The 72089-nt window shown below is 43.8% G+C and overlaps 3 protein-coding genes across 6 annotated transcripts; 2 read left to right on the forward strand and 1 right to left on the reverse strand.

Moving 5' to 3' along the window:
• Nucleotides 1-8075: 8075 nt before the first annotated feature.
• LOC308495013 (histone H2B-like) lies at nucleotides 8076-8576 on the forward strand (the record flags this gene model as incomplete). Its single annotated transcript, XM_081043012.1, has 1 exon — nucleotides 8076-8576. One exon carries the CDS (start codon nucleotides 8076-8078, stop codon nucleotides 8574-8576), a length of 501 nt encoding a protein of 166 aa, XP_080899138.1.
• Nucleotides 8577-23468: 14892 nt separating this feature from the next.
• On the reverse strand, nucleotides 23469-39596 carry LOC308495014 (glycine receptor subunit alpha-4-like; the record flags this gene model as incomplete). Its single annotated transcript, XM_081043013.1, has 8 exons — nucleotides 39487-39596; nucleotides 35805-35935; nucleotides 35468-35535; nucleotides 34595-34818; nucleotides 34374-34456; nucleotides 32706-32846; nucleotides 29731-29945; nucleotides 23469-23729 (listed from the first exon to the last, which is right to left on the reverse strand). The coding sequence occupies exons 1-8, from the start codon at nucleotides 39555-39557 to the stop codon at nucleotides 23469-23471; spliced, it is 1194 nt and encodes a 397-aa protein (XP_080899139.1). The 5' UTR covers nucleotides 39558-39596.
• A 6497-nt stretch (nucleotides 39597-46093) lies between these two features.
• Nucleotides 46094-48007, forward strand: LOC308494857 (TAR DNA-binding protein 43-like; the record flags this gene model as incomplete). Of its 4 annotated transcripts, none has more annotated exons than XM_081042821.1 (2): nucleotides 46094-46934; nucleotides 47940-48007. In XM_081042821.1, the coding sequence occupies 2 exons, from the start codon at nucleotides 46094-46096 to the stop codon at nucleotides 48005-48007; spliced, it is 909 nt and encodes a 302-aa protein (XP_080898947.1). The 4 variants fall into 4 exon arrangements, with proteins under 4 accessions (XP_080898947.1, XP_080898946.1, XP_080898948.1 ...); XM_081042820.1 differs by lacking the exon at nucleotides 47940-48007 and adding an exon at nucleotides 47870-47925 and having other exon boundaries at nucleotides 46094-46952; XM_081042822.1 differs by lacking the exon at nucleotides 47940-48007 and adding an exon at nucleotides 47870-47925.
• Between the last annotated feature and the right edge of the window lie 24082 nt (nucleotides 48008-72089).

A 72089-nucleotide genomic window follows, 5' to 3' on the forward strand; every position in this document is an offset into this window, starting at 1 on the left:
TGAAGATACCAACCAGCTGACACCTGAGCCTCCAAAATCTGAGCCAATAAATGTATTTTGTTTAAATAACCCAATCTCTGGAATTTTTTAGCAACTTTAGAAAACTAATATTCTAAATAATTACAATTAAAAGCAATCCAAGAAACAAACAACAGGCAGAAAAAGCACACCTGTTACTCTCTGTCGCTAAGGTTGAAAATTTCAGGAAGGCTCTTATCAGTTCAGTCATACATTTAAGTCTTTCATCTGTTTTGAGTTCATTTTTTATGAGTGGTGTAAGATGGGTGTCCAATTTCATTCTTCTGTGTGTGGACATCCAGTTTTCCCACCACCATTTGGACTGTGCTCTTCATTTGCATATTCTTGGCTCCCTTTTCTAATATTAGTTGATCATATATAAGTGGGTTATGTTATTAATATCTCCGGGCACACTATCATTTTCATTATTCCAGTGTCTATGTGAATGTTTATACCAGTACCATCCTGTTTTGATATTGTTGCTTTTGGATATAGTTTGAAATCGGAAAGTGCTGTGCTTCCTGCTTTGCTCTACTTTCTCAGGATTGTTTTGGCTGTTTGGTGCTTTTTGTGTCTCTGTACAAATGTTAGGATTTTTTAAAAATTTTTCTGTGAAAAGTTGCATTGGGTTTTGACAGGAATTGCATTGAAGCTCTTTATGACTTTGTGTAATGTGCACATTTTAACAATAATGATTCTTTGACTCTGGGAACAATATTGTTCCATTTGATTGTGTCCCCTTTAGTTTCTTTCTTCAAAGTCTTACAGTTTTCATTGTACAGGTCTTTCACCTCCTTGGTTAGATTTATTCCTCAGTATTTTATTGCTTTCAATGCTACTGTAAATGGGATCGTTTTCTCTATTTCTTTTTCAGATGTTTTCTTGTTAGCATATAGAAATGCAACTGTTTTCTGTATGTTGCTTTTGTACCTTGCAGTTTTACTGAATTCGTTGATTACTTCTAGCAGTTTTGGGGTGAGGTCTTTAGGATGTTCTGAATATAAGACCATATCATCTGCAAGCAGGAACAAGTATACTTCTTCCTTTCCTGTTTGGATGCCTTTTATTTCTTTGTCTTGCCTGATTGCTCTGGCTAGGATTTCCAGTACTATGTTGAATATGAGTGGTGAAAGTGGGAATTCTTTTCTTGTTTCTGATCTTAGAGGAAAAGATTTCAACCTTTCACCAATGAGCTTCTTGATAAGGCATATGCTACAAATTTTAAAGTATTTCCCATTGACTACTCTCAGCGTGCATTTGTGCAGGAAAGGACAGAAACTGCATGGTCTCTCTGAAAACTGTCATCCAGACCCCTCAGCCCCTCGCATTTAAATCTACATGCCCAAATTCACTCTGAGCACCAGGTGACCAGCGCTACCTGCGCAATAGGCAGGGAACTCTTTGGCACAGCGGAGGACAACCTGGAGATTACTTGGTGGGCTTAAGCCAAGACTGGTGCTGCTTTCTGTTTTGCTTTGCTTGGTGTTTTTTTTTTTTCTGCTTGTTGTGATTTGCTTTGTTCTGCCTTTATTTCTTTGATATCTTTGCCTATGTTGAGTGGGGATTGTCGGTTGTATTTTACATGTGAATGTACTTGATTTGTTTTCTTTGTTGTTGTTGTTGTACTTGGTAACTTGATTTGTGCTGAAACTGCCCTAACAGGGCCCAGCTTAAGAGGCACAAGATTCAACATATCCAGAAGCCAACTCTGGACCAAACCAGAGTACTACCGGGTTTGACCTACAACTCACACACCCAGAGGGAATTCTCTGAAGGCACAAGAGCCCATAGAGGCCAAACCTCATTTAAGTGGCCAACCCTCACCCAGCAGAACACCCTGCGGTGGGCAGAGCCAAGTTTCACAACTAGACGGCCTAGGAGTTAAACCCACCTACTCACAAGCAAAAAGCAATTAAAGTTCTTCTTGAACAGGACAATATACTAAACACACGAACCACCTGTGGAGCACATGCAGAGGAGAAGAACGAAGTAGTCCACGTCAAATATAAAGGCCACATACTACATAAGATAACCCAGCAAGAACTAAGAGCTCTAGGGGATCTTCCTAATACATCAAAGCAAACACAGAGAGTCATTCAGAATGGGGAGACAAAGAAACATGTCCCAAATAACAGAACAGAAGAAACCTCCACAACTGGAACCAAATGAAGCAGAGGTCACCAACCTGTCAGAGACAGAGTTCAGAACACTGGTGATAAGAATGTTTAAGGAGCTTAGAGAAGACATACAGAAGGATATAGAAATAAAGAACAACCAGTTAGAACTAAAAATGGATGTGGAAATCTTAAGGGACAACCAGCTAGAACTAAAGAACACAATTATCGAAATTAAGAACTCACTTGAAGGAATGACCAGCAGGTTAGATGAAGCAGAGGATCGAATCAGCGACTTAGAAGACAAGTTAGCAGAGATCACTCAAACTGAACAACAGAAAGAAAAAAGAATAAAAAACAATGAAGATGGGTTAAGAGACCTCTGGGATAACATCAAGCGCAACAACAGGCACATCATAGGAATACCAGAAGGCGAAGAGAGGAAGCAAGGGATTGAGAACATATTTGAGGTAATAATGTCCGAAAACTTCCCTAACCTGATCAAGGAAACCAACATACAAGCCCAGGAAGTGCAGAGAGTTCCAACCAGGATAAACCCAAACAGGCCCACACCAAGACAAATTATAGTTAAAATGGCAGAGCTTAAAGACAAAGAGAGAATCTTAAAAGCAGCAAGAGAAAGGCAGAAGGTTACGTACAAGGGAACTCCCATAAGGCTATCAAATGACTTTTCTACAGAAACATTGAAGGCCAGGAGGGAGTGGCAGGAGATACTCAAAGTGATGGAACACAAAGGCCTACAACCTAGATTGCTTTATCCAGCAAGGCTATCATTTAAAGTTGATGGAGAGATAAAGAGCTTCCCAGAAAAGAACAAACTGAAAGAATTTATTACAACCAAGCCAGCATTGCAAGAAATACTAAAAGGACTTCTGTAAATAAAAGAAAGATGAAAACAATTTACTACAAATCTAAAAATGGCAATAACTATGTACCTATCAATAATCACTTTAAATGTAAGCGGGTTAAATGCTCCAATCAAGAGACATAGGGTGGCTGAGTGGATAAGGAAGCAAGACCCTTGTATATGCTGTATACAAGAGACTCATCTCAGATCAAAAGACACACACGGGCTGAAAGTGAAAGGTTGGAGTAAGATATTTCATGCAAATGGAAGCGAGAAAAAAGCTGGAGTTGCAATACTTATATCTGACAAAATAGACTTTAAAATGAAGAACATATTAAAAGACAAAGATGGGCACTATATAATAATAAAGGGATCAATCGGACAAGAGGACATAACCCTAGTAAACATCTATGCACCTAACACAGGCACACCTAAATATATAAAACAGGTACCGATGGACATAAAGACAGAGATCAACAGCAACACTATCATAGTAGGGGACTTCAACACACCTCTGACAACAAGGGACAGGTCTTCCAGACAGAAAATCAATATGGAAACAACAGCCTTAAATGATACTTTGGAGCAGTTGGATTTAATTGATATTTTCAGAGCATTTCACCCCAATGCTGCAGAATACACGTTCTTCTCAAGTGCACATGGAACATTTTCCAAAATAGATCATATGTTAGGACACAAAACAAGCCTTGATAAATTTAAGAAAATTGAAATCAAACCAATTGTCTTCTCTGACCACAGTGCTATGAAATTAGAAATGAACTACAGGGGAAAAAAACCAGGAAGACACACCAATTCATGGAAGCTGAATAACATGTCACTAAATAATGAATAGGTCAAGCAGCCGATCAAAGAAGAAATCAAAAGATATCTCGAGACAAATGAGAATGAGAACACGACGACCCCAAATCTATGCGATGCTGCAAAAGCAGTCCTAAGAGGGAAGTTCATAGCACTGCAGGCCTACCTAAAGAAACAAGAAACATCACTAATTGACAGTTTATCTTCATACTTAAGGGATCTGGAAAAAGAACAGAAAAATAAGCCCAAAGGGAGCACAAGGAAGGAGATAATAAGGATCAGAGCAGAAATAAATGAAATAGAAACCAGAAAAACAATACAAAAGATCAATGAATCCAAGAGTTGGTTCTTAGAGAAGATAAACAAAATTGACAAACCTTTAGCCAGACTCATTAAAAAAAGGAGAGAGAGGACCCAAATTAATAAAATCAGGAATGAAAGAGGAGAAGTGACAACAGACACCACAGAAATACAAAAAATTTTCAGAAATTACTATGAGCAACTATATGCCAACAAATTTGACAATCTGGAAGAAATGGACAATTTTCTAGAGGCACACAACCTTCCAAGGCTCACTCAAGAAGAAACAGAAAGCCTGAACAGTCTGATTACCACCAGGGAAATTGAATCAGTAATCAATAATCTCCCAACAAACAAAAGCCCTGGACCAGATGGCTTTACAGGTGAATTTTTCAAAACGTTCAAAAAAGAATTATCACCTATTCTCCTCAAGCTCTTCCAAAAAATCCAGAAGGAAGGAAGACTCCCAAACACTTTTTACGAAGCAACTATCACCCGGATCCCAAAAGCAGACAAAGACACCACAAAAAAAGAAAACTACAGGCCGATATCTCTAATGAACATTGATGCAAAAATTCTCAACAAAATATTAGCGAACAGAATTCAGCAATATATTAAAAAGATCATACACCATGATCAAATGGGATTCATCCCTGGTATGCAGGGGTGGTTTAACATCCGCAAATCAATTAACGTGATACACCACATTAACAAAATGAAAAATAAAAATCACATGATCATATCAATAGATGCAGAAAAAGCATTTGATAAAATACAGCAACCTTTTATGATAAAAACCCTTAAGAAAGTGGGAATAGAGGGATCATATCTTAACATAATAAAGGCCATGTATGACAAACCCACATCTAACATCATACTCAATGGGGAAAAGCTAAAACCATTCCCCCTAAGATCAGGAACAAGACAAGGTTGCCCACTTTCTCCACTTCTATTCAACATAGTGCTGGAAGTTCTAGCCACAGCAATCAGACAAGAGAAAGAAATAAAAGGCATCCAAATTGGTAAGGAGGAAGTAAAATTATCACTATATGCAGATGATATGATACTATATATCGAGAACCCTAAAGACTCCACCAAGAAACTATTAGAACTGATAGATGAATTTAGTAAAGTAGCAGGATATAAAATTAATATTCGGAAATCAGTTGCATTTCTATATACGAATGATAAAATATCAGAAGGAGAAATTAAAAAACAATTCCATTTACAATTGCTCCAAACACTATAAAATATCTGGGAATAAATCTAACCAAAGATGTAAAAGATCTGTACTCAGAAAATTATACGACACTGAAGAAAGAAATGAAAGAAGACATAAATAGATGGAAACACATTCCATGTTCATGGATAGGAAGAATTAATATAGTTAAAATGTCCATACTGCCTAAGGCAATATACGTATTCAAAGCAATTCTTATCAAACTACCAACGACGTTTTTCACAGAAATAGAACATATAATCCTGAAACTTACATGGGACCATACAAGACCCCGGATAGCCTCAGCAATCTTGAGAAATAAGAACAAAGTGGGAGGTATAACGATACCTGATTTCAAACTATACTACAAGGCTACAGTAATCAAAACAGCATGGTCCTGGCATAAAAATAGACACATAGATCAATGGAACAGAATAGAGAGTCCAGAAGTAAATCCATGCCTATATGCCCATCTAATCTACGACAATGGAAGCAAGAATGTACGATGGGGTAAAGACAGTCTGTTCAATAAGTGCTGTTGGGAATCCTGGACAGACACATGCAAGAAAACGAAGCTGGACCACCTCCTTACACCATATACAAAAATAAATTCAAAATGGCTTAAAGACTTAAATGTAAGATCTGAAACCATAAAATATGTAGAAGAAAATATAGGAGGAAACTTCACAGACATTACCCAGAGTAAGATTTTTACCGATCTATCCCCTCACACGAGGGAAGTAAGAGAAAAAATAAACACATGGGATTATATCAAACTAAAAGGTTTTTTCACAGCAAAGGAAACTATCAATAAAACACAAAGGAATCCTACTGAATGGGAAAGGATATTAGCCAATGATATATCTGATAAAGGATTAATAATCACAAATCTATAAAAAAAACTTACTATGCATGGTTCTGGTTTAAGACTTAACATAAAGAAAATAAACTTGAAGTAATGTAATTATTTTCATATAGAAGTTCAGGATCTTTCCACCTATTCCAATAGTTAAGGACAAAATATAAATTTTTAATATTTAAAATTATATTAAAGAAAAAAAAAAAAGAAGTAATAGCTGGTCAATTGTGTCTATGACTGGCAGGAGCACTCTACCAGCCACGTCAGAGAGTTACTTCTAAAGCCACAGTGGCTCAGCCCTGGAAAGAACAGATTCTGCGTTGGAGCTGTGCACACTGAGAAAGAAGATACCTACTGAGACGGGCTGCTCGTGGCTAACTGGGCTCAAATTTAAAAGAAGAACCTAGCAGCAGTTTCTCAACAGGGGCCTTTCATGCAAACCACACTTCAGGGAGAAGCCTGCACTAAGCTGTCTGCCTCTTGCACTGAACTGCCTGCCTGCACTGTGTTCCTGACATAAGGGAGTTCCCGGAATAGTATTGCAACCAATAGGATTTAGGATTTCCTCATCCAATCAGAGCTGCACAGCTCTGTCCCCCCAACAGCATCTTCACCAACCAATCAGAGAGGCTCCATTCTGCCCAATCAGGACAGTGCATTTTGGACCAATCAAAGTGTGAGGATTTGGAGTCCTCATTTGCATGAGGATAGACCAATCAGGGACCAGGGCTGGGGACTTCTGTCTATATAAGTCAGCTCCCCGCTGCTTTGGAGAACACGTTTTCCGTTTTCCCTGAAAACGGAGTGTCCCCAGTTGGAGCTGAAGCGTGGAAGAGGAAGACGGCGAACAAAGGAAGAGAGAGAAAAACCGAAGATGACTCGCCAGAGCAGGCAGAGCAGAGCTGTCCAGCTGGAGAGGGGCCTCCCTCCAGGGCCAGTCTCCCAGCCATGCTGCTGTATAATTGCACTGTGACACCGTGAAATAGTTGCCTTCTTCACTTTCACCACACCCAGAATTAGGGATTCCTATTGGTGTTGATTTGTCACCAAGGACCAAAGGTTGACAGAGGAAAATGGCCCCAAAGTGTCCAGAGTCATTCTTATGGCAGCAAGGAGTTGGGTTTTGAAGTTCAGGTTCTCTCAAGGAACTCAAACTGATTTTTAAGCAGTTTTAATATCTTTATAGGTTTTCCCATTTCTGTTTGTTGCCATTTCATGTATCTCTGGCTCACTGAGCATTTTGATCAAATCAGGAGGGAACAGTTAGCCAATTATGTCCCTTAATTTGCACAAATGCTACTGGCCATGTCAGAGTTCCTGCTTGAGCCAGGGCGGCTTAGCCCAGGACAACATTAGATTCTGGGTTAGAGGGAAAGGGCTCAAGTGGCCAGAGTCATTCTGATAGCAGTCAGGAATTGGGTTATGAAGGTCAGGCTCTCTCCAGGAGCCTAAACGGAAATGGAAACGTCTACAATTCAGGTGCCTTTGGTGAAGTCTTTTCAAAGTTCTCCTGCTGGAGTATCAGTCAGCTAACATTATCAGAGGACTTTTTGCCCTATGTAGCATCTTTCTAAGGTTTTTCTGATGGCGGTCACAGGAAGTTCAGAGGTGGACGGATGGATCACTCTGATTGGTGGACGTAGCGATCACTCTGATTGGTGGACGTAGCATCACTCTGATTGGTGGACGTGATGCCAAGCAGGAGCCTAACCGATCACGTGTCACATAGCGTGACTTTGTGACAGACAGCCTCCTGCATGGCATTTTACCCAATCAGAACTGCCCGTGACGTCATGGAATGCAGCCCATATAAACCGGTCGCTGCCCAGCAGCAGCCGCCAGTCCTTCCTCACAAGCCGTGGAGAAGCCGGCTGCGGCATGGCTGAGCCTGTCTCTGAAGCTACTTCCGAGGAACTCCTGGAGGCGGCTGAACCTACCTCTGAAGCTACTTCCGAGGAACTCCTGGAGGCGGCTGAACCTACCTCTGAAGCTACGTCTGAGGAACTCCTGGGCACCGAGGAGCCCGCGGAAGCGCCGGCGCCAGAGAACCCAAAGCAGAAGCAGCCCAGGCGCCGCCGCCGCCGCCGCCGCCGCGGCTGTGCCGACAGTTTCGCCGCCTACTTCTCCAGGGTTCTGAAGAGCGTTCACGAGGACCTGAGCCTGTCCCAGGAAGCCGTGAGCGTCATGGATTCGTTCGTGAAGGACATCTTCGAGCGAATCGCTGACGAGGCCTCGTGCCTGGTCCGCAACACCCGGCGCTCGACCCTCACCTCCAACGACATCCAGACGGCCGTGCGCCTGCTCCTGCCGGGGGAGCTTGGCAAGCACGCCGTGTCCGAGGCCACCAAGGCCACCCTCCGATACAACACTGGCCAATGAGCTGCCTGAGCAACACCTGAACATGGCAACCCAAAGGCTCTTTTCAGAGCCACCTCCCTTCTCACGGAAAGACCTGTAGCCCTAAAAGTGGGATCTACTCTCGTGTTCGATCCCGTGGCTTTCTGCCGACATTGAAAGCCCTTTTACCGTGGACAAAACATTATCAAGTCTACCTTAATAAATGTAGAGAGTGTAATTTATTCCAGGGGAAAGCGTAGATTTTTTTTTCCTTCACCACGTTGCCATTCGTGGCTTTCCAAATGGTCAGTCCTGACCTAGGTCCGTAGGTCTGCCTTTTCAAGGATATTTGGCTTACAATGACATTTAACTTTTTCACTCTCATTCCCTCAGGAGTGCATGGTGGAATTTTCCAGAAATTCATTATGTCTGATACCGCAACAGATAAAGTTCAGAAGCAGATATAAGAAGCCATCTGTCTTCTGGTAGGCCAGATATTAAGGAGATTTTCAATTATCTGGGAAAAATGTCATTCTCCTCTGTACTCTTTCAGATGAAATAATTTTCATACGAATTTGGAATTGACGTTAACATGATGTGATTGCTTTGTATTATGATTTTAGAGTAAATTTTAAATTTATTAAATCTTCTCTTCTAATATGTCATACAGTGATATTCGCTGATACTATTGACATAATAGCTCTTTGGGCCCTTATTTATTTTTAAAAGTGTAACGTTTCCCAAGACAAAACTGTTGTAGTTTTGTTGTAGTTTTGTAGTATTTGTAAAATACTCATTTACGTTATGGACAATAATGAATGCAGTTTGCTCCATGGAAAATCATGAATTTTTCTTAACCTTGTTGTATTTCATCCCTTTTCTAAATGACCATTTCTGTTTGTTACTTTTCTACACCTACCTTTCCAGCAATGTATAAGGTCAAAATTAGTTTTCTATTAATTTTATTTACCATCTTATTCACATCATTCCACGATAGTGCAATCCCCATGAAAATTCCAATGGCATTTTTTAAAGAAATAGAACAGAAAATCTCAGATTTGTTTGGAACCACAAAAGACCCCGAATAGCCAAAGCAATCTTAAGAAAAAAGAACAATACTGGAGGTATCGCACTCACCGACTTTTGCTTGTACTGCAGGGCTAGAATATTCAAAACAGCATGGTTTTGGCAGAAAAACAGACACATAGACCAACGGAATAGAATTGATAACCCAGAAATAAAACCACATAAATATGGACAGACAATTTTTGACAAAAAAGCTAAAAACATACAATAGAGGAAAGACAGCCTCTTCAGTAAATGATGCTGGGAGAATGGGATAGCCACGTGCAAAAGAATGAAACTGGACTGATATCTGTCACCATCTACCAAAATTAATTCAAAATTGATCAAAGACTTAAGTAAATGACCTGCCACAATAAACTGCATGGAAGAAAACATAGGTACTAACCTCATGGACCTTGGGTTCAAAGAGCATTTTATGAATTTGACTCCAAAGGCAATGGAAGTAAAAACTAAAAAAACGAATGGGATTATATGAAAATTAAAAGCTTCTGCCCAGCAAAAGAAACCATCAACAAAATAAAGGGGCAACCAACTGAATGGAAGATGATTTTTGCAAATAGTGCCTCTGATAAGGGGCTAATATCCAAAATATACAAGGAACTCATGAAGCTCAACAACAAAAAAACAAACAACCCAATTGAAAAATGGACAGAGGACCTGAAGAGACATTTCTCCAAAGAGGACATACAAATGGCAAATAGACATATGTAAAAATGCTCAACATCACTAATCATCAGAGAAATGCAAATAAAAACCACAATGAGATATCACCTCACCCAAGTCAGAATGGCTATCATCAACAAGACTAATAGTAACAAGTGTTGGAGAGGCTGTGAAGAAAAAGGAACAGTCATACACTGTTGGTGGGAATGCAGACTGGTGCAACTGTTATTGAAGGCAGTGTGGAGGTTCCTCAAAAAATTACGAATAGAATTACCATATGACTCAGCAATCCCTCTCCTGGGTATCTAACCAAAAAATTTGAAAACATTTATACATAAAGACACGTGTGCTCCAATGTTCATTGCAGCTTTGTTTACGGTGGCCAAGACATGGAAAGAACCAAAATGTCCTTCGATAGATGAATGGATAAAGAAGTTGTGGCATATATACACAATGGAATACTATTCGGCGGTAAGAAAAGATGATATAGGAACATTTGTGACAACATGGATGGATCTTGAGAGTATAATTCTAAGCGAAATAAGTCAGACAGAAAAAGCAGAGAAGCCTGTGATTTCACTGATATGTGGTATATAAACCAAAAACAACAAAAGAACACGACAAACAAATGATAAACAAAAACTCATAGACACAGACAATAGTTTAGTGGATACCGGAGGGTAAGGGAGGTGGGGGGAGGGAGATGAGGGTAAGGGGGATCAAATATATGGTGATGGAAGAGAACTGACTCTGGCTGGTGAACACACAATGGGATTTATAGATGATGTAATACAGAATTGTACACCTGAAATCTATGTAATTTCACTAACAATTGTCACTCCAAAAATTACAAAATATAAAAATTGAATCCTCCTACAATATCCCTACACACCCAACAAAATGCCTAAAACCAAAACAAGTGGCAATACAATGTCAAGGCAAGAATGTGGAAAAACTAGAACTCCATACACTGCAGGTGGGAGTAAAATTGGAACAATCACTTTAGAAAACAATTTGGCATTATCCACTAAAGATTAGAATACATATATCCAGTGATCAGTGACCCAGCAATTACACTCCTGAATATACACCTAAGAGAAAAGAGTACATATGTGCACAAAAAGACAAGCACAAGAAAGTTTATACCAACATTGTTGATGATTACCCCAAACTGGAAACACCTGAACAGTAGAATGGATAAATAAATTGTGCTGTGTTCACATAATAGAATGGAAATAAAAATGACCAGTGGTCATTCAGACAACAATGCAAATGAACCTCACAAAAATAATATTGAGTGAAAGTAGTCAAGTACAAAAGACCACACAGTGTTTCATTCCATTTACATAAAGTCCAGAAATAGACAAAACTAATTAATGCTGTTAGAAATAAAGCTTATTGTTACCCTTAGACAAAGTAGTTACTGGCAGGGGGCACCTTGGGGAGCTTCTAGGGTGCTGGTAGTGTTCTTGATTTTGATGCTAATTGCACAGGTGGGTTCACTTTGTGTAGATGCATGGATCATTTGCACACTTATAATGTGTCTCTATGCACGTCATACTACAATAAAAAAATAAAGCTTACCAAAATCAAACTGTGAAATATCTTTCATTCTTTTAGCAGTCTTCTAAATTTGCCTGATTATGAGGGTTGCTTGGGGCCCTTGTTTAAAGCATACAAACACAGATTAGACATATGGAAAGATGCTCAACATCACTAATCATCAGAGAAATGCAAATAAAAACCACAATGAGATATCACCTCACTCCAGTCAGAATGGCTATCATCAACAAGACAAATAGTAACAAGTGTTGGAGAGGCTGTGGAGAAAAAGGAACCCTCATACACTGTTGGTGGGAATGCAGACTGGTGCAGCCATTATGGAAGGCAGTGTGGAGGTTCCTCAAAAAATTAAGAATAGAATTACCGTATGACCCAGTAATCTCTCTCCTAGGTATCTACGAAAAATATCTTAGAACATTTATGCATAAAGATACATGTACTTCTATGTTCATTGCAGCATTATTCATGGTGACCAAGACAAGAAACAACAAAAGATAGATGATTGGATAAAGAAGAGGAGGTACATATACGCAATGGAGTACAACTCAACCATCAGACAAGATGAAATACTGCCATTTGTGACAACATGGATTGATCTTGAGATTTTCATGCTGTCATGGAGGTGGCATGCGGGGTCTCAGCTCTCACTCCCAACACAACAATGTAGGACATGATGAGGCCATAAAGGAACACCCATGGAGCCATAGACAGGGGAGTCATACCATTATATTCTCGCTGGCGGCTGGGCCACAGACACAGGAAGCAGGAGCCACACGATCCGCAATCTGCCGTCCGCCTCTCTGCCAAGCAACTTCACTTGCTAACTGCAATCTGCCACTCCTCAATCCACAATCCACAATCCGCCCTTGCTAGCTTACCCACCATCTTCTTGCTAGCCCCCATTTGCTGCTAGCATATCCACAGCAGTTATATTAGTGGCCAGTGGCTCACTGGTTACAGCTGACGGCCAACTAGCCACAGCTGATGGCCATCCAATCACAGTTGATGGCCATTTACAACCTGAGTCAGCACCTTTCCACGTGAGGGCGAGAGCCTGAAAACTACACTCCTGGCTCTGTCTCCACACATGCTAAACTAAATAAGTCAGACAGAAAAAGTCGAGAACCATATGACTTCACTCACATGTGTGTTATAAAACTGCAAGCAACAAATGAAGAAGACAAACAAACAAGCAAAATTTCATAGACACAGATAATAGTTTAGTGGTTACCAGAGGGTAAGGGAGAAAAGGGATGGCAGATGAGGGTAAAGGGGATCAAATACATGGTGATAGAAGGAGATCTGACTATAGGTGGTGAACATACAATGCAATATATAGATGATGTATTGTAGAAATGTGCCCTTGAAACCTGTATAATTTTACTAACCAATGTCACCCCAATAAATTTCATAAAAATTATTTTTAAAAATCATAAAGTTCCAGTACTAATCTCAGACCTACTGAATCAGAATTTCTGGAGGCAGGGGAGGGCTTAGAATCAGAGTTTAAAGACAGTCTTCTAAAGACATTCTTTTTAAAATACACTTTACTGAGATATAATTGACATGTAAAAACCATACATATTTAATGTATACAACTTGATGAATTTGGGGATAAGTAAACATCTGTGAAACCATCAACACCATTAAGGAAATAGACATATCCACCATGTCCCAAAGTTTCCTCTCACCCCTTTATTATTATCTGTGTGTGTGTTAAGACCACTTAACATAAGATCTACCCTCTTAGAAAAAAAATATTTTTTTAAAGTTTATTGTGGTGACAGTTGTTAGTAAAACTACATAGATTTCAGGAGTACAACTCTGTAATACATCATCTATAAATGCCATTGTATGTTCACCAGCCAGAGTCAGTTCTCCTTCCATCACCATGTATTTGATGCCCCTTACCCTCATCTCCCATCCCCCACCCCCTTACCCTCTGGTAACCACTAAACTATTGTCTGTGTCTATGAGTTTTTGTTTCTCATTTGTTTGTCTTATTCTTTGTTGTTTTTGGTTTATATACCACATATTAGTGAAATCATATGGTTCTCTGCTTTTTCTGTCTGACTTATTTCCCTTAGCCTTGTATTCTCAAAAGCCATCTATGTTGTCACAAATGGTCCTATTTCATCATTTCTTACCACTGAATAGTATTCCATTGTGTACATACGCCACAACTTCTTCATCCATTTATCTATCGAAGGACATTTTGTTTGTTTCCATGTCTTGGCCACCGTAAACAAAGCTGCAATGAACATTGGAGCACACGTGTCTTTATATATAAAAGTTTTCAAATTTTTTGGGTAGATAATCAGGAGAGGGATTGCTGAGTCATATGGTAATTCTATTCGTAATTTTTTGAGGAACCTCCACACTGCCTTTCATAACAGCTGCACCAGTCTGCATTCCCACCAACAGTGTATGAGAGTTCCTTTTGCTCCTCAGACTCTCCAATACTTGTTACTATTTGTCTTGTTGATGATAGCCATTCTGACTTGGATGAGGTGATATCTCATTGTGGTTTTTATTTGCATTTCTCTGATGATTAGTGATGTTCAGCATTTTTACATATGTCTATTTGCCATTTGTATGTCCTCTTTGGAGAAATGTCTCTTCAGGTCCTCTGTCCATTTTTCAATTAAATTGATTGTTTTTATGTTGTTGAGCTTCATGAGTTCCTTGTATATTTTGGATATTAGCCCCTTATCGGAGGCACTGTTTGCAAAAATTATCTCCCATTCAGTTGCTTGATTCTTTATTTTGTCGATGGTTTCTTTTGCTGTGCAGAAGCTTTTAAGTTTCATATAGTCCCATTAGTTTATTTTAGCTTTTACTTCCATTGCCTTTGGAGTCAAATTCAAAAAATGCTCTTTGAACCCAAGGTCCATAAGTTTAATACCTATGTTTTCTTCTATGCAGTTTATTGTGTCAGGTCTTATGCTTAAGTCTTTGATCTATTTTGAATTAATTTTTGTACATGGTGACAGATAATAGTTCAGTTTCATTCTTTTGCACGTGGCTATCCAATTCTCCCAGCACCATTGATTGAAGAGGCTTTCCTCCATTGTATGATTTTAGCTTCTTTGTCAAAAATTGTCTGTCCATATTTATGTGGTTTTATTTCTGGGTTCTCAATTCTATTCCATTGGTCTATGTGTCTGTTTTTCTGCCAATACCATGCTGTTTTCATTATTGTAGCCCTGCAGTACAAGCTAAAGTCGGGGAGTGTGATACCTCCAGTATTGTTCTTTCTTAAGATTGCTTTGGCTATTTGGGGTCTTTTGTGGTTCCAAACAAATGTGATGATTTTTTGTTGGATTTCTTTAAAAAGTGTCATTGGGATTTTGATGGGGATTTCATTAAATCTGTATATTGCTTTGGGTAACATGGCCACTTTAACCATGTTGATTTCTTCCAATCCATGAGCATGGAATGTCTTTCCATTTCTTTGTGTCTTCTTCAATTTCTTTAAAAAATATCTTATAGTTTTCAGCATATAAATCCTTCACATCCTTGGTTAAGTTTATTCCTAGCTATTTTAATCTTTTTGCTGCAGTTGCAAAGGGAATTGTTTTTTGTAGTTCTTTTTCTGAGATTTCATTGTTAGCATATACTAATGCAATGGACTTTTGTATATTGATTTTGTAGCCAGCAACTTTACTGTATTTGTTGATTGTTTCTAATAGCTTTTTGGTAGAGTCTTTAGGGTTTTCTATATATAGCATCATGTCATCTGCAAAGAGTGATAATTTAACTTCTTCATTCCCAATTTGGATGCCTTTTATTTCTTTCTCTTGCCTGATTGCTCTGGCAAGGACTTCCAACACTATGTTCAGAGCAGAGTTGATAGGGGACAGCCCTGTCGTGTTCCTGAACGTAGATAAAGGGCTTCAGTTTCTCACCATTAATTATGAGATTAGCTGAGGCCCAACATTTTTAAAAGAAATTGAAGAAGACACAAAGACTTGGAAAGACCTTACGTGCTCAAGGATTGGAAGACTCATCATAGTTAAAATGGCCATATTACCCAAAGCAATATACAAATTTAATGCAATTCCAATCAAAATCCTATGGCATTTTTTAAAGAAACAGAACAAAAGACCACGAGATTTGTTTGGAAACACAAAAGACCCCGAATAGCCAAAGCAATCCTAAGAAAAAAGAACAATGCTGGAGGTATCTCACTCCCTGACTTTAGCTTGTACTACAAGGCAACGATAATCTAAATAGTATGACATTGGCAGAAAAACAGACACACAGACCAATGGAATAGAATTGAGAACCCAGAAATAAAACCCCATGAATATGGACAGACAATTTTTGACAAAGAAGCTAAAAACATACAGTGAAGAAAAGGCAGCCTCTTCAATAACTGGTGCTACGAGATGTGGAAAGTCACGTGCAAAGGAATAAAACTAGACGCTGTCTGACACCATGTACCAAAATTAACTCAAAATGGATCAAAGACCTAAGCATAAGACCTGAAACAATGAACTGCATAGAAGAAAACATAGGTACTAAACTTATGGACCTTGGGGTCAAAGAGCATTTTATGAATTTGACTCCAAAGGCAAGGAAAGCAAAAGCTAAAATAAATGAATGGGACTATATCAAACTGAAAAGCTTCTGCACAACAAAACAAACCATTGACAGAATAAAGAGACAACCAACCGAATGGGAGAAGCCTCCAATAAAGGGCTAATATCCCAAATATATAAGTAACTCATGAAACTCAACAACAAAAAAACAAACAATCCAATTTAAAAATGGGCAGGAGACCTGAAGAGACATTTCTCCAAAGAGGACATACAAATGGCCAATAGAGATATGAAAAAAAATGCTCAACATCATTAATCTTCAGAGAAATGCAAATGAAAAACACAATGAGATATCACCTCACCCCAGTCAGAATGGCTATCATCAATAAGACAAATAGTAACAAGTGTTGGAGAGGCTGTGGAGAAAAAGGAACCCTCATACACTGTTGGTGGGAATGCAGACTGGTGCAGCCGTTATAGAAGGCAGTGTGGAGGTTCCTCAAAAATTACGAGTAGAATTACCATATGACCCAGCAATACCTGTCCTGGGTATCTACCCAAAAAATCTGAAAACATTTATCCGTAAAGTTATATGTGTTCCAATGTTCATTGCAGCTTTATTTATGGTGGCCAAGACATGGAAACAACTAAAATGTCCTTTGATAGATGAATGGATAAAGAAGTTGTGGTATATATACACAATGGAATACTATTCGGCGGTAAGAAAAGATGATATAGGAACATTTGTGACAACATGGATGGATCTTGGAATTATAATGCTAAGCGAAATAAGTTAGAAAAAGTAGAGAACCATATGATTTCACTGATATGTGGTATATAAAACTGTAAACAACAAAAGAACAAGACAAACAAATAAAGAAACAAAAACTCATAGATACAGACAGTAGTCTAGTGATCACCAGAGGGTCGGGGGGAGGAGGGTGGTATATGAGGGTAAAGGAGATCAAATATATAAATATATGGTGATGGAAAGAAAACTGAGTCTGGGTGTTGAACACAAAATGTGGTATATAGATGATGTATTATGGAATTGCACACCTGAAATCTATGTAACTTTACTAACAATTGTCACCCCAATAAACTTTAATTAAAAAAAAAAGTGATAGTGGGGCAGCTAGGTGGCTCAGTTGGTTAGAGCGCGAGCTCTGAACAACAGGCCTGCTGGTTCAATTCCCACATGGGCCAGTGAGCTGTACCCTCCACAACTAGATTGAGGACAACGAGCTGCTGCTGAGCTTCTGGCTGCTGGGCCATGCCCCCTGCAACTAAAGATTGAAAACGGTGACTGGACTTGGAACTGAGCTGCGCCCTCCACAATTAGATTGAAAGACAACGACTTGGAGCTGATGGGCCCTGGAGAAACACACTGTCCCCCAATATTCCCCAATAAAATTTATTTAAAAAATGTGATAGTTCATAGTTTGGTAATTAGAAGACACATAAGTATATACCAGAACCTAGAAATACTTCATTCAAAGATGGTCACATTTTTTAAAAAAGTATTCATGTTTACACAAGTAAAAGCTTCAGTTATCTAAGAAATCACCTGAAGTGAAATGCCCCCTTATGGATGATGCCAACTACATTCTTGGTTTGCCCAGAACTGAGGGCTTCCTGAGACTGGAGACTTTCAGTTCTAAAACAGAATAAGGTATATGCGTATTGAATGGATGTGACATAGATATACATAACCTGTTTCCCCCCAAATAAGACCTAGCCTGACAATCAGCTCTAATGAGTCTTTTGGAGCAAAAATTAATATAAGACCCGGTATTATATTATATTATATTATATTATATTTATTATATTTATTATATTTATTATATTATATTATACTGAGACCGGGTCTTATATTAATTTTTGCTCCAAAGACGCATTAGAGCTGATGGTCCGGTTAGGTCTTATTTTCAGGGAAACACGGTATGTGGAAAATGTGGATAAAGTAGATTTTACACATGCTGTGCAGTTAGAGTCCTTATAACGGTACCTCTGCAGCTGTGATAACACATTGAAAAGTGACTCCATACACGAGATGTTGGTCTGGTGGGTCCCAGTGACCATTGCTTATTATATCACCAGAAGGCCTAGCCTGTTACTGGATATCAGGGGCAGCAAACTCAGGCCAGAGAGTCACCAACAGATCCCACCTCTCTCTTTGCTTCCTGTGCGCTCATGGTACAAACTTGGGAAAGAGCATCAGTCTTTGTTGGGTCCCCAGTGCCTAACACAGGATCTGGCATCTAGTATGCACCCAATAGATATCAGTTGATTGAATGAATGGTCTGATGAGCCACACGCTTTAGAATATAGGACAGGAAATCGCTTTGTTCACATGAAGCCAGTACCTTCTCGAGGTCTCAAACTGAGGAGTCTACTCAGAAGAGAATCTTAGTTACAAAGTGCTCAGCAGGAAAAAAATTACTCCTTGCCCCACACATGCACAATATCTTGATGCCCTTCAGCCTCTAGAAAGAGTGACACCTTTGGCATAGGGGAGAATCTCAAGTCTGTGCACCAGACAGCTTTGCTAGACAATCCTTGAATTTGGCAGTCTCTGTGGAGAAAGTTGTACGTGTGTAGGTCAGGGGCAACTCAGTACTGTGGTTTTGCTTGACTCTGAGTTGTTGTAGTGGGGCAGCCTTAGCTCTCTGCTCAAAGTCATTCACATAATCTCAATCACCAAAGGCCCTGGCTCACTTCACCTGTATTCTCGAATTTATTTCTGTGCTATTACTACATGACAGGTTGTGCAGGACCCATTTCAGAGATGAAGAACCAGAGGTAAATAAAATATCTCTCAAGTAATTGAAAAATGGGGGGGGGCTTATAAATAAGATGATTTTCTGTTTTGCTTTCCAGTTCAGGGTCCCTCAGACCTCCCCATTCCCAACCACTCATCATGATCCCCTAAGCACCCCAGCCAGAGGACACAAACCCGGAATAATTTGTTTGCAAAATGCTCTGAAAGAGAAAGTTGAATCCAATTGCTATTTCTATAGATCTAATTATTTCCCCTTTTCTGCAATCACAGTAAATCTAAAGGGAATTATTTGGAAATATTGCCCAAGCTGAAAAATGCTATTTTACAGAGGAGAGAAAATATGGCTAATAGAGTAAGCAATTCTTGGCTTCTTTTTTTTTCTTTAACATGTTAAACCATTTATGGTTGGGGGAGCAATGATGAGTGGCCTAACATCCAAAGGTGGGGATCCTGGATTTAGGTATTATCTATTTAGGCCCAATTCTGGGGTGTGTGTGTGTGTGTGTGTGTGTGTGTGTGTGTGTGTTGGGGAGGGAAAACGGAGAGTTAACCACCACATTGTGGCTTTCATAGTTGTTGAACTAGAGCATTTTTGTTGCAGCTATCTGTAGGGGAGGAGGGCTGGAGAGCTAGAGAGGGAAGATATTCCAAAACCCAGCTGGGGAGGGAATACACAGTGTGGGAAGCGAGGTGTGGAGATGAGGAAGAGTGATAGCTACTGAGTGATAGGTATTGAAGTGAAGAGAAGAGATTGGAGAATGGGGGAGTGTGCTGGGGGAGGAAGAGAGGCAAGCAGCATTCTGGGACCAAGGCTCTGAGAGAACTTGGCAGTATTTCGAAATTTCTTCCATGTCTCAAGGTATTCTATTGCTAATGGCAAGGCTTCCTTTCTGTCCAGCTTGAAAGAGAACCCTCGTCAGTCAGCCTGCAAAGAATGGTAAACTGAGTTACATGGCTGCTGTGTCCAGAGCCTGGTGCTAGGGCCCGTTGAGGTTATAAAAAAAATAAAAGAGAGAGAGAGAGAGAGAGAGAGAGAGAGAGAGAGAGAGAGAGAGAGACCCCTCCCTGTAAAACTTATAGACTAGCTGGGAAGACAAAGCAGAAAAGTATGGGGAAAAGTTAAACTACTTTAGATAGTAACATGGAAGAAGACTACCGTGCATTGGAGATGGGTGGTTGAGGAGAGATTAGAGAAGAACAGAATTAAGCCCAGAGCTGGGTGAATAGCTGGCTGGCTCCTAGGACACTCCTAACTTGCTCTTGGCTAAGGGTTCCCTGAAAATCATATGGATACTCTTCCCTTCCCTTCCCTAAAAGGGCTCCTCTCAGACTAAAGATTTCTGATTCTCTTGCTGGAACAGCAGGTCCCAGACAGAAGTTCTAGAAATGGCTTAACTCTGCATAAACTTTTCCACCTTGCTTGGTGACCTCCAAGATCCCCTTGACCATTCTGCAGGGAGGGAGATGGCTTTAGGAAACTCAAAAAGGGACATGGACTAATGGCACAGGTTTTGATTTTCAGATTTTATTTCCATTAATAATAAGCCGAGCCCACTCACAGGCAGGATCCAGGAGCCTAAGCACAGCCCTGCTACTGTTAAAACTTTGTCATAATTGAGCACTGGTTAGGACAGACTTCATTATGAGGTCAGGATCAATCTACATATAACCAGGACAGCTTGTAGGCAGTTGGGGATTGGAGAGGTGCAGGGGAAGTGGTGGGACTAGTGTCAACCTGGAGTAGCTCTATAGTAACTGCAACTTTCTTCTGTTGCTGGGACACCCACACCGGCAATTCAGCTGGCAAAATTACTCTGGAACTGGTTGGCGGTTTGCTCTTGTTTTCCAAGGTAGGCATTGAAAAAGCAACAAAATTACAAACTCCTATAAAGTTTGTAAGGTTTTGGTACCTGCAGGCAGGTTTGACATAGCTAAAGAGACAGTAGACGCAATTAGTTTACTCTAGCCCTTCTGCTAAGTCTGTGTATTTTTTTTCAGACCCTCAGCATGGAGTAGGAGGAGCTTACAGGTCTTTTGAAGAATGGGACCTACTCAAGGAGATGCAGTTATGGATCTTTCCACTAGAGGGTGTACTTCCCAGGGCCCAAACAAAGGATTAAAGTCGGGTAAGAATTGACGAATTTCTGTGGATTGATATTGAACTCAGAATACATTTTGTTTCATTGTCTTTACCTGTCTGCTAATGTTTATGATTAAAGAACATGTATATGATAACTGTTAATACTCTTTTTATGGCTTATACTATAATATAGTAAACATAGTAAATATTATACTAGATACTAAATACAGAAAAATTAGACAGAAGGTAAGACTTGGATCATGCTAGTGCATAGGATAGAAATGATCCAGAGTTTTTCCACAATGGAGGCCCTAAGATCTGACTGCATTCCATTTATCTACCCTTCCCTTTTTGGGGAAAATTGGGCCTCAACTCAGATCCCACAGTTACAGTATTGCCCTATCCCCAAAGGTCAACAAGACGACATCGATACCGAGACTTCCTAGGAATGAGCCTTCCTAGCAATGTGCACCATACTATCCGATCAAAAAGTTGGTTATCAGTGCATCCTTTGAATTGATTTATGACCAAAAGGGAGAACTGGGGACAAAAAAAGGGGGTTTTATGGAAAGCAACCTCACAAGATGACCTGGTCATAAATTCCTAACTGGGCAGCTCATTCATGGTGGGTAGTCACGCCCCAGACGTATAACTTCTTTAGTGAAAGGCTCATCTTCGCCGTAAGCAAGTCCTGTCCAGTTGTTTCTGTGCATCCAGGTTAATACAACTTTGAAATAAGCCATGACCACCCTCAAGAGAACACATAACCGTGTTAACTATCCTGTAACCCAATCCCCACCTTGCTTTCCACCACCTCCATGTAATCTTCCTTATGTTCCCTCCTTAATTTGAAATGCGCAAAAGAAACCGCAGAGCGGCGGGATGGCTCAGCTGTTTCGAGCTTGAGCTCTTAACAGCAAGGTTCTTGGTTCAATTCCCGCATGGGATGGTGGGCTGCGTCCCCTGCAACTAAGATTGAAAACAGCGACTGGACTTGGAGCTGCGCCCTCCACAACTGAATTGAAGGACAATGACGTGGAGCTGATGGGCCCTGGAGAAACACACTGTTCCACAATTTAAAAAAAAAAAAGAAGAAGAAAGAAACTGCAAAACTGTTATTCTGCAGAGCATTTCAGATCTTGTTCCCCAGCACATGTTGTCAGTTAAGTTCAAATGAACGCTAATAAAAATAAAAAAATAAAAACTGATAAATTTCTAAAAACCACTAGATGAGATAGGAACCCTGCCCTCCACAGAAAGGGACCTTAGCAAGGGAAACGAAATATCAGAGGTAGTTGTGAGATGTGTTTAGTGAGAACATATGATAGGGGTACCCAAGGAGCAGCTTAGGCGGGAGGCGGGGTGTTAGGAGGAGAGAAGGGCCTTGGTGCTAGAGTGGGACAGGCTAGAGCTCAGATCATTGTTTTCTCTCCCCTTCCCCCCAGAGGTCACATGTTCCTGCCCCTTTGGCCTTAGAGCTTCCAGATTAGGCAGAAAACAAGGAGTCAGGGCTCAAGACAGACCTGAACTCTGTGTCTTGATGATTAAGCAGCCAGTACATACTTCAGCAAAGGCTTTCTGCTTTGCTCATAATTGGGCACTTGATTCTGTGAGAGTGCCCAGGCACCTCTGTTGCCATGACAATGTACCTAGCACCTATTATCTGGGCAATGGGGTAAACTCTGCTGTCATGACGACAAGATCCCTACTCAATTTCCCCAGGTGATCACTCTACTGTAGAAGAAATGGGGTTAACAGACAAGAGTGAAGGAGAACAGCAGTTCGTACCCAACAACTCTGATGTTCCAAATGAAGATCAAGGTGAAGAAATCCAACAGCCAGAAGAGGCAAGTGGTGGTTTTCCAGCTTAGCTGTGGGGACCCTTTTACAATGCTCCCCTAGAAAAGTACCAGTGCCTGACTCTTGAATTCTTAACCACCAATCCGTGTATGACAACCTGGAGGTACGTTTCTCCTGGGTGGGGGGAGAGTCAGGAGCAACCATTACTAATTCTCAAAGCAATCTCATATTGACTAACATGATGAGGTTCTAATACTGGCTCACATTTTTTTCAGTGCTTACTGTGTACAAGCACTGTGCCCATGCTCTTAATCACCCTACTGGACTGCCCTACACGGATTAATGTCCCATTGTACAGATAAAGAAATGGAATTAAAGGCGTTAAAGTACTTAGCTTATCTGTGACCAGCCTGAGGCTAGGATCCGGGCTCCCTGTCTAATCCTTGCAGCCCCAGGTTGGGTCTTGGTTTGGGGGAGGAGGGAGTCCCAGGGAGAAAGGAAGCAGGCCCCTTCCTAGTTATACACACCATGTGTTGGCGCCTCTGCCTTCTTCGAAGTCTTATGAATTCCTTATGCTGACGTGAGACAAAATTGACAGCAGCATATTCGAGCAGGGCGGCGAACACGAAGAGCAGGCACACAGCCATCCAGATGTCAATTGCCTTCACGTAAGACACCTGCAACATCGACCAACAGAGCAGTCAGCCTCCTCGGAGTCCTTCCACGGCCTAGTCAGTGGATTGCCAGCCCATATCAACTGCCCGCTGTTCTTCAGTTTTATCCTGAATTTCTTCTGCCTTTTAAAGAAGCTTTCCCCGATCTGTCCCATTGTCTGAAGGCCCATGTCAAAAAGAGCGGGCTACCCATCATTCTTCACCTTTTTGCATTCTCCACCCCCCTCCCCAGCATCTGCCTTTCCTCCCTACACTTCTATTCCTTCCTTTCTTCTTTTTGTACTTCTGTTTCTGATTCTGCTGCTTCTTATTCTTTTCATTCTTGTCTTCTGATTCTTTTTTTCAATAGACAGAACATGAACACTGCATTTGTTGGCCCTCTGTTATCTCCTAGGGCCCTCACAGTCACGGTGATAATTGGGCAGGGTTCGTTATTTCCATGTGAGACATGTGAGGACACTTGAGGCCTAGAGAGGAAACGCCTTAGGAGGCATAATCTTGGGGCGGAGGTTCTGGGCTTTCAGTTCAGTGGCTTCATCATTTACCTAGGCCGTAGTCTCTACCAAGACTAGGAATTCCTTCCTTTCCCTCCTCCACCCCTGCTCTTCCCTTGACCCTGTGGTTTTTCCTGCTGCTCTTTGTGAGAAGCCCTGCTGAGGCATTGGGCTCAGTGGTGAACTGGGGCCTCACCTGCCACACTGGAGAGTGGAACAGGCAGGGATCCCAAGGGAGCACCACCCACCCCAGCTATGGAAACTTCTCTAATTTCAAAGCACACCATTGGCATCGCCTATCCAGTCCTTAGTGCTCTCCTCTCACTACCAGCTCTTAAGTACTTTTCTCTCTCATTTCCCTTGTGAAGATGGAACACTCACCTCTCCTGGAACAGGGTTATGGCTGGGTGGGGCTAAGAGAGAGTTCAGAACTCGGGTTTATAAAGTCTTTTCATCCCCTCAACTAGATTGATTCCTTCCATAGTTTTGAGCTGCTGAATTCACTCTAGGGGGCTCCTCAGCTGGAGCTGAATTGATGACAACCTCTTTCATCAGCCTCTGCTATGTTGGACAGTGAAGGTACTGCAGACACCAGGTAAGGAGCAGGTCTCACTGGACAAACCTTCCACCTCTGTGGTTCTTAACCTGGGATGACTCCCCCCACTCTCCCTACAAGGGCATTTGGCAATATTTGGAGACATTTTTGGTTGCACAATTTTGGGGGGTGGGGTGGTAGTTACTGGCATCTAGTTGGTAGAGGCCGGGATGTTGCTAAACATTCTATAATGTACAGGACACCCCGCCCCCCACCACACACACACACACACAACAAGGAATTATCTTACCCCCAACTGGCAACAATGCTAAGGTTGTGAAATCCTGTTCCATCTCTTTTAGGGAAATTTCACTGAGGTAGATGGTGATGGTGGGTTGCTAGGCAACACTGATTAAGTATCCTTTGGTGTTTCCAGTTGCACTTACTACAAAGAGGGCATCCTATTTCATTCACCATCTCCCAGTCCCACTGTGCCCCCAGGGAAGTCAAGTAACAGCCATAAAGATTAGCAGCGAGGGGACTGTTGTCCTCTTGTGAGTCTTTTTTTGGGACTGTGAATATGAATATAATTAGTATCAGTTGTGCTAAGATTGTAGCATTAAATACTTAATCTAGGCTAAGTCATCATAGAGCCATTAGAAGGAAACAGCTTTTCATTAGAGTGTACAGAACCCAATTGTAACCAGTACTCTGGTGATGAAAAAGTCGACCTGACACCAGAAAACCCTTGGCTCATCTGATTATAGCACTGTTTGAAGTCTAGGCTTGAAAGGTCATTTTTTTCTGACCATATTAAGCTCAATCTGTGAACATGAAGTATTTTTCTAACCTGTATTCTTAGACACTTGATAGGTCAACAGACAATTTTGACTGCTTTTGTGTGTATTTTTTAAAAATAATACTTATTTTGTTTTTCCTTCTTACAAAAATAAGAGAATTTCATGGCAGAAAATTTGGGGAAAAAGTTTGGGTATTGTTGGACAAATATTTTGATACCTTTTGAAATTTCATTGTATTGAGTCTATTTTACTTAATACTTAGATCTATTTATAATATATAGCTGTCATCTTTGATTCAAACATATGAATAAAAAGTTTTGGGAGTTAAAAAAAAAAAAAAAAGATTAGCAGTGAGGTAATAACAGGGAGGTCCATAAAGGCCTTTGGACCATCAAAAGAAAAAGACACTTTAAGCAGCAGGAAGAAAGTCTTGTTAACGATGAATGTGTCAATAATACATCTCAAATATCTCTGAAATCCGTCCACTCACTATCCTAGCTCATCTGAAGGACTGTAACAGTTTCTTAAATGGTCTCCCTGGACCTATGCTTGTCACCTCCAATGTGTTCTCCAAACAGCAGCCTGAGTTTTGTTTTCAAAATATAAACCTGATCATATCACTACCCTGCTACCAACCCTTCTTTGGCTCTCCATTACCCTTACGATACAGTCTATACTCTCCTTAGCGTGACATCTTTGTAGTCCCTGCCTACTCCTTCAGCCTCATCTCACCCCTTGCAATCTATGACCCTGACATGGTGAACTATTTCAGTAGTCTCCCAAGGAAACAATCTCTCTCTGTCTTTTTTTTTTTACCTCGATAAGTTTTACTTAAATGTTCAGTGTAGATACCACATCCTCTGGGAAGCCTTCCGTAATCATCCCATTCTGAGTTGGTTGTCTCTGCTATATATGCCCAGCATATCTACACTTTCTTAGCATCCATAAAATACAATTGGCCATTTCCTTCACTAAACTTTGAGCTCTTTGATGGGAGGGACAGTTTCTATCGTGTGCACTGTTCAATCCCCAATGCCTAGCTGAGTGCCTGGTAGTAAAAATAGTACAATAGTACATATTTTTTGAATGGATGGATGAAATGGGTGGGTGGATAGATGGATGGATTGGTGGTTTAGCAGGTATTTGTCTGCTGGCTTTTGTTTGCTCTTTTTGCCCTCGGTTTTACTGCCTTGCTCCAAGAACTATGGGCCATTTAGATTACTGGATGTTGAGAAAATTGGGTCATTCCTCCAACTGCTGAGACTTTAGGTCAAATCTGTCAGTCTCTGGTAAAAACTTCCATTTAGCCGTTTCATTCTACACCAAACCACCTGCAGTTGTATAGATCAAGAACCTGGCAAAGAGACAGTGATTGGTGCCTTCGGAAGTCCCATTGCGGCAAAGGAGTGGCTTCCCGGGGAACAGCCATCCCAGTTGAGTTCTCTTACAAAGTGAGCCTTTGCTTCTCTCATCCTGGACACTAGGGTCATATTGGGGGTAGGATTGGTGTAGTTTTCAGAAGCTCCTGACCTGGCCCCACCTTTCCCTTGAGGCTCGCACCAAATCTAATGTTGCACAATCAAAAAGTGAGCAGAAGCTCCCTGACTTACTCAGTCCCTTGCTCTGTGGGGCTGGTCGATGAAGCTATTTAGTCTGGGCTGCATGCCTACAGATTTTGCTTACTGGTCAATGAGGCCACAAGAAGGTCATCAAACTCTGATGAGAAGTCACCGAATACTGCAAAAACAAAACAAAACCCTCCAACAAAGTCCATTTTTTTTCCAAATGAGGAAACTAAGTGATTCTTGGGAGCCGACTGATTGTGCTTGCTCACAGGAGGGCGCTAGAGAAGGAAGTTCTCTTGGCAAAAATAAGGCATAAATCCCAGCAATTCCCCGAGTTAGAGAAGAATCTCCTTGTGTGGCAATGGCAATCAACAAAGGTAGGGTTCTTCAGTCTGAACTATTTTCTGCTTCTGGTCTTCATACAAGGCCATTACCACAGCACGGCCATCACAGCCCCTTCTCAATACTCCTGTCCATTTAGGAAACACATTTATAGGAAAAGATCTCTGACAATTTCCCCCGAGACACTTGATCATAATCTGAACTCTGTCACCATTTGTCCATAGAGGCATTGGACCACCTCAAAGGTTTCTCGGCATCTCAAAAATAATTGGGACCACTATAAGCTGCTTTAGCCCTAGGTCCACCACTCAGTTCTTTCCACTCTGACATCTAATAATTATGACAATGGCTAGCATTTACTGCTTGGTTATTATGTGCCAAACACTGTTCTGTGTTAATACATTGTCTTATTTATTTCTTGCAATAACCCTATAGAAGAGGTTAATATTCTTTTTCCCACGGGAGAGGAGACTGAAAGATTAAGAAATTTACCTAGAGTCACCATTAGTAAATGATGACGCTGGGACTTAAACCAAAATCTGCCCAAATCTAATCTGCTGTTAACCACACTATTCACTCTCATATGGCAAACTGGTAAATTCACCATTTATGTCCAGATTACCGCTGTTTCACTTTACACAATAGCCAAGATATGGAAACAACCGAAATGCCCATCGGTAGATGACTGGATTAAGAAGCTGTTGTACATTTATACCATGGAGTATTACGCAGCCATAAAGAAGAAAGAAATCTTATCATTTGCAACAACATGGATGGATCTAGAGAACATTATGTTAAGTGAAATAAGTCAGAAAGAGAAAGACAAGTACCATATGATCTCACTTATATGCGGAATCTAAAGAAAAGAATATGTGAATGAACTAATTAGAAACAGTTTTGAGGACACAAAGAAAAAACCGAGAGTTGTTAGATGGGCGGGGGGGGGGATAAGGGGAAAGGTGAAGGGATTAGGAAGCAGCTGGTAACCACAAGATGGCCTCAGGATTTTTTGAAAATTATTTGGGGAACTTATTCAATAATGTTGTAAAGATTTTGTTGGGTATCCGATGGACATGCGTCCTATTTGGGAGACCAACTCAGAGATACTGTGGATGCCTGATCATGGCATTGAACACCAGAAGCTAAACATTAATGAATGCCAACTATAATTTTATATATATAATGTGATGGCTCGGTGTGAGGTCGGAGGGATAATGGATGGGGGGAGGGGGGTTCACAGTGTGAGGGATATAAATGATGAACGTCTAAGTATTACCTTGTCTTGTACACCTGAAACTAATAAATAAAAAAATAAAATAAAATAAAAATAAAAAATAAAATATTAAAAAAATAAAAAAATAAAAAAAAAAGATTACCGCTGTTTAAGTCCCCAGTAAACATCTTTTTAGAAATAAGCACTGGGACATAAGAGATTACAGGACCCGGTTCCCGTCAAATCAGAGCAAGAGGGGATATGTTCAGCGTAAGATCCACAGGGAACTGTATTGCTTTTGCTTTTCATGATTTCTCCATGGCCTAGTACAGTGCCTGGGACATAGTACATGCTCAATAATTGTTTATAGAATGAGTGAATGGGCTTGCTCTCTGATTTTCTCAGAGGCTTGCTGACTATAGGGACTTTGAGGTGACCTCTAAATTCCCTATATTAAGAAATGAGGCGGGGAGAACCTGGCCCAGTCCCATTAGCACAAATCTCTGCATAATCAAAACATCACCAGGCCCTGTACGATCAAAGTCCACTGACTTTAATTGCTATTTGCTACCTCAACATTTTCTCATCCCAAAAGAACAGACGTTGTCTCTAGAGCTCTTTGTAATAGGTAGTATCTGATTTCTGACATAGTAAGAGACAGGTGCTGGTTTAAACTCCTTGTATTTCTTTTTTATTTTGTGGCTCATGACCTTGCGAAGGTCATTCTGTCTCTCTGGGCTGTAGTGTCCTCATCTGTACAATGAGGCAGGGGGCCTTTCTACTCACTAAGAGTCTTTCGATCTTCAACATGCTAGTATTGCCTGTTGAAAGTCAAAGTAAACCAGGCACTTTATCTACTCATTCCGTAGCCAGACAACCCCGGCATCCACGCGGTTAGGGAATGGTGGGGCCGGGTGGAGAGAATGCAGGCCACTTGCTTTTGTTCAATGGCTCTACTCTATCTTGAATCCAAAGAAAATAGTGAGCAGGAGGAAACGGGATGGATGGGCAATGGGGAGCTCTGTAACAAGCAAGTGCCCTTGCCTGTCCTTTACCTTAGGCAAAGAGGCCCGGGAGCCAGAGCTCTGAGTGGTCATGGTGAGCACGGTGGTGATGCCCAGGCCCACACGGGCAGGGGCAGCATCCATGTTGATCCAGAAGGAGACCCAGGACAAGATGACGATGAGTAGGCTGGGGATGTACGTCTGAATCAGATAGTAGCCCATCTGCCGTTCCAGGTGAAACTTGACCTCAATGCACGTGAATTTTCCTGCAATGGAAGAGGGGAGGTCTGAGGCCCAAGGTCCCCAGCCTGCAGCTGAGCCCGAGAGGCAGGACTAGAGCAGTCTCAGCTCTGAGGGCCAGCCTTTGGGCACCTCCGCCGGGACAATAAGTGAGCCTTTCAAAATGGCCCCAGAGAACGCCAACTGTATGTTTGGAAGGAAGCTCTCGGAGAAGCCATCAGGCACTTGGCCTCCTGTTCCTAAGCACTTTAGTTTCCAGCCAAAGGACTTCCACACGACAGCATAGCAAGAGGATTAAGAGCAGGAGGACTCCAGAGACAGAACGCCTGGGTTTGAATTCTGAATCTTCCATTTCCTAGCTGTGTGACCTCAGGTAAAATAGCTAAGCTTTCTGAGTTTCAGTTGCTTTGCCTATAAAACAGAGTAATAATCAACTCAATTACTGGTTATTGTGGAAATTAAATGAGATAATGTATTTGAGGTGTTGAGCACATAGGTAGCTGGTACTCTGATCATTATTAGCAAAGCAATGAGCTTAGACTCTGCTGAAATCTCAGCAGCCTTGCTTGAGTTTGCTGGTACCCGAGAAACTCTCTAGCAACAACGATTCCCCGAAATAAATACTGCCTGTGTCTTAAGCAAGTGAGAGCAGCTGGAGAGCAAACATCGGGAAACAATGTCCAACAGAAACCAGCTCTGGACAGCAAGGGGTCGGCAGGTTCCCATGGAGCGTCAGGCAGCAGCATTCTAGTCCGCCAACAAAGAGTGCATTGGTTCTGGGCACAGGTACCAACGCTCTGCCTCCCCCGCCAGCCACCTTCACTTTACCCTACTTCCCGCACCCCAAGAGGCTAAGAAAACACTAGCCCCGAGCTTCTCCCAGAAGCAGAGGCTCAGGATAACCAAAAAGCAGAGGATGTGTATACTGGTATTTTATTCTGGCCTAAGCTTGCTGTTATCAGGCATGTCTGATTCCTCAAGGCTAATGATTTCATCAATGATTGGTCTTGGCTTTGACATGCTCTGCGATGCTGTGATCTCCTACTGCTCCCTGAGTCCATCCCACCTCACCTCACTCCGGGCTTCTAGCCATAACATGCTTTTTCTAGGTGTTCACATTTTCTTTCTTTCCTTCCTTTCTCCCCCACCCCCTTTTTTTCGGTAATAGCAGTTTTGTTTTTAATGACAAAATTCACATTTCTTTAGGACAGAAAAAAAGTGAGAAGTAGAGAAAGAATAATAATCTTCATAAACTGACATTTACCAAGCCCGTACTAAGTGCCCTGACTTTATATAGTTTAATCTCATTTAAATCCCATAGCAATTCTTTAGGGCAGGTAAAATTATTGTTTTCCATTTTATAGATAGGAATACTGAGGATGGAAGATATCAAGTCATGTTTCTCAAGGGCACCCAACTAGTAAGTGTTGGAGCCAGAATTCAAGCTCAGCTCTGACTCCAAAGTTCTTGCTCTCATCCACTTTAGAAACATTTTGTGCTATTTCCTTCCAGGCTTTTAACGACATGTTTTTGATTTGTTTCTTTTCCCACAGTGTAATCATTCTGTGTATACAGCTTTGAATCTAAGCCTTTTCCACTTGTACTTTCACATGTTGATACAAGCAACTTGCAAGCATCCTTTTTAAAATCTGGGTAATATACCACCAAGCAGATGCACTACGTAATTTACTTAACCTCTGCCCTATTGGTGGATATTTAGAACAGTTCTAAGTTTTTGCTAGTACAAACAGTGACCCAGGAACCTTCTTGAGGTCTAAAGTTAATATGACATTTTAGAATATTTCCTTCTAATAAATTCCAAGGAGTGGGATTACTGGATCAATAAGAAGGGGAAACATTTTAGCTTCTAGATTGAAGTTTCTGCACCACATGTATCAGAAGCCTCAGGATGATTGTTCAAATGCAGATCAGAATCTCTGAGAGGTAGAGCCTGGGAATTAGCATTTTAATAGTTTCCCCAGGGATATATAACGCACACCAAAGTTTAAAAACCTCTGACCTATATATGGATTACCAGGTTTCCCCTCTCCCCCAATAAAAGTTATACCAATTTCTACGCCTACCAGCATTTTCTAAATTCAGTGGCCCATTCCTCTCCCCACTCCCTGCACCCCCACATACATGAACACACATATTCATAGGGTGGCACCGAAACCATGTCAGCACACCATAGGAAGGACCCAGGATCTTCCCTCTTCAGCCTGTGGCCTCTATCTCAGGGCCATAGCTCTTTGCAGCCAAATTGCCAGGGGAGAAAAATGAGGACCCAGCAGGGGGCAGAAAACAAACCAGTACAAGGGACTTGGGCCGTGGTGGCAAGAGTAGGAGGTGTGGACAAGAAGCCCACCAGGGCAGCCACTGATTACTCCCAGATGTAGATTCCCTACTTTCCCTATGAAGTTGGCCTCAACACAGGTGGCACACCCCTGCCACTCACTGGCACAGGCCCATTTGCTCTGCAACATGTGACAGGAACAAGAACACAGGCTCTGGAATTTGACAAATCTGGATTTGAATGCTAAATCAGCCATTTATTAGCTGTATGACTTGGAGACTTGATTTTACTTCTTAGAACCTCAGTTTTCCCTTTCTGAAAAATGGGACTGATAACCCCTACCATAACGAGATAAGGCATGTAAAGCACTTGGCACCACATCTGGCACAGATCGGACCTTCCATAGAGGCTGGCTGTCTTACGTCCTTCCCCCCCATCTGGAGAACCTCCTGTGACTGACTCATGGCCAGTACAGATCCTGGGTTTTTACCTGTGTTGTAGTGCTTGGTACAATAGCCTAGATCCTTCTCATCTCGCAAGATAAACTGGGGCAGAGTCAACCCCTCGGCCGCCTGGACAGCAGGAGCATCTTCCAGCCACTCAAACATGAGGTCATTCATGGTGTAGCCAACTGAAAGTGACAGAGATGGCAGAGGGCTGTAGAGTGTGGGTGTTGGGTGGGGGTAGGGAGAGGGTTAGAACTGGCAGAAAAGAACAGATGAGGATAAGGCCTGGGTTTTAGGAGTTTCATGCCCATCTTGGAAAGGGCAACCTTTCTGAAGAGGGTACTTGGTCAATTGTCTCATGTGCCCATTCAAATTGGGTAAATCAGAAAGATTCTAGACTCCTCTCCTGCCTACTTTTCAAGCTTGAGAACAGCCCAAAGAGAAATTATTCTGGCAGACCTAGAAAGCATGTCAAAAAGATTTGAAAGATGCCAAGGAACCCAGCTGGGAACCTCCTGCCACATCTCAAACCCAGGGGAGTAAGCATGTGTACGAACCACATGTCTCGAGCAGAGCCAGCTTCAGAGCCCGGGCTTTTGCTACCTCACTCCAGGGAGGAGAGAGCTATTTATACCTTGCCAGTCATGCATGGGACAATGTGCACATCACAGACTCCTAGCCAGGGCCTTGAACTGGGGCAAACTGAGAGCTAAGGTCAGAACATGGCCAAGTTGCTCACAGAGAGCTAGCAGTTTGTGAAGGCTCCTGCCACATATATGATAATATTCATACATGTCAGGGAGAAATTGGAGCAGTAACACCAAGGCTCACAAATGTCCAGAGTAGGGCCTTGACCCAGAGTAGCTCTGTGACTTTGGGCAAGTCAGTTCCCCTTCTGTAAAATGCTCGACCTGCTTTTTAGAGTTGTTGTGAGGGGGTAATGGAAACCTGGATGTGAAAGAGGTTTATGAACTCTAAAGAGTTGACCACGTAGAACACATTCTATCCATCAAAATCATTATATGCTGGAAACATACGAGCCTACTTCTCTGAGGACCGAATGGATGTCTCCTGATCTCACAGTGTCACGTTACCTAGAGGATGGCAAAGGAGTAGATATAGATGATGGTTCAGCCTTGTCCTTTAGCTTCTCTGTAGTGGGGGAAGCCCCTTCAGGCTGGCACCTCTGCCATAGAGTAGTCCTTGGCTGACCTTGCCACCCTGGGCACTGTCCTAGAACTGTACTCTCCCGCCTGTCTACAAAGGTTATCTGTGTTCATGAGGTATCAGGGTTCAAAGAGTACCCCATCCCTGCCAACTCTGACATTTTTATAGGCATCTCGAATGTCTTAACTCAGGGGGAGTTGTGGTAGAATTGCTTCAGGCACTGTGAGAGGGAACATATCTTGGGTCGGGGGAAGTGCCCCTCAAATGGTTGTCCACAATCAACACAAATGTGTAAGGCTGGGGCCTTCCCATTCCCCAGCCCCACGGAACACCCAGGCCAGCAAATAGAATGGGAATGGGAAAACACACTGGATTGTGTGCTAGTGTGCCCTGGCTGCTTGTCTCATCTGTGCCAAGAACTGATTTGTGTGCTTGGCAAAGTCCCTCCCCACTCTGGATGCCCTCTTCCTGTCTGCAATATCACGGGATGGGGTTAAGTAGCTGGGATCCCGGACCTTGCTCTGTGACTCTCCGGGGACACTTACAGCTCTCCAGCTGCATCGTGCAGGTCTGGATGTCCATGGGGAAGTTCTTGAGGTCCATCGGGCAGGACAAAATGAGGGTCAGCCTGGCAGGGACCGTAAGAAAGAAGTGACGTCAGCTTACCGGGGCCCAACACAACGCAGGGGACCTTCCCCCTACCCCTCAGCCTTCATCTGGCTTCATCCCCTTGATCCAAAGTCTACGGGCTGCCCCCCACGGGCACCTGATGCTGTACAGCACATTCCCATTCTTGAAGATGCGCAGTAACTTGTTGTCCGTGGTCACCTCATGGAAGTTGGCTCCTTTCTCATTGGCAAAGAACAGGTCTGGTTTCCAGATAGAGTCCAGCATGGAAGGATCGAGGTCCAATGAGTCGTCAGGGTATTCTCGGTAGGCCAGGCGCGGGTCATTCCACTGCTGCCGCAAGAAGACATTCACCCGGTAATCCTGGGAAGGTGCAGAGATGGGCCCGTCAGAGGCAGTGCTATTCCAGGGGCACAGCAAGCCTGCATGGGCAGGAGGGCTGCGGGGAAGAAATGCTGCGAGCACATTTCAGAGGCAATGGGCATTTTCCACTGGGGAAGGAGCCTGCCTTGGGCTGATATGGCAAAGATTGGAAGGGAAAAGACATTTATTAAGTACTTACTATGAGCCAGGCTCTGTGCTAAATGCTTTCCTTATGTGCGCCATCTCAATTAAATCTCACACTCACCTTGTGAGGAAGGTGCTGTTGTGACCCCCATTTTATAGATGAGGAAACTGAGGCAATGAGAGATTTAAGTAAGTTGCCTAAGGTCACACAGCTATTCGATGGTAGAGTCAGGATTTGAACACAGGTTTGTCTTGATTCCAAAGCCTGTGCTCTGCACTAAGCTACCTCCCAGATTGCACCATTTACTGCTTACGCTTGTCTGACTTTAGCCACTGAAACCCCAGGCTGGGGAAAACTTCCCTCCTACTGACCAACTTCACACATATCATGGCTTTGGCTATGACCATGGAACTGGGGGAGGACAGCATCGGGAGAAAAGACTTGCTATCTGGAGGGCTTCTCCCATTCACACCAGAGTGGAAGCGGGGAATGGGGAGACCTTACCATGGTAGTCTCAGTGACAGAGCCAAAACTGTTGATGAAGATGTTGCAGGTCACGTTCACGGGCGGGCCTATGGGTAGCAAAGCATAACCATATTGGCAGGGCATTCCAGGAGGCTGGGAGCAGGTTCCAGGACTCCCTCCCTGAGCTTGAGGCCAGAGCTCTTCTGGGAAAGGGCAGAACCACCTACATAGACCCATGGGCAACGGGGAGGGGAGGTTTTTTCTGAGCTGTACCTCCATCCTCTTATCTTTGGGGCAGGCAATAGGGGCTGGCTCAGCAGTGTGTCCCCAAAAAGGAGTGGGGAAAGAGGGGCTTTGTAGGAGGAATGCTTCTTACCTTTAAAATTGGGCCGAATCCTGACATCATATCCAGATGTCCGCCCCATAAGCTTGTCCAAGAAATCAGAGGGAGACATGAGCTGGGACCCCTTGGTCCCATATTTGACTTCCTCTTTTGCCAAGGCCACCATGGACAGGAGAGATAAAGTCTGAGGACAGTTCTATTCTGCCTTTATCTTTCCCTGTCCCAGCCACTTCTGGCTGGTTTACCCATCAGGCAGGAGGATGGGAGGAGATGGGTCTCTGGGTGCCCATTTGCAAAATGAGAACAGAAACAGCCATAAGCCAACATGGCAGCTCACCAGTTAGTCCTAGAAAATGGCTTTCACATATAGTAGATCTTTTTATCCTCACCATTTTCAGTGTGATGGGGGTGAGGACTATTGTTTCCATTTTACAGGTGAGAAAAACTGAGGCTTCAAAAGGAGGCGCGACTTGTGGGATTGTAAATTGGTGCAGTCACTACGGAAAACAGTATAGAGGTTCTTAAAAAAATTAAAAGTAGAACTAAAACATGATCCATTAAATTCCACTTCTGGGTATCTATCTGAAGAAAACAAAAACACTCATTCGAAAACATATATTCACCACTATGTTCATCACAGCATTATTTACAATAGCCGATTATGGAAGCAACCTAGATACACACACACACACACACACACACACGCACACACACGCATGCATTACACATACAATGGAATACTACACAACAATAAAATGAAATCTTGCCGTTTGCCATAATATGGATGGATTTAGAGGATATTATGCTAAGTGAAATAAGTCAGAGAAAGACAAATATTGTGTGATCTCACTTATAGGTAGACTCTAAAATAAATAAGTAAACAAACAAACAAACAAACAAACAGAATGAGGACTGACTTGCCCAATGTCTCAGAGCTGGTAAGTGACAGGATCAGGACTCAGATCCAAGGCTGAGGCCTCACCCAGTGTTCTCTATCTGAAGGTGCCTTGAATGTACTCAAAGAGTGACGGCTCACTGGAAACAATGTGGCCGTTGCAATGTTTTGCCCATCAGGCCTAACCAAGGATGGGAAGGGCTCAAGGATATTGCATCCTTGACAGTTGACTTTAGTTGCTTGGCCTTCATGCATTGCTGCTCAGGAGCTAGGACCCTCCTTCTGGAGAGGGAGGGTTGGATTCTGGTCTTTGCTCCAAAAGGAAACTATGTTCCAGCTGGACCACAGTTCAGGGTTGTAGCAACTGCGGGCAAGTAAATTTGTTTTGGCAACAAAATAGGTGGGGAAGCAGGGCTCTAGGAGCATAGGAAAGCCCCGCAGTAGGATGGCCATGCTGATAAGGTCAACTCCCATGTTTTCCCCCAATGATTTGATTTTGAGGAAAGAGCAAGTGTGCTTTGGCCTAGCCTGGAGGCCAGCCGCGATTTCCCCTGATAAGTTTCCCTCTAACAGCAGCAAAGCCCCGTCCACAGGCCTGCTTGTCTGCTTATCAGCCAATAGCTGGAGGAGGGACTAGGAGCTCAGCAAAGCCTGAGAGTAGGGGTGGGGCTCAAGGCTGAGCTCAGGCTGGACTCCTGGCTGGACCCTGCACCTCCTACTCCTCCTGCCACCACCTCTGCTCCACGGGCTAGGGCTGGCTCACCCACTGCTGCACTGTGGGGCTGGAAGTAAGGTGACTGCTGTCATTCTGGGTCCAAGGCTCCTTTGAGCCAGCAGTTTCCTCATTCCCAGTAAACCTATGCACCCACCAGTAAAGGATAAGATAATAAAAATGCCAAGACACCATGCTAAACGCTTTACTCACCTTATCTAGTTCAGTTCTCACATCAATCCTCTCAGTAAGTACTATTATTATCCCCATTATATAGGTGAAGAGAGAATCAGCAAGGTGAAGAGACTTGTTCACGATCATAGAGCTAGTAAATGGTAAAGTCGAGATTCGAACCCAGACCCATGGACTTGAAAATTAAGTCCATTTGCTACAACACCATGATACAAGCAGGACAGGGTGGGCTGCCAAAGAACCAGAGTGGCAGAGAGTGAGTGGCAGCCACACCCTGACCTCCTAAAGTTCTGCCTCCTTGAGTTCCCCGAGCAGAAGGAATCCCTTACCCTGGGCACAGAGGCCACCTTGGCCCCAAGCAGGGGCTGCCAGAGCAGGTGGCCTAAGGAGATGGAAACTCCAAGGAGGCTGGTGGTGGTGCTGGAGCAAGCGGAAGTGCGTGGCTTCAGCACAGGTTGTCCACGCCGACTGGGTGCTGCTGCTGGCCACCGGCCACCTGCCAGCTGGCAGGCCTCATGGACCTGCACGCAACGCAGCCTGACCCTTGCCACCTTCCTCAGCCCCACTTTCGGGTCACCTCTCCTGCTAGTCCCAGCCCCAGGACACTGGCACAGGCTGTGGGCTTAGCTGTGTTGGGCCCCAACCTCTGTTGCAGCCTTTCTATTCTGGGGCTACCTTGTCTGTGGACCTGAGAACAGAGTGACTGTGTACAGCTACTCCTTCCTCCCTTTCATTCCTGGGAAGTCCCAAACGCTGGCAGGCCTGGCTGGTTCCAGTGCTGAAAATCTTGCTCAGGCAAGGCCCTGGGAGGGGTAGGGAGAGAACTCTGATTCTGCTCCTGGGTACCTGAGTGACCTTGGACAGGTCACTCCTCCTCTCTAGGTCTTAGTTTCCGTATGTACTGTAAAGGACTTGGGCTCAAGACTTCCTAAGGGTCGGCCTTGCTTTAATTGCCCAAGTGGGAATGCTGACACTGAAGTTTGGGTCTTGAGGCAGCACCCCTCCAGGAGGGCCAGCTGGGTGCCCCCTTCAGCCTGTATCCTCCTATCAACTCCAGCTGAGCTGCTATCCTACTGTGGGCTGCCTTTCACTCCTCAGAAGTTTTTTGCCTCCCCGCACATTGCATCCCTGACTGCCTGCCAGCCACTGTGTCTGCAAGCAGTGAGGCAGGAGGCTCTTCAGAGGCAAGCAGTCCTGGGGCGCTCCTTGAATGAAGAGGAGGAAGAGGATACTGTGCTGGCCCTCACCCCTCTCCCGCATTGGAAGGCACTCTTCTTACACCAGTTCAGCCTAAGCCACAGCCATCTTTCCTCCTCAGCTCACCCTGTCCACCTAGATTGGCTCCTGGTCTAATGGGAACGGGTTGGGGGACATTTATTGGGAGCCCAAAGCATGTCTTGCTCCTCAAGGCCAGGCAATGACTGCCACTTAGTGCCCCTCCAGGGACAGCAAGCAGCCTTGTTTGCACAGGCAGGGTGACTGCAGACGGCCAAAGTTTGGTCAGCCGAGTTTCATTGTGATGTTGTTTCAGGCAAACATCCCTGCTACTTGAAGCCTTTTGGGTGGGCAGCTGGCAGATGTTGGTGTCATTTTTAGGGATCTGAGCTGTGTGTGGCCAAGATGGTAGGGAGACAGAGTAGGATGGAAGGACAGATGGCCTCCGTTCTGGGACTCAGCTACCTAGCCACTCCCCAGGCCCAGAAAGCTCCCCCCCAAGCAGAAGCCTTCCCACCAGCTCCCGGGCCTTAACATGCTTCATGAAAGGCTCCTGGGTTCTGACTGGGGAAAGACCTGTCCTACCCTGGAGCCCTCCAGACTGTGGGCTTTTTGCAAACTTGGAGGAAACTATGCCAGAGGCCTCTGCTGTCCCAGGCCAGAGTTTGCATGCACCTCCTTCTCACCCCCACTAAGCTCACCTGAGGAGGAACTGCCCTGGCAGGGTCCAGAGGAGAAGGATGGAGAGGGTTGCAGGAACACGCGATGTCATTCCGCGGGGACCCTGGAGCCCTTTCTCAGCCTGGCTGCCAAGGTGAGAGGGGATATCCTGTGGGGACCGCTGAAAGTACAGAGCCTTCCTCCAACTTGGTCAGCTGGAAAGGAGCCGGGGCCAGGCTAGGAGTTGTGCAGCGCTCTCTTCTCTGCTCTCCTCTCCTCTGCCCAGCCCTTACCTGTCAGGGGCCAGAACTCTTCCCCTGGAAATGATCCTGACACAGATAACCCTACCGGCTCCTGCTCTGGCTCTCTGGGCTCCGGAGGGCCTCAGCCTGCCAGCGGGAGCTGGAAGAGATTCTCTTTGGGCAGCAATCACTCTCCAAAACCTGGAGAGTCTTGGAGGAAAGGGAGGAGGGAGACTGGTAGGAAGATGTTTCCTTCCCTCCCACCTCCCCCCAGATGCACCCTCCGAAAGCAGCAATTTAAAGGCACAGTCTCCGGCAGCTGGAGTGGGGTTCCCAGAGCACAACCGTGTGCTCCGGAGGGGCTGGGGCTGCGGCTGCTGCCTGGAGAGGGCCCGAGGTGTTCTGTCCAGCTTCTATCTCTCCAGCTGGAGGAGTGCAGGCAGGCTGCCCTGCTCCCGGTTCCCCAGCAGCTTCCCTTTTAGCCTGGAGCCAAGCTGGGACTGAACTGTAAAGTCCTAATGATTTTTTAGAAGGGGGAAAAAGACCTGGGAGGAGCCACCGAGTATTCTCAAGCTGCCAGCTTCAGGTCTGAGAGGAGGTGAGGAGGAGAAAGCCAAAAGCAAGGGCGGCTTTTCCTCAGCCCTCTGGGTAGAGGTACAGGGGATGGAGGAACAGAGAAACTTTGGACTCCTCCTCATATGTGGTCTGCTTGCCTGTCAGTCTGTCTGCCTGTCTGTTTCATGTCCTTCGTCCTTGCAGATGCGCATCCTTTTCCCTGCCTGCTTCCCTCTCTCAGGTCCTCTCTGGTCAGCTTGGCCGCTCCTCTGTAGCTCCCCGAATGCCCCTTTCCCCAACACCCTTTCTCCAGCTCCGCTTGGCTGTGGGAAGGGATAGGGGTCCCTGGCAGGGCCAGGGCAGGCCTGGCACTCAGCAGGCTTTGCAATCTTCAGAGGAATCAAGGAGGGCAAGAGCAATGACATAGAAGACTGGCAGCCCTGGACAGAGGAGAGAGGCAGGGAGGGTGGGCCATCTCCTCCCTTGCCTCTGTCCATTTGCTTACAGTATCCAGGTGTTTCAGCAGCTCCATGTCCTCTGCTGGACCCTTCCCCAAACTTGCCCATGCACCATTTAAATGGCTCTGAGATTTCCCCAAGTTCCTCACCCTCCCTCCCTCCCTCTCTTCTACTTTCTCTCCCTTCTATTTCCCTCCATTCCCTCCCTTCCGTTTCCCTCTCTTCCCTCCCTCTCTCTCTTCCCCCTGCCCCGTTTTCTCCATTCTCTTCCTCCCTCTCTCCTTGAAGCTTTCCTTCATTTATCCTCTCTCCATCTCCATTTCCCTCCGTGTTTCTTCTCTGTGTCACCTTTGTGTCTGTCTCCCCCTCCTCTTGCCCTCACGTTCTCTCCATCACTGTCTTCTCTCTCCATCTCCCATCATCTCCATTCTCTCACTCTGTCCACCTAAATTACAACCGTGAGAAGCCAAGGGTTTTCATTTCTTTTTCAGTGGAAACTCGCACACCAGCTCTGCTGAGTTCTGAGTGTGTGCTGGTGGCGCATTCCTGCCACTTTATAGGGATTAATCCCAGAGCTGACTGCAGCCTCCCAGCCTCACCAGACAGAGGTTTGTGGGGGATTGCAAGCTCCTCTACTGGGGCCCATTGGGTACTTAGAAGGATTAATGATGACAAGGCAACGATGGGTGGAACTCGTGCTGCATGTTTCTTGTGGCTGTGTTATTACTAAAGAGGGCAGATCTTTAAACCCCAAATGAAAGGGAAAGAAGATAATTTTAAAGAACACACTGAAATGTTGATGGAGGATGTGGGCTTTTGGAATTGGCACTGGGAGCATTACAAACCTCAAATAAGGCTTACATGGCCAATAAGTACAAAGTACTAATTTTCCTAAAAACATCTTTAGCAGCCCTTTCACCTGTTCTTTCTCCCTTCTTGCTTTCTTTTTTTTTTAATTTATTGGGGTGACAATTGTTAATGAAATTACATAATTTCAGGTGTACAATTCTGTATTACATCACCTATAAATTGCGTTGTGTGTTCACCACCCAGAGTCAGTTCTCATTCCATAACCATATATTTGATCCCCCTTACCCTCATCTCCCTCCCCCCACCCCTTTACCCTCTGGTAACCACTAAACTATTGTCTGTGTCTATGAGTTTTTGTTTCTCATTCGTTTGTCTTGTTCTTTTGTTGTTTTTGGTTTATATACCACATATCAGTGAAATCATAGGGTTCTCTGCTTTTTCTGTCTGACTTATTTCGCTTAGAATTATACTCTCAAGATCCATCCATGTTGTCACAAATGTTCCTATATCATCTTTTCTTACTGCCGAATAGTATTCCATTGTGTATATACACCACAACTTCTTTATCCATTCATCTATCGAAGGACATTTTGGTTGTTTCCATGTCTTGGCCACCGTAAACAAAGCTGCAGTGAACATTGGAGCACACGTGTCTTTATGTATAAATGATTTCAAATTATTTGGGTAGATACCCAGGAGAGGGATTGCTGGATCATAAGGTAATTCCATGTGTAATTTTTTGAGGAACCTCCACACTGCCTTCCATAAAGGCTGCACCAGTCTGCATTCCTACCAACAGTGTATTAGGGTTCCTTTTTCTCCACAGCCTCTCCAACACTTGTTACTATTTGTCTTGTTGATGATAGCCATTCTGACTGGGGTGAGGTGATATCTCATTGTGTTTTTCATTTGCATTTCTCTGATGATTAGTGATGTTGAGTATTTTTTCATATGTCTATTTGCCATTTGTAAGTCCTCTTTGGAGAAATGTCTCTTCAAGTCCTCTGCCCATTTTTCAATGGGGTTGTTTGTCTTTTTGTTGTTGAGTTTCATGAGTTCCTTGTATATTTTGGATATTAGCCCCTTATCGGAGGCAGTGTTTGCAAAAATCTTCTCCCATTCAGTCGGTTGCCTCTTTATTTTGTCGACTGTTTTTTTTGCTGTGCAGAAGCGTTTAAGTTTCATATAGTCCCATTCATTTATTTTAGCTTTTACTTCCATTGCCTTTGGAGTCAAATTCATAAAATGCTCTTTGAACCCAAGGTCCATAAGTTTAGTACCTATGTTTTCCTCCCTTCTTGCTTTCTATTATCATCACAATCCTCACTCCCAGGGCAGGAACCAAGCCCTACAGAATTTTCCAGGACAGGACTCCAAGCTAGGGAGCTAAGGGCGGGTGGGGTAGGTGGGTTGGGAAGCACTTGGCACCTTCATTTGACTCACTCCCTCTGACAAGCCTAATCCTGTGACTCCCGCTGCCTCAACTGTTCCCCATTGCTCTCAGGCTGAAGTTCAAGGTGCTGCATGAATTGGTCAGTCTGCTTGTCCCACTGATGCATCTAGACTTACCGGTCTCTCCAGCTTCCAGGTACTTTCACACATTGTTCCTCCACTCTTACTCATTCTTCTAGACTAAGTTTTGTTGGCACTTTCTCAAGAAGGATTTCTTGAACTGCCCTCCCCCGTCAGGTCTGGGTTAGGAGATCTTCCAATGTGTTCCCACAGGACCCTTGCCTTCTCTTTTCCCAGCACCCCTCACAGTCCATTACAGTTGTGCCTCGTTCCCTAGCGATACCACAAGACTATCCCACGAGCTCCTTGAGGGCAGAGATGCATTATCCACCAAATCCCCTGGCCCCGCCCAGAACATGGAACATTATAGGCAATTAGTGAACATTTGTTAAAAGATGTATCCAGAGATGCTTCTCCAAGCACGGTGCCTCTGCATCTTTATAAAAAAAAAAAAAAAGAAGAACGAGAAATTTGACGCACAGCATGAGGTCATGGTAAGAAGGCGAAAGGAGGAAGCAGTTTTCCTTCCCTTGTCCCTTAAGCCTGTGACATCACACTCAGTCATCTGGAATTCTTGGATAATGGAAGGCATAGGCTCCTGAAGAAGGTTCTATTGTCTTGGTGTCACCTCCTGTGTGCCCCGAGGGATTTCTGAGTACTGAGAGCAGAGCAGGGTCAGCTTGCTGGGAGGACAGGTCGCTCCTTATGAGAGGTTGTAGCAATGACCAAATGTCTGGCTGGCATGAAGAAGGGATTCAGCTTTCCTAGGCTGCTGGAAGCCAACTGTTTGGGAGAAGAAAGGAGGAAAGAGAGGCAAAGAACTTCGTAGGCTGCTCCTAGGAGTTGACAAACAGCAGGGGAGATGCCCATTCAAGAGTCCCCTGTACCAACAAGTTGACCTCAGCATTTTCTGGGAAGGGTACAAAGTTGTGTTAAGTCTTGCCCCATACCCTTATGTCCTTTCATGATCAAACTATGGTATATATGAATCTTCATGTCCAAAAATGTATTGCACACTTTTCTTGTTTTGCAATTTGCTGCCAAAATGGCCCAAGCACTGGCTTATTGCAATGCTGAGGTTGTGTAGAAGCTAAAATTAAAAAAAAAAAAAATTTTTTCAGGATGAAAGGTACTATTTCAGCATGAAAAGGACTACTGAGATGTTAAAAATGGATTAAGCACATTTTCATAAATATTTCATTCCAGGAAAGAGTCTGTCACATTTCAACCCTATGAAAGGCAAATTGCAATTGCGCCCTCCTGACAAGCAGGCTTTCTGAAACCTCAGTCTGAGGAGCAGTATGTCTGTGTTGGGATGGGTATTATTTGGTGAATTCAGTGGCTTCTAGGGCTTAATTTTGGGGGCAAAGCCAAAGACTCATTGGCATACTTTCCTGGACCCAACTCCCCCATAGTGCCTGTCTCATTTATTGTGGTAGAAAGTGGTCTGAGGAGTACCTCAAAGAGCAAATCATGTCCCCAATCTGAAGAAATTCCCAGGGCATTAGCTACTTTTCAGAAGCATTGGGATAACACGTTGTGTGTGTGCATGCATGTATGTGTGTGTGAAATAAAAGACAGATGCCTATTTAAAAATCTGCTGATAAGGATGAGGGAGTTTCAGTTGGATCTCCAAGGAGCAAGGGTGCATCTTTTTCTGTGTGTATTTTTCTATTCAGGGTCATTTTCAACTTCCAAGGATGTGACAGTTTACTTGAAAGTGAGGGCTCAATTTCTGGTGCTGAGGGAGTGCTGCCAGCCAAGACAGGAAGCCCTTTCGCCCCTCTGACTCAAGGAAACATGCATAGTGTGCATAGTGTGTATAGGTTGCATGACGGTGGGATTTTCACTGTCCTCGACTCAGCTGGAGGAAGGAAGAAGAACAAAGACATGTTCAGTGCTCTCCTAAGACTTTTAGAGAGTGATTGGTTTAAGTGTGATGTTTCAAAGATTAGCCTTCCTTCTGTTTATGGAATGTTTCAGACGTGAGTTTTGCAGATATCTAAACTTGAAGGAAGCCCATGGAGAGGTTAATTGAACCCCTCTCAGTCCTCAAAGACAAACCAGGTATCAGCACCAGGATAGCACCAGTGAGCACTGGTCCTATCTCTGTTGCTGGGCTCTCTGTTTTGTGTCCAGGGGATGACAGAGAGCTAGGGCTCCAGTCAGGGAAGTAATATTGACTAGCACCCAGGTATGCACTGTTTCTCCTCTGCTGGGCCCTCAGAATCATCACTCATCCCATCAGCCACTTGAGAGTAATTCACTAGTTGTGCAGGAGAGTTTCATTAACGTTTCCACAGAGTTTGCGTTGACTCTCCTTGTCTCTTGGCTGTCATAATGCTGAAACATTCTTTTTAGGAGATGTCACACGTCTCCTCAAAAGTAAATTGGTTTTTGCTTGTGATCACGCTCATGAATATCTTATTTCACTCACCTGGGGATTATGATCATGCATGCTATGTAAGGTGTGAAGCCTTTACATAACATAAAAGCAACAGAACTTGGAAAGATGAATAAATATTTACTGTGTGGAACGGGTCGCTTTCCCACTAATTCATGCGTGCACTCAGCACATATTTATTGAGTGCAAATCATATATCAGACATTCTAGGTGCTGTAGATACAACAGTGAACAAAGCAGATAAAGTCTGTGCCCTCATGTAGCTTACATCTAGTGGAGTAGTAATGGTGACCCTTGAATAACGTGGGAGTGAGGGGCACTGACACCCCCCGCAGTCAAAAATCTGCATATATTTTTTTCTATTAGTTTTAGGTATACAAAACAATGTGCATATAATTTTTGACTCTCCCAAAATGTAAGTACTAATAGCCTACTGTTGACCAGAAGTCTTACTGATAACATGAACAATTGATTAACACATATTTTGTATATTATATGTGTTATATACTGTATTCTTACAATAAGGTAAGCTGCAGAAAAGGTTATTAAGAAAAATAGAAGGGGCCATTTTGTGGGAATGAAACGGTATCTGGGCTGTTCCTGGATCCCTGGCTGCTTGAGTTTCCCTGTCGGGCTTCCTAACAGCGGCCTAGCAGAAAAATAAAAGATGTCTGAGTATATTCGGGTAACCGAAGATGAGAATGACGAGCCCATTGAAATATCATCAGAAGACGATGGGACGGTGCTGCTGTCCACAGTTACAGCCCAGTTTCCACGGGCCTGTGGGCTGCGCTACAGAAATCCAGTGTCTCAGTGTGTGAGAGGTGTCCGGCTGGTAGAAGGAATTCTGCACGCCCCAGACACTGGCCGGGGAAATCTAGTATATGTTGTCAACTACCCCAAAGATAACAAAAGAAAAATGGATGAGACAGATGCTTCATCAGCAGTGAAAGTGAAAAGAGCAGTCCAGAAAACATCTGATTTAATCGTGTTGGGTCTCCTATGGAAAACAACTGAACAGGATCTAAAAGAATATTTTAGTACCTTTGGGGAAGTTCTTATGGTTCAGGTCAAGAAAGATATTAAAACTGGTCATTCAAAAGGATTTGGGTTTGTTCGATTTATGGAACATGAAACCCAGGTGAAAGTAATGTCACAGCGACATATGATAGATGGACGATGGTGTGACTGTAAACTTCCTAATTCTAAGCAAAGCCCAGATGAGGCTTTGAAGAGCAGAAAGGTGTTCGTTGGGTGCTGCACAGAGGACATGACTGCTGACAAGCTGCGGCAGTCCTTTTGCCAATCCGGGGAGGTGGTAGACGTCTTCATTCCCAAACCGTTCAGGGCTTTTGCCTTTGTTACATTTGCAGATGACCAGGTTGCCCAGTCTCTTTGTGGAGAGGACTTGATCATTAAAGGAATCAGCGTACATATATCCAATGCTGAACCTAAGCACAATAGCAATAGACAGTTAGAAAGAAGTGGAAGATTTGGTGGTAATCCGGGTGGCTTTGTGAATCGGGGTGGGTTTGGTAACAGTAGGGAGGGTGGAGTTGGCTTGGGAAACAATCAAGGTAGTAATATGGGGGGAGGGATGAACTTTGGTGCTTTTAGCATTAATCCAGCGATGATGGCTGCAGCCCAGGCAGCACTGCAGAGCAGCTGGGGTATGATGGGCATGTTAGCCAGTCAGCAGAACCAGTCAGGCCCATCAGGTAACAAGCAAAGCCAAGGCAACATGCAGAGGGAGCCAAATCAGGCCTTTGGTTCTGGAAATAACTCTTACAGTGGTTCTAATTCAGGTGCAGCAATCGGTTGGGGCTTGGCATCAAATGCAGGGTCAGGCAGTGGTTTTAATGGAGGCTTTGGCTCAAGCATGGATTCTAAACCTTCTAGCTGGGGCATGTAGACAGTGGGTGATGGCTGGTTGTACAGACTGGTGGGAATTCAAATTTTTCTAAACTCATAGTAAGTGTATTGTAAAATACATATGTACTAAGAATTTTCAAAATTGGTTTGTTCGGTGTGAAGTATATTCAGCAGTATTTTTGACATTTTTCTTTAGAAAAAGGAAGAGCTGAAGGAATTTTATAAGTTTTGTTACATAAAGGGTTGAAATATTGAGTGTTTGAAAGTGAACTGCTGTTTGCCTGATTGGTAAACCAAGACACCACAACTGATATCAAAAGGTTTCTCCTGTAATGTTTTATCCCTGGACTTGTCAAGCGAATTCTTTGCATGTTCAAAATGTCAACCTTTTTTAGAACTACATTCTTTTCTCCTTGTTTTAATTTGAACCCCACCATATGGATTTTTTTCCTTAGGAAAATCTCTTTTTTGGAGATCATGATGTCACAGTGTTTGGTTCTTTTATTTTTTTAACACTTGTCTCCCTTCATATGCAAAAGTACAATATGAAGCCTTCATTTAATCTCTGCAGTTCATCTCATTTCAAATGTTTATGGAAGAAGCACTTCATTGAAAGGGGTGCTGTAGGTATTCTGTGGTAGAAATACTTCTGTCTACGTGCTTTCTCATTCAATTATTCGTCATCACGCTGCACAGGCTGCCTCTTTGACGGTGGGTGTCCCATTTTTATCCGCTACTCTTTATTTCATGGAGTCGTATCAACGCTATGAACGCAAGGCTGTGATATGGAACCAGAAGGCTGTTTGAACTTTTGAAACCTTGTGTGGGATTGATGGTGGTGCCGAGGCATGAAAGGCTAGTGTGAGCGAGGAAAGGAGAGAGCGCGTGCAGAGACTTGGTGGTGCATAATGGACATTTTGTAACTTGACGAGATGTGTCTCTCAATCCTGTGGCTTTGGTGAGAGAGTGTGCAGAGAGCAATGATAGCAAATAATGTACGAATGTTTCTTGCATTCAAAGGACATCCACACCTGTGGGAAGACTTTAAGTGAGTTTTGTTCTTAGAGAACCCACGTTAGTTGAATGTGTTAAGTGAAATGATGCTTGTATTTCCCCTACCCCTTTGTCAACTGCTGTGAATGCTGTATGGTGTGTGTTCTCTTCTGTTACTGATCTGTAAGTGTGGTAATGTGAACTGAAGCTGATGGGTTGAGAACATGGACTGAGCTTGTGGTGTGCTTTGCAGGAGTACTTGGAAGCAGAGTTCACCAGTGAGCTGGGGTGTCTCAAAGAAGGGTGGAAGTTCTAATGTCTGTTAGCCACCCTTAAGAATGCTGTTTGCTGCAGTTCTGTACCCTGTGCTTGGATGCTTTTTATAAGAGTTGTCAATGTTGGAAATTCTTAAATAAAACTGATTTAAATTTAAAAAAAGAAAGAAAAGAAAAATAGAAGGAAGAGAAAATCCATTTACAGTACTTTTACAGTACTGCCGTGTTTCCCCGAAAATAAGACCTAGCCGGACAATCAGCTCTAATGCGTCTTTTGGAGCAAACATTAATATAAGACCCAGTATGATATGATATGATACAATATGATATTACACTATATCATATTATGTTATATTAAAGACACTGTCTTATATTATAGTAAAATAAGACCGGGTCTTATATTAATGTTTGCTCCAAAAGACGCATTAGAGCTGATTGCCTGGCTAGGTCTTATTTTCGGGGAAACACGTATATGTATTTATTGAAAAAAATCCATGTATAAGTGGACCCACACAGTTCAAACCCACGTTGTTCAAGGATCAACTATAATTCCTTGCCAAAGAAGGTTCTGCAAGGGTCATCAGCAGTGCTGCAGGGCCTCAGCAGCTCTCACAGCATTTGAGTTGGGTATTTATTTATTTATTTAAAAAAAATTTTTTAAGGACAGCGCAGCTCACAGTGGCTCATACGTGGATTGAACCGGCAACCTTGGCATTATTAGCACCAGATTCTAACCAACTGAGCTAACCGGCCACCCTGTATTTATTTATTTTTAAACATCATTTTTAAAAATTAAATTTATCGGGGCGACATTGGTTAGTAAAATTATATAGGTTTCAAGTGTACAATTCCATAATATATCATCTATATATCACATTGTGTGCTCACCCCCCAGATGCAGCTCATCCATCACCAGATATTTGACCCTCTTTATCCTCATCTACCACCACCACCCCTTTTACCCTCTGGTAACCACTAAACTTTTGTCTGTGTCTATGAGTTTTTGTTTCTTTGTTTGTCTGTTCCTTTGTTGTTGTCAGTTTTATATACCACATATCAGTGAAGTCATACGGTTCTTGATTTTTGCTGTCAGACTTATTTTGCTCAGCATAGTAATCTCATGATCCATCCCTGTTGTTGCAAATGGCACTATTTCATCTTTTCTTATGGCAGAGTAGTATTCCATTGTGTATATATACCACATTTTCTTTAACCAATCATCTATCGAAGGACACTTTGGTTGTTTCCATGTGTTGGCCACCGTGAATAATGCCGCAATAAACATCAGGGAATTGGGCATTTATTCCATGGCTTAGACAAAAGAGACTGTACTTTTCAGTAAGCAGGAATGAGTTTCATTTCCATCCATCTCAGAGTCTGTCTGCTAGTCACGTCACACAAATCATCACTGACTAGACACCTTCCCAAGAAGCTTATCCTCCAATAATCCAACCCTAAATAGAATACACATGTCCAAGTCCCATGAGTATCTCTGGAGGTGCATACATATTTGTCTGTGACTGCTAATAAGCACCTTCCTCATTGGGAGACTTAGGGGGATTAACAGCACTCAGCAGTCTTGCTGTGGTGCTTCTCTAAATGGTCTCCAATTAGTTAGCATTCTCTCTCTCCCTCCCTTCCTCCCTCTCTTCTGACTTTGTCTTTCCTTTTCTTCTCCTTCTCCTTCTCCTTCTGCTTCTCCTTCTCCTACTCCTCCTCCTCCTCCTTCTCTTCCTCCTACTCATCCCCCTTCTTCTTTTTCTTCTTCTTCTTTTTGGTTGTACCATGAATATATTCAATGTCTGCTGCAATAGGCATTGGACACTGAAGTAAGGAAAATTTTAGTTGGTGACTACACAGAAAGCTGAATTTGCATTAATGATACCAATCATATAGTTATAGTTAAATAACCAGCAAATGTTATATGACAAGAATTAGAAATGTAACATTGGGAAGATGCACTAGGTGAATGTCGCACTCCTGTTCACCATCAGAGTATACACACGTGTGTGCATGCAGACAAGCACATCCACACAGAGCTCTTCCTGATAATCTAAAGATGATGTCCCTGCTGCCAGCAATTATTTTCCAAGAGTGTGACATTGGGGTGTGATGAGTAGTCCTTTTCATCCTGAGTGCAAGTGGATCCTGCTTTTTCATTTGTGCCTGTGGCTTCTACATGTACTGCACTAATGAAGCCCTTTCAGCCACAGTCATTTATGAAGAAAAAAATGGAATCCTTAGGTAAAGTGCCAAATTGAATCACTTGTCTGTACAGAGTGGGTTAATTCATTTTGCAAAAGTTATGCTTCATATGGCCCAAAGTGACAGATTCTAATCAGTGATAGGCACTCCCAAAGAGTCACCAGAGATGCTAATCATACAACAGGCTACTCCAAACCTTAGCAGATCACACACGCTAGCTTTTGCTGCCACCCACTCATGCATTATCAGCCACATCATTATTCGACATCGAGAGAGTGTTGCTTTGAAAACTCTGACTTCTCTTTCCTGCCCATTCACTGTCAATTTCTTTCTGTAACCTTCACATTGCCTTTCTACCATGCATTACATCCCACGTGTTCTATAATCTCCTCACTTTCCACAGCAGTGTGCCTGCCTGCTGCTGAGTCAAAGGCAGGTGCTGTTTCACAACTGCAACCCCAGTACAACCAGTCTCAATTATGATCCAATTTCAGGGGAGACAAATAGGATGCTGAGGTCTTGGCATTTTCAGGCAAGCTGTGGCACAGAGCCGGGGAAGTCTGCTCAGGTGCGTCACCTTCAGCAAAAGCACCTGGGAGACCGAATTATTTTCCATGTACAGAACCAGGTCTATGAAATAGTACAAAGGAGGAGAAGAGGGCCATTAAGATGGTTCACTGAGTAAGGGTGGACATTTTCACACTTCAGAGAAGAACCCAGGAGGAAACTGGAAGCATGGGCAGGGGAGCTCAGCTCAACCTGAGCTGCTGGAGGAAGAGAACTTGAAGTGACTCTTTTTTGATGGCTCAGATTCTGGCAAAAATTTTGCTGAGATTCCATTCAAGATCAAGTAGCAAGCAGCACTAGTCAGAAGATTCCCAGAGAAAGCTAAACTAAAGAGATATGCCTCAGACCAGAGACCAAATCCTAGAGAAGCTGTTCATCAGTGCTAAGAAAGCCACTTAATTGCATCGATTGACTCTTAGTGTAGAACTGAATCCACCATAGGCTCTAATGACACCAAAGGGCCCTTTTCATCCCATTACTCTGACAGGATTCTCTTGCCCCTGTGGAGACTGCAAAGCAGTTCTAGTTGCTGTGGAAGAGAAGTTTCTGGCTTTCAAGTGCTTCCAATTGTCAGAGTTAAAGAAGCTTCTTTGTTCCAAGATGGTGGGATTCATAACTATTATTAGATACATTTCAGTGTCTTTACTTTAACTTCAATTTCAATCCGGTCTGTCATTATTGATCCTTCCTGGATCCATTTAACAGATGGGAAAATGAAGATGCACAACACTCTCATCTCTGTCTTCTCTGCCTCACATCCTGTACCTCTACTCTCATTCCACCTCCACTTTCTCAAACATAACTATATTATGTTTACAAGTTGGTGAAAATCAAGCCAACCAATAAGATAAACTGAAGCAAAGATGACAGTAGGCTTCTTTTTTGTAGTTAGTGTCCAGGAAATGTTTAGATGTCTGTCTCATGTCTAATTCCATATTCAGATTCTAACCTCTCCACTGCTCTGCACCTACTCAGACCTCTATTCATTTGCTTTCCTAGGAGTCAAAGGCCACTCTGGAGGCTTTCATAGGAAGAAAAATTACACATCTCTAGGCTGCATTCCACAGAACTTCACTGTGGAATAAGCATTTTCCCCTAAAAGTCAAACGACTTGGCCATGAAGCCAGGAGACAAAGCCAGGCAGGCCTATCACCCAACTGGCTGCTCTAGACAAGTGAGAAAAAACTGGATCCTTAAAACATTAAGGGATATTGGTCAGTCAGTCCACATTCAATACTTCTTTCCAAATCAAACTTTGCTGTGGTTAGTGGTGAAGTTTCTATCCTAGTGAGGGAACCCTTCCAACTACAAGACAAATCATGGATGAAATGAACACAGCAGGTATTTTTTTCCTGAACGGCACGATTCTTCTCTGCTCTGCTCCACTGCTTCTTGCTCCCTGTCACCAATCCTCTTCAAACCTGTTCTTTGCCTGAGCTGAGTCGAAGGAAAATGTGGTTGACTCTCAAGTTCCTTCTATTGTCTGTGCAGAAGCTTGGCCCGGCCTACCATGAGCAGAGATGGCAGCAGTCTTGAGTGCCCTCATAGGTGCTTTAGAAGGGCCTTGTGGCTTCCATTTGGTGCCTGAAATATATTGATTTTGTGAGGAACGGGGGGGAAAGACTAAAATTATTTTTTTAATTAAATTCATTAGGGTGACAATGGTTAGTAGAATTATATAGGTTTCAATTGTACATTTCTGTATTTCATCATCTGTATATCACATTGTGTATTCACCACTCGGAGTCAGTTCTCCTTCCATCACCATATATTTGACCTCCTTTACCCTCTTCTACCAGATCTCCTCCCCTCCTACCCTCTGGTAACCACTAAACTGTTGTCTGCATCTATGAGTTTTTGTTTCTTGGGTTGTCTTATTCCTTTGCTGCTTTCAGTTTTAGATCCCACATATGACTGAAGTCATATGGTTCTCAACTTTTTCTGTCTGACTTATTTCGCTTAGCATAATAATCTCAAGATCTATGCATGTTTTCGCAAATGGCACTATTTCATCTTTTCTTACCGCCGAATAGTATTCCATTGTGTATATATACCACATCTTCTTTATCCATTCATCTATTGAACGACATTTTGGTTGTTTCCATGTCTTGGCCACCGTAAACAAAGCTGCAATGAAAACATTGGAGCACACGTGTCTTTATGTATAAATGTTTTCAGATGTTTGGGGTAGATACCCAGGAGAGGGACTGCTGGGTCTTCGGGTAATTCTCTTCTTAATTTTTGAGGAACCTCCACAGTGCCTTCCATAGCGGCTGCACCAGTCTGCATTCCCACCAACAGTGTATGAGGGTTCCTTTTTATCCACTGTCTGTCCAACACTTATTATTTTTCTTGTTGATAATAGCCATTCTAACAGGTGTGAGGTGGTATGTCATTGTGGTTTTGATTTGCATGGGAAAGACTAAAATTCAATAGGAGAGACTTGAATGGGACAAATGGAGAATAGGTGCTAGAATTCCACTCAAAACCTCATGCACAACACCAAGTCATAGAGTGTTAGAAATGGCTAGGATATTACAGATGAAACCCACTCCCTTCTTCTTCAAAGGCAAAGAAAAGACCAAAAGGGTGAAACGACAGGTTGAAGGTGATCTGGCTATTTGGTGCAGAGCTTAGAGTAGATCTCAGACACTGGCTCCCTGTCACATTGCTGCCTTCCACCAAAAGCCCAAACCAGTCCTTTGCTGTCCCCATTATTATCTGCTTTGGGCTCTGTGACATTTCCCCTGGGCCCCTCCACCATGCATACATGTGCACACCTACACTTTGCACTGCACCTGGCAGCCAGGACCTCTTCCCACTAGAGCGTAGGCCTGGGAAATCTGGCCTTTCCGAGTTGCTGCTTTGCAATAAAAATTCAGCAGTAGGGCCAAGGGAATCCCTTTATAGTAAGCCACAAGTCAGCTAAATTATGCACACATAAGCTGGTTTCTCCACTGTTTACTTGATAACTCATTCCCCTAAAAACAAACAAACAAACAAACAAACAACCACAAAGAAACGGAGGAAAGAGCAAGAGAGAGAAACAGAAATGAGTAGATTTCCTTAGAATTTCTTGGCACCACCTCCCTGTCATATCCAAACCATTTCTGTAATCCCTGTTCTGTTGGGCCAACTTCCCTTGCAATCCTGGGCACACACAGTCCTGCTAATAATGATAAAAATGATGCTGCCCTGGCAGTATCTTTCTTTACCCAGAGACCTCATCAGCGTAGAAGATTGGTGTCAGAACAAAATGCTGTGTTCTACAGAGGGCTGGGTCTCCTTGGACCACAAGAAGTAAGCCGTTTGGAAAGAGGAACCTGTGTGCTCCAAGAGGCAAGTAGGTACATGTTATGGGCAGATTTGCATTTCCTTGCTTTGAGAGAGCCCACTCCTAAGAGAGTTGGTAGGGGGCTCAGCACCTCCAGACCCTTCCCGTCTCAGGGAGAATTCTGCACCATGCCCCCACTCCCCTTCGTTTCAGGAGAAACTTTCCCACGTAGAAGTGATTCTACCTCTACAAAGTTTGCCCCCACCCTTGTGTCAGGCACCATATTCGATGCTTCTAGATTCATGGTTTTCATTAGCTCACAAGTATTATTATCCCCAGATACAGGCTCAGAGATGGTAAGTGAAGAGCCAGACCTCATAAACAGCGTTCCCAGCACCCAACAGTCTTTCTGATTGTTTAGGTAGATAGATAGAAATGAGCAAGAGAAGGAGAAATTTAGCCTGGTTAGAAAGCCCCTTGCTGCAGCTCCTACTTGGGTCAAGACCCCTGGCAGCTGCCCAGCAGGACTCCAGGCTTACACATACCTGTAAATCAAAGAGATATGTTGTTAAAAGTCAGAGAAGGGGTGGAGGAACCCATCCTGTTTGTCACCAATACCTTACTAGATGCCAGGTTTTCACATACCCTTAAGGGATGTGTTTACACATGCCCCCAAACCAAGGGGATGTACATGTTCGGACCATTAAGTTTGCGAACTCACCCTAGAAAAAGTGCTACATGCCTCATTGCGGAATATCACTACGGTCACCTTTGAAGTACTCCCCTTGGGAAGCTACGCACCGATGCCAGTGCCTAGTCCACCCTTCAAAGCAGTTTTGGAACTCTTTTTCTGGAATGGCCATCAGAGCTGTTGTCACATTACCCTTGATGTCCTGAACGTCATCAAAATGTCTTCCTTTCAGTATTTCCTTTTTCTTTGGGTAAAGAAAGAAATCGTTGGGGGCCAGTTCAGGTGAGTAGGGAGGGTGTTCCAACACAGTTATTTGTTTACTGGCTAAAAACTCCCTCACAGACAGTGCTGTGTCAGCTGGTGCGTTGTCATGATGCAAGAGGCATGAATTGTTGTAAAAAGTTTAGGTGGTTTTCGTCCAACTTTTTCATGCAGCCTTTTCAGCACTTCCAAATAGGAAACTTGGTTAACTGTCCAGTTGGTACAAATTCGTAATGAATAATTCCTCTGATACAAAAAAAAAAAAGGTTAGCAACATTGTTGCAACAAGTTCACGAACTTAATTGTCAGACCTCATATTTACACATGCCCCTAAATCAAAGAAATGTACTGCTAAACGCCAGAGGACCAGGCACCTCACAGGAAGAAAGAGAGATAAGAGGGGCGGGGGGAGGCAATTCCACCCATGGAAATAAAAGCGTTCACGTGATATAAGGCGAGGCTGCTTCCCTGTCTTGGGTCAGCCCGCTCCAAGTCTCAGAGTGTACTTTCTTTTACTAATAAACTTCTGCTGTTCATGCTGCGCAAATATCTGTCTCTTGATTGAAGTCTTTCCTTCAAGAAGACAAGAGCCAATGTTTCAACGTCTTTTTCCCGGTAACATTTCTACAACAACATAGACGCATATGGATAGGCTGTGGAGCCTGCCTCATGGGAAATTCTTGCTAAATGTGTTTTGGATGAATGAAAGATTGAGTGAACGCATGAACAGAGTGTCTGAAGGGGGGCGAGGCTCATAGCTAGGGCTCCTCAACTCTGATGCTTCTCTTTCTGTTCCACTGTTCACATGGACCTAAGCAGAAAGATGTGTTTGTTGTCCAAGACCTTTTTATTTGTTGACCAGAACCCCTCCAAATAATGCTGATTAAAGGGCCTACCTAGACCCCGTTCTCATTTGGCGAATCAGGACAAGATCTCCCTCCCAAACCTCTTCTGAAAGTAGTCGTGAAAGGGGCAGGATTTGGTGCGAGGCAAATTGGCTTTAAATCCTTGCCGTACCACTTATTAGCTGTGTAACCTTTTACAAGTGGCTTAACCAGCCGAAGCCTCTGTTTCCCCATCTGTTAAGTGAGATAAGAAATAAAACTTGTGCCATCAGGGTTGTCATGAAGATTAAATGTGATAATAGACATAAAGCTTTAGCATAGGGCCAGCCACATAGTCAGCACTCGACAAACTATCATTATTCTGGACCCTGGAACACCTTCTTTCCCTTTATCTTCTCTGTGGGATGAAGTAGTTTTACTGTACTGTGCCCCCAGCTGGGGTTACAAGAACAGAGGATGCCAACTTTGGAGGGAGTACCATATAGTATTTGTCCAGAGCAAAGAGCAATGCTTACTGCTTACTAGGCTAATAGAACTGCAGCTGATGAAACATCCGGGATGAGGGCTTAGCTCTGAGAGAAGAGAGATGGTTAAAAATATTGCTTTGGGGGAGAGGGGACAGGAAGTTGTGGGGACAGACAGAATAAACAGAGTAAATAGACTGAAGGGAAAGGAAGGATGAGGAAACAGGGGAAGAGAAGGTTTGGGAGAGACAGGGAGGGGATGGAGAGCCCAGGAGAAGCTAAATTGCTATTGGAACATTAAGCACAAATGAGGGGAAATAAAATTAACATCTTTATTGAAAAGAAAAACAAGGAAGTAAGAAATATCCCTGTTTGGGGAAATCTTGTGTAGAAAGGAGCAGGTGCTGGGGGCCTTTAGAGGCTTGTTGCCATGGTGATGCTATGTGTCTTCTATTACACTGCAAATCTGGCAGCTGATAGTTTCTGCTCTGGGTTCTAAGTCCAGAGTTTAGCCCTCGATGAAGCTTTGGTGTTTCCATGTCCAGCACTTTGGTTATGCTGTGGGACCTGCTGGCTTGCTGTCAGGGCTCCTTTTTGAAATGATACCTGTACAGAAACAAAACAAAACAAAACAACAAAGGAGAGGATGCATGCTGAGAAGCTGGAGGGAGAAGCACTCTGTGAAGCTCTTTCCAGACAGATGAGAAGGCAAGTTTAGCAGGTAAGGAGCACTTTGGCCAGAGCCATATGGGGTAGGGGGGGCTTTTAGTCACTCCTTCCTTTTCAAGGTGAATCTAGGTGGGCAGTTCTCTAAGAAACTAAGAAGACCAATCATCATGGTTTGCCAACACAGGGATTTCCTGGGACATGGAACTTTTATTACACAGTAGGAGAATCCCAGACAAACCAGATGGTTGGTAACCCTAAGAAAAAAACCCACTCAGAAAGTCCAAGATGGGGCTGGCCCCATGGCTCAGGTGGTTGGAGCACCGTGCTCCTAAAGTCTAGGTCGACGGTTTGATCCCCACATGGGCCTGTGAGCTGCGCCCTCTACAGCTAAGATTGTGAACAACAGCTCTCCCAGGAGCTGGGCTCCCATTTGCTGCTGACCCATGAGTGGCGACCGACTGCCTCGGCTGGGGTGAGCGCAAGGCTCATATACCAGCATGGGCCAGCGAACTGTGTCCTACTAGACTGAGAAACAACGTCTTGACCAGTGTGTGGGGGGGGGCAGGAGGCGGAAGAAGGGGGGCAAAAAAAGATAGTCCAAGATGAGGGGAGCCCATACGCTTCAGAGCGTGACATGAAAATATCACATTCGGGGGCCACAGATGGCTCTTGAGAGAAAGTCACTATTTAACCCAGGCTCATAAACATGGCTATAATTTCATAGCTTGTTGCTGTTGGTTTTTTGTGCCACAAAATCATCTTCTCCATACTATAGCACATAAAACGTTTTCTAACTTCCAGTAACATCAGAACCATCTGGGGACCTTGTTAAAAATGCAAATTCTTGGGCCCCATCTCAACTTGCTTAATGCAGGCCCCTGGGGGACAGTGCAGTGCCACCCAGGCATCTATATTTTCTCTAGCTTTCTAGCTGTTATGCACGTGGTCTGAGGGCTGGGCGCTGAAAAACCTGGGTGACAGCAGTCAGAGAGGTTGGCAAGTGAAAGCCAACAGGTGTCCAGAGCTCAGAAACCCTGACTGTACCAAGGAAAACGGGCTTGGAAATGCTCTGGCCCGGGGGTGGGAGTACACCTCAGCCTCCTGCACCCACCTCCCTGCCCTCTTTGCCTGGCCGCTGCCTTCTCTTCCTCGGGGTCGGGCCTCAACACTCAGAGTTCTTTCCTGGCCTCCTTCTCCATCTTAAGAGACATTCACAACATTCTGCTTTTTATTTTCTTCTGTTTGTCACAAACAGGGATCTCACATTGTGTGTGTGTGTGTGTGTGTGAGCGCATGTGTGTGTTTTCATAAAGACCCCCGTCCCCACTAGACTGTAAGCTGCCGAGGTCCAGATACATGCCTGTTTTTCTCATCGCTGAGCGCCCTACAGCACCTGGTGCAGGGCAGGCACAGGAAAAGTGGCAGCTCCATATTTTGGAACGAATGCATGAATGAATAAATAAGTCAAAGAACGCATGGGGAGGAACTGGTGGCAGCTCCAGCTTGGACAGTGCCGAGTGGCAATCCTCCGTGGGGACAGTCCTAGCTGCTCTGTTGGCAAGGTTGCTTGCAACACCATGAATGGACTTGAAAGATGGCAGAGCAGGGCCTCTTCTTGGTAGTCTCCCCTCTGGACAGAAACCTAGGTGACTCCCCACATGTAAAGCAAACAGAAGCCAAGGCAGCCAGGCCTAAGGTAAGAGACCAGTGGAAGCACTACATTTCCAGCTGGTTAGCCGGGCACTGAAGGCTGGGCTGGAGGGGGGAGGCCCTGGGCCTTGCTGCCTTCTTGCGCTAGCCCTGGCCTACCTCATCTCTGGCTCCCTGGGGCAGGGCACAGAAGAGGAGCAGAATTTGCCACCCCCAAAAGTTTCTTTTAGGCATAAAGATTATTTCAGGCTGATTATTTTTGAAACCAGCAGACACAGGAAAAGCTCTAAAAACTGAGTAGAAGTTACTCTTTTGTGAGAGGCATTTATGTGTATAAGGGAAATCTCCATTTGTGAGTGTGTCTCCCTCTCTGTACCAGGAATAGGATGACGAAATCTCTAGAAACCCTTATCAATGGAGAAGGCAGGGACTTAAATCTGTTCACTGTGCTTTGCCTGGTCACCTCTCTTACCTGCCCCTCCCCCACACACACATTTTCTTTTGTCTCTAACTAGAGATGCTATTTAAGATGGTGGCTTGGGCCACTTCAAAGGGTAACTCAGTTTTCCTGTGTCTCTCCCACGTATGCAGGAGGTATACAGGTTATTAAGCTTCTTTGTGTTTTCTCCTGTTAATCTGTCTTTTAATACAGGGGCTCTCAGCCAAGAACCTACAAGAGTAGAGGGAAATTTACTTTTCCTCCCCCACAGCTCTTTCACTGCCATATGCAGTTGTGGGCAGGTGGCCTCAAAGCCCGGTGCCTTGGCCTCCAAAGCACCGTTCCCAAGGCAGCCTCAAAAATGAGGAGGGCCACATGTGTGTTTGCATGAAATCACATGCGATGTGCATCGATCTGCATGTATTCCGAGGGCTGGCTCAGTCACCGTGCAAACCACGTCTTCTCATGGCTGGAATGTCATGCTCTCTCTGGAATGAAAAGCCAAGTCCCAGTAACCTGAACACTGGGACAAATGACAGATCTGAAAGGTCACCACTGTTCAACAGCTCAAATGCTGAAGAATGAGGATCTCTGATGAGACAAATAGCTAGCGTTTTGGAGTGTTTCCTAAGGGTGCGTGCTGACTGCTGTATGTGCGTTGCTGCAGTCTTTTGAGCTGGGTACTGTTGTCCCTAGTTTACAGAGGAGGAGACCGAGGCTTTGTGGGGCTAAACGTTTTTCACGGTCACTTACTCAGAGAGGCAGAGCTGGGATGTGAACCCGGACAGCCTGGCCTCAGAACCCAGGCCCTGAATTGCTGCCTCCCTTGTGATATGGGCGAGCCCCCTCACTATAGAGATTTTAAGTTCCCTTTTTATTTGGATCTCTGGTCTTTTTGATAGCTTTCTTTTCTTTCTTTGCCTTTTAATGATTCTGCTTCCTATACATTTACTATGCATGCCAATTTCAATGCTTCTATTTCCTTCACCCCAGTGCTGGCCCTGTGACTTCGATGTAGGATATTTCTTATTTGTGCTCTGGGATTGCAGTCTCATAGAACCAAAGAATGGAGGCACGGACCAGAGAGGTAAGGTTTTGTAGAAGAGGATAGTTTATTAAGGCAAAGAGTTACAGCTTTCAAGCGACAGCGGGTACCGGAAACTGGGATGCCCACCAGCTAACGCATAAGGCTTTTGCTTTTATACTTTTTCTTGCATATCTGAGAAGAGCTTGCGCCTAATGGTACTGTTTATCAGATTTGCTCTGTTGCCCAGCCTGGAGGAGGCTTTTGAAATGACGTACTTGCCCCAGAGTTTCTGTTCTGGTAGCCCCAGAGCGTAATTTATGTTTTTGCTCTGGTCGGAGTGAGTTATCTCAGGGCTAAGTATTTCAAGATATGACTGTTTCTGTTCATTCTACCAAGGAATTCCTGACTGCTTGATGTCATGCTAACTAACCTGTCTCAATCCCCCCTCTGAAGACGAAACCCTAACTGCTGTTAGGGAGTAAGGGCGATGACTGCTCTGGCTACTTCAGGCTGAGGAGGGGTGTAGAGAGACTGGCAGCTAGGGCTTGTCCTGAGGTCTAAGGGTCCCAGGTAGATGAGCGAGTCCCTGTGAGGTTGTAGTCGTGCGGGCCGTTGTAGCAAACTAGTGGGTAGTCTGCAAGTGGAGATGCATTGCAGGCAACAGCATGAATGAAATAAAAATGAGAAAAGTTTCTATAAGTCCCATTAAATTGGGAAGCCAGGAAGCAAGGAAGGAAAAATCTAGGCTGAAGAATCCTGTGGGTTTTTTGTTTGTTTGTTTAATATTGGAAACTGTATCATGAATTTGTTGAACTTTATTTTTAATTAACTGTGAATTATCAGAGAGGTTGAAACAACATAATCCTTTAAATTTTTCACATCCTTGATTGTGTCTGAGGAATAGATAATCTATGGTAGCTCTGTTCTCTAGAACTGCTTCTCTGACCTGCCCTAACTCTTGTCCCATGACATGGATAGCCTGCGAGGTAGCGTTTAGGGGCTTTGTCACTGAGTAAGCTATTCAACTAATTTCTACATTTAAGGCAATGGTCACAGCAGGTACAACAAAAAGGGATAAGGATACATACTCAGCCCGGCTGATTAATGTACATCTCTGTTCCAATTGGAGTCCAAAGTAAGTTCTCTGCGATGTCTACCCTGATGAGGCTTCTGGGGTAAAAAGACAGTTAATCTTCTGAGAGAGCAGGGTCCTCCGGTGCTGTAAGCTGGGACATAAGAGTAGGCAATCTTCCCACAAATGAGAAACCATCCACCTGGCAATTTGACATGTGCATTAGCATAACTCATAGAAGTGGTAGAACTATAGTTTAAGCTGTTACTGCCAAAAGATTAAAACACTGGTTGGAGCAGCCAGTGAAATTAACACATCTATCAGCCAGAGTTAGGGCTCTTACCTGGAGAGAAAACATACTTATGTCCTTTTGAGTGCTGATGGGACCCCAATTGTAGATGTCAGAATAAGATAAGGGCTTATAAATAAACTGAAAGGTAGTATAATTTTTTATATGACTCAAGGGTGTGCAAACCCCTACTAGGCAGGAGGTGAATATTTATTTTACATAGATTCCTCCAGAGAGACAAAAATCTGATACATTCATTATATGTTTGGCTAAATAAAACCACACATTTTCATTTTTTGGAAGGTTATAGGACTATCTGAAACTCCCCTTAGGAATACCATGAAAAAGAGCAAGAATTGATATTGATACATTTTAAAATCTTTTAGAGTTTTACTGGAATAACTGAGTGACTCTGTTGAACAGCTCTTAAGCCTATAGGTGGTATAAGTATGTTAGATGTCAGAGAATCTCCATAGGCTGATTATAATGGAGTTTAGGAATATATTGCAGACTACTCCTAATCCTAGACCCACCCAAGATAGGTAATGTCATGCAGGGGGATCCCAATCTAGGACAGCACACGTAAATGAAGTGAAAAAGAAGAGAATAAAGGTTATAGCTAGAAAAATGAATCCCCCAGTACACTTTTTTTTAATTAAATTTATTGGGGTGACAATTGTTAGTAAATTTACATAGATTTCAGATGTACAATTCTGTATTACATCGTCTATAAATCCCATTGTGTGTTCACCACCCAGAGTCAGTTCTCCTTCCATCACCATATATTTGATCCCCCTTACCCTCATCACCCACCCCCCACCCCTTTACCCTCTGGTAACCACTAAATTATTGTCTGTGTCCATGAGTTTTTGTTTCTCATTTGTTTGTCTTGTTCTTTTTGGTTTATATACCACATATCAGTGAAATCATAGGGTTCTCTGCTTTGTCTGTCTGACTTATTTCACTTAGCATTATACTCTCAAGATCCATCCATGTTGTCACAAATGCTCCTATATCATCTTTCCTTAATGCCGAATAGTATTCCATTGTGTATATGTACCACAACTTCTTTATCCATTCATCTATCGAAGGACATTTTGGTTGTTTCCATGTCTTGCCCACCGTAAACAAAGCTGCAATGAACATTGGAGTACACGTGTCTCTATAGAGAAATGCTTTTATATTTTTGGGGTAGATACCCAGGAGAGCGATTGCTGGGTCATATGGTAATTCTATTCGTAATTTCTTGAGGAACCTCCACACTGACTTCCATAGCGGCTGCACCAGTCTGCATTCCCAACAACAGTGTATGAGAGTTCCTTTTTCTCCACAGCCTCTCCAACACTTGTTACTATTTGTTTTGTTGATGAAAGCCATTCTGACTGGAGTGAGATGATATCTCATAGTGGTTTTCATTTGCATTTCTCTGATGAATAGCGATGTTGAGCATTTTTTCATATGTCTATTTGCCATTTGTATATCCTCTTTGGAGAAATGTCTCCTCAGGTCCTCTGTCCATTTTTCAATTGGGTTGTTTGTTTTTTTGTTGTTGAGTTTCATGAGTTCCTTGTATATTTTGGATATTAGCCCCTTATCAGAGGAACTGTTTGCGAAAATCTTCTCCCATTCAGTTGGTTGCCTCATTATTTTGTCAATAGTTTCTTTTGCTGTGCAGAAGCTTTTCAGCAGTACACTTTTTTTAAAATTTATTTATTGGGGTGACAATAGTTAATGAAATTACATAATTTCAGGTGTACAATTCCATATTACATCATCAATATATCTCATTGTGTGTTCGCCACCCAGAGTCAGTTCTCCTTCCATCACCAAATATTTGATTCCCCTTACCCTCACCTCCCTCCCCCCACCCCCTTACCCTCTGGTAACCACTAAACTATTGTCTGTGTCTATGAGTTCTTAGTAGTACACTTTTTTTGAAGTTAAATTTTATCATCTGAGTACTTATCTGTACGACACAGAAGGAGTTTTAGGTCCCCTAGGGGTTGGCTGGAATATTTAGGACTTTTGTCTTCTTTCTTTTTTGGGAATATGTTTGTCTAGGGCTTGACTCGAGAGTGGTGAATCCAAGAGTCAAATTCTGGGACTTTTGTTGTCGTGGGGGTAGAGAATCACGGTGTGGATCCCTTTCACACTGGATCTAGCGTTGGAGACAGAGAAGGGAGAGGTTTAATAAGAACTTCATCCCCTGGGTTAAATAGGGGTTTTTGATCTGCTCCAGGTTGAGCAGATCAACCCGTGGGTTGGATAGTGTAGCCCCTTGTTTTGGCACAATCTTGTTCTTTTTTAGTATATTGGGGTTTAATTTGAGTTATGCATTCATCCCAAACCAGAGGAGTTAGTATAGGGTCGAGACCCATTTTGGCAACGTTTTTAGCTGCTTGGTCTGCCAATCGGATGTTGCCTTCAGAAACTTCATTACTTTCTTTTTGGTGTCCCTTGCAATATATGACTGCTGTTTCTTAAGGAGAATGTACTGCCAGTAGCAGTCGGTTGATCTCCTGGTGATATTTGATGGGTGACCCGGTGGCTGTTAGGAAGCATATTTCTTTCAAATGCTTCCTTGCGCACGTAATACTAAAAAGGCATATTTTGAATCAGTATATATTTTGGCTCTTTTTCCTTTACTTAGTTCTAGCACTTGGGTGAGAGCTATTAGCTCAGCCTGTTGTGTGCTGGCCCCAGAGGGAAGGCTTGCATTTCCTAAGATGTTATGTGGAATAACGACAGCATATCCAGCCTTTCATATGCCATTTTCCATAAAAGAGCTCCCATCAGTGAAGAGGGTCCAATCTGGATTATCTAGGGGTGTTTCTTGTAAATCTGCTCTAGCAGCATAAATTTGCATTAAACCTTTTGGCAGTTATGAGTTACTTCCTCCTCTGTCTCAGGGAGCAATGTGCCCGGGTTAGGGGTGCAGCAGGTCCCTATTTGGATTACAGGGCCTTCTAATAAAAGAGCCTGATACTGTAGGAGGCGACTATCTATAAGCCAGTGACTATTATTAGCATTTAAAAGCCCTTGGATGTGGTGTGGGGTGAAAACAGTTAAGTCTTGTCCCATTGTGAGCTTGGTGGCTTTGGGAACTGGGAGAGCAGCCACTGCTATGGCCCGGAGGGAGGCAACCTGGCCAGCCACGTGCTGCGAGGTCTAGTCCCTTACTTAGATAGCCCACTGGTTGTTGTGAGGGTCCCCTGGATTTCGTTAGGACTCCTAAAGCCATTCCTTTTCTCCCTCTTACATATAGATAAAAGGATTTTCCTATGGGAAGGTTCAAGGCTGGGGCACTTAATAGTGCCTGTTTTAAAAAAAGGCTGAAGCCTGTTCTGTTCTGCCTCTGGGCTCCAAAGTAACAGGTGGGTGTTTGCAATCTGAGTATCTTTGATCAGTTGGTATAGAGGGTGGGTTATTTCTCCATATGCCGGGATCCAAAGGCGGCAGTAGCCAGTAATCCCTAGGAAGCCCCTTAGTTGTTTAAGAGTCTTAGGTAGGGGATATGTGGAGATGAGACGGATCCTGTCTTCCTCCAGGGCCCAAGTCCCTTTAGAGATAATTAGCCCAAAGTATTTGACAGAAGTTTGACACTTTTGAGCCTTGGCCTTGGAAATCTTGTAGCCCTTGGAGGCTAAAAAATTTAGAAGAGTGGTGGTGCCTCGGCTGATGAGGTCTTTAGATGGAGCACATAGTAGGAGGTCATCAACATTTTGTAAAAGCATACAACTGTTCTAAGAAAATTTTGATAGGTCCTTAGAGAGAGCCTTTCCAAATAGATGGGGGCTGTCCTTAAATCCTTGGGGGAGGACTGTCCATGTGAGCTGCTAGCCTGGCTTTCAGGGTCCTCAAAGGCAGAGATATACTGTGAGTTGGGATGTACAGGCATGCAGAAAAAGGTATCCTTTAGATCTATAACTGTGAGCCATCTGGCAGTTTCAGATATTTGGGCTAAGAGTATGTACGGATTTGGAACTATCGGGTGTATAGGAATAACTGTCTTGTTGATGGCCCGGAGGTCTTGAACTAGCTTCCACTCCCTATTTGGTTTGGGAATTCCTAAGATGGGGGTATTGTAAGGACTACTGCGTTCTCTAAGAAGGCCTTGTCATTTGAGATTGATAATGATTGGTATTAGTCCTTTCCATGTTTTGGGTTTTAGAGGGTATTGTTTCTGGCAAGGAAATAAAGTGGGGTCCTTATGATGCATGTGGACTGGGGTAGCCATTAAGGCATGACCAATTACCCCCGTGTCACCCGAACATCACACAGGTTGATGCCGGCCCCTATCACTGGGAGGCAGCTAGGAATATTTCCAGGGGTTAGGAGAATAATAGTTCCCATCTCATTCATAAGGTTCTTTCCTAATAGTGGGGTGGGGCTTTCAGGCATGATTAAGAAAGAATGGGAAAACATTAGGTTGCCCCATAGGCAGCCTAAGGGCTGGGAAAAATATTTAGTAATTGGCTTGCCCATTACTCCATGGACAGTAACATGTCGATTAGAGAGGTTCCCTGGGTTGGAGAGGAGGATGGAGAAGGTGGCTCCTGTGTCTAGAAGGAAATCAATAGATTTTCCTTCTACTTCTAGGGTTACCCGGGGCTCAGGAGTCCCTATGATTAGACGGGACGAAGGAGCCTCTGTTAGCAGCCCCGGGCCCCCTCAGTCCTGTGTGGGAGTCTGGCTGGGCGAGGCTGGTCTTGGGGATGGAGGCCTCCAGGGACAGTCTGACTTCCAGTGATCCCCTTCAGAGCTGGCACAGGGCCATGGAGGTCTCTGCGTTGGCTCTGGTCGCCGTGGACATTCCCTTCGCCAGTGTCCGGACTACCCGCACGGTGGTAGCTGGATTTCCCCTGGGTACCCTGTTGGGGTGTAGTCTGCAGCGCAACCACCAATACTTCTGCATTTTTCTTATTTTCCTCTCCTTATCCTGGGCTCCCTGCTGGTCCCGATTGTAAAAGACAGTTTTGGCTACCTTGAGTAATTGGTCCAAGGTTTTTTCGGGGCCAATAGCCAATTTTTGTAATTTTCAGCAGATATCTGAGGCAGCCTGAGTTATAAATTTGTCTTTTAAAATAACTTCCCCTTCGAGGGAGTCTGGCCTGATCAGAGTGTATTTAAGTAAGGCCTCCCCAGGTCTTTCTAAAAAGGCTGAGGGATTTTCTTCTGAATGTTGGCTAATCGTAGATGGTTTTGAATAAGTGATGGGTTTGGTCTTAGCTCTCCGTAGTCCCTCTAAGATGCGTGCCAGAAGGTGTTTTCTCTGCCAATTGCTCATGGCTGTATCAGGATCACATTGTGGGTCATCAGTGGGACTGCTTATTTTCCTGTAGAGCAGTGCTCCCGAGTGGAGTCCTGCCTTGTCTGTCTATCATGCTATACTAGGAATTGATTGTCTCCAGACTTTTCGGCAGCTTATAGCTGTTTGTTTTTCAGAACTAGTGAGAGTCTGATTTAAGATTATTAATATGGCATCTTTCCAAGAGAGGTCAAAGACCTGGGTTAAGTTTTCGAAAGTTTCTATATATTTGTTGGAGTTGTCTGAAAACTTTCCTAGATCTCCCTTTATTTGTCTGAGATCTTGTAGGGAGAAAGGGACCTGAACCCTGATGGGCCCAAATTCCCCCGGCATTTCTTGTAAGGGAAAGAGATTTGTTCCAAGCTGGGAGCACTTTTGTACGGGAGGTCCTGGATATGGAGGGCAACTAGAGGGAGCCGGGACAGGAGCCGGCTCAGGAGGAAAGTTAGGGTGTAGGGTTTTGGAACGGTTTTCTGACTGGGTACCTCTTGTGGGGGCCCCCTCTGGAGAGGAGGATCCCATTGGAGGTGCCTTTGAATGGGTCTCCTTTAGAGGAGGAAGACAAGTGACCACAGCTAAAAGAGCTGAATCAGCTTTACATTTCTTGTAGAGGTCTGGGTTGCCCCTTAGAAGGAAAAAAGCCTGAACATATGGAACTTCTGACCATTTGCCTATCTCGTCTACAAAACAGATCTAGCTGCATAATAGTATTGTAGTTAAAACTTCCTTCTGAAGGCCAAGTCTCCCCATCTTCTAATTTGTATTGAGGCCAAACCTCAGAACAAAAGAAGACCAGGCGCTGCTTCTTCAGAATCTGAGGGTCAAACTTGTCCCACTGTTTTAAGGCACAGTTCAGGCGGGTGAAGGCGTGTGAGGGCTGATTGCCCATCTGGAAGGGAGGGAGAAAAGAAAGGCATCCCTTTGCAATTCATCTCCCAACAAGCTATCTAGGGCGTCCCCTACAGCCTGAGCCAAGGAGACCGCATGACCAGTTCCGAGGCTGTGTGAGGAGACACGGGGTGCCAGGGTTAGTCGTGCTTATCTGGGCTGCCTGATCCATGTCCCTGGTGAGCGCTGCCCAAATCCATGTGTGTCCCGTCTGAATGTATGGTGCCGGTCGCCCACAGACTGATAAAGGTAGTGGCCGACGATAGGGTGTTTTAATCTAGAGGGGTGTATGGCCTGACTCTGGGCATATCGAAAATTGATGGCATGATTAATGTAATGGCGACTTTCCAAAAAGAGGTGGTTAAGGAGGAAGTATATGCTTAAGGTCTGTAAGGAAGGCACATGGCATAGGTGAAAGGGTGAGGAAGGAGGCCATAATGTCCAATTTGTGAGGGGGGACAGAAAGAGATATCGGAAGCCCCAAAAGGCTTCGGACAAGGCTGCCTCCTTAAGGTAAAGCGAGTACAGAATATGTCGGTTTTCCTAAAGGATTTTGCCCGATGGTCAGCAAAAACAAAGGTGTAAAAGGAAAGTGGCGAAATATTGGGGTCCCCAGGGGTGGAGTCCTAGATGAATGTGGGCCGCTAAACAGTCATTGGAAAATTGACAACGGATGGAAGGGCACAGAAACAACAGAGATGTTTGGTGGGAATTCCAGGACACCTCCATTTGTGCTTTAAAACTAAGAGGAGATCCCAATAGGATATTAAGAGAGGGTAAGCTAGATGCCAGTAAATTTTATCCTGAGTGACAAGGAATGCCCTATGGAGACATGTCCATGTTCTTACCTTAACATGTCTTAAGACTGGCGGAGAATGTTGAGGGAAGGGACCCTGGACCAACATCTCAAGAGCTGAGGAGAAATAGTGACAGGATGAAAAGAGTAGCATGAATGGCGGATCCATTCAACCAGCACCCAGGCTGGGAAGGGACCAGTGAGACCTTTGGGACCCACCGCAGAGTGGCCTCGGACAGAGCTCCTCAGTTGTCTGCAAAGGCCCACAACCTCAGTCACGCGCCGGTATTCAGACTCCTCGTGGAAAGGAAAAGGCAGCAGAGAAATAGGAGATTGTAGCAGAGAGGGGGAGGGAGGGCCTCTGAATGGCAGCCTACTGGGCAGTCGGGTCAGGGGAAGACAAAGGGAGCCTTCGGAGGCTCACCGCAGTGCAGCTGTGCCCAGAGTCCCTCAATTGCTGCTGAAGGTTGTTCACCCTAACCTTGTGCCATCTTTGGGCCCCCCTCCTCATAAGAGAGAAGGCAGTTGGATGAAGGCCAACATTCCCCCGACTTAGTGCCGGAGGGGATTGACCAGAGCCTTCCTGCAAAGCCTCTCCTCTTGGTCTTGTAGATGGGCAGTGGCGCTATTCACTTTTAAGTGGCTAACGGAGGCCCAATTTTGGTATCAAAGAAGATGGATTTAGAGGTTCTTACCTCTCAGGGTATCCTGGATGAGTCGCCAAGAAATGATGTAGGATATTTCTTTATGTGTGCTCCGGGATCGCGGTCTCGCAGAACCGAAGAATGGAGAGGCACAGAACAGAGAGGTAAGGTTTTGTAGAAGAGGATAGTTTATTAAAGCAAAGAGTTACAGCTCTCATGCGAGAGAGGGTACCTGAAACTGGGATGCCCACTAGCTAACGCAAAAGACTTTTGTTTTTATACGTTTTAAATACTTTTTCTTGTATATCTGAGGAGAAGAGCTGGTGCCTGATACCGGTACTGCTGCTGGTACTGTTTATCAGATTTGTTCTGTTGCCCAGCTGGGAGGAGGCTTTTGAAATAACCTACTTGCCCCAGAGTGTAATTGATTTTTCTGTTCTGGTAGCCCCAGAGCATAATTTACGTTTTCGCTCTGGTGAGAGTGAGTTACCTCAGAGCTGAGGCTTTCAAGGTATGACTGTTTCTGTTCATACTACCAGGGAATTCCTGACTTCTTGATGTCATGCTAACCAGCCTGTCTCAACTTGGGAGAGGTTTTGCATTTGTATGGGATCCACTTCTGGCTCCAACTTAAATCTACATAACATGTGCAACAGGGGGGAAATGATATGGACCAAGCAAGTAGACCTTCCCTGCCCCACTAAAAAAAAAAACTTTAAGTTTTCTTTCCTACAGGGATTTTAAGTTCCCTTTTTCTTTTCTTTTTAATTTTTTTTATTGGAAAATGTTGGGGAACAGTGTGTTTTTCCAGGACCCATGAGCTCCATGTCAAGTCATTGTTTTCAATCTAGTTGTGGAGGGCACAACTCTCTGGCCCATGTGGGAATCGAACCGGCGACCTTGGTGTTATGAGCACGACACCCTAACCACTGAACTAACCGGCCGCACAAGTTCCCTTTTTCTTGTTTCCTTTTCCCCACTTTCTTATCTCCTACCCCCTGCTTTAAATAATTACCCTACAATTTGTGATTTATACTTATTGGTTGTAATCACTGAAGCCTAACGTTCTTTCCAACCCGTTCTGGGCCCAGTTCTTGCTTGGACAGTTGATGCCACCTGAGTGACCAGTTGAATGGCTACAGGCTTCATCTAAGAGCTGATGGATTTTCCATTATGGAGCCACCCTGCATCAAGAGCTTTGAGCTCTGCTCTTTAAGAAATTTATTAATTAAACTCTATTTTTCCTCATTTAGCGGCCTTGGGGATACAGATGATACCCCAGCAACATTACCAGTCCCAACCAATGAAGTCAACACGGTCTTCTAGGTGGATCTCGAGACCATTTCATCTCATCGAAGATCAGATAGACGAGAGTTCTGTGAATTCCCCAATAGGTAGGGACAGTTCTACACCCCTACCCAGCAGGAAGCAGATACAGAAGAAAAGAGCTCCTGTCCTTCAACTTCCCATAGAGATTTTATGGAGATCACGTCTCTCAAGGGGAAAACAAGGCAGGCAGTTAGAGGCAGACATTGGGTGTCTGCATTTCTGCATGTCCAACACAACCCACAGAATGCAACTGCCCAGAAGACCTCCCCTCTCCGTCCAAAACTTTCCCTTTTCATTGTAATTGTCTACCCCTATGAGGAACAAATGGGTTCAAAATACCCAACTAGATTAAACTAGTCACTTGCACCTGTGCAGTAAAGGCCATAACAACATTCATTTCATCTGGGCTTCATTATACCATCATTATAATGTCATACATATGCCTGGAAGTACATTAATATCACTATAACAGACTGAATTCTGGGAAAGAACATGTGCAGTCTAAAAAGATGAGGTAATGGCCTCTTGTCAATCACAGGTGTCAATCAAGTGATCCCAGTCCTGGAAAGGAATAGCCCACTCCAGAGAAAAAAGGGGATAAAAACTCCAAGTCCTCGCCGTTCAACTCCTTTTGAATGTCTTGAGCCTTGCCTTTGCTCGGGTCCCGCTCCAAATCCTTTGGAGTGTATTTTTTCTTCTAGTAAACTTTTCTTTCTCTACTTTACCTCAGTATCTCATTCAATTCTTTGCTTGAGACGCCAAGAACCTGGACACTGTGCCGAAGAGGGACCTTCCTCCGACAGCTGAAGCAGCTCAGATTCCCAGTTTTCCTCGAAGGCCTGGGTTCGATCCCTGGTCTGGGAATCTAGCCCGGACTCTGCCTGGGTTTGACCTTCGGTGTGAGAGGCAAGCCTGGACATTGTTCCAAGAAGGACCCGCTCTCAGGTAACACTTGTGTAAGTGAAGACACTGACACAGAGAAGCCAAGCCTTGTGCCCAGGGTCACACAGCCGGTTAACGCCAGAGCTGCAACCAGAAATTAGGTCTCATCTCCCTCACTCTGCTCTCTTTTCCCCCATGGCCCCATCCTTCTAGGTACAACAGG

Source organism: Rhinolophus hipposideros, assembly GCF_964194185.1.
Source record: "Rhinolophus hipposideros genome assembly, chromosome: X".
In the NCBI taxonomy this organism is placed as follows: Eukaryota; Metazoa; Chordata; class Mammalia; order Chiroptera; family Rhinolophidae; genus Rhinolophus; species Rhinolophus hipposideros.